At 44.8% G+C, this 71,927-nt stretch overlaps 2 protein-coding genes, 1 long non-coding RNA gene, 1 other non-coding gene and 1 pseudogene across 13 annotated transcripts; 2 read left to right on the top strand and 3 right to left on the bottom strand.

The window, feature by feature from the left end:
• Positions 1–37,270: 37,270 nt before the first annotated feature.
• Positions 37,271–49,099, bottom strand: LOC123132065 (U11/U12 small nuclear ribonucleoprotein 65 kDa protein). Of its 10 annotated transcripts, none has more exons than XM_044551821.1 (19): positions 48,667–49,098; positions 48,389–48,460; positions 47,752–47,833; positions 47,467–47,646; positions 47,228–47,386; positions 46,959–47,129; positions 46,404–46,491; positions 46,235–46,293; positions 45,941–46,006; positions 45,421–45,647; positions 44,913–45,290; positions 44,729–44,818; positions 44,541–44,645; positions 44,276–44,377; positions 42,305–43,863; positions 39,600–39,742; positions 39,427–39,486; positions 39,268–39,314; positions 37,271–37,932 (listed from the first exon to the last, which is right to left on the bottom strand). In XM_044551821.1, the coding sequence occupies exons 1-10, from the start codon at positions 48,879–48,881 to the stop codon at positions 45,564–45,566; spliced, it is 1,176 nt and encodes a 391-aa protein (XP_044407756.1). In that variant the 5' UTR covers positions 48,882–49,098; the 3' UTR covers positions 37,271–37,932; positions 39,268–39,314; positions 39,427–39,486; positions 39,600–39,742; positions 42,305–43,863; positions 44,276–44,377; positions 44,541–44,645; positions 44,729–44,818; positions 44,913–45,290; positions 45,421–45,563. The 10 variants fall into 10 exon arrangements, with proteins under 10 accessions (XP_044407756.1, XP_044407754.1, XP_044407751.1 ...); XM_044551819.1 differs by lacking the exon at positions 37,271–37,932 and adding an exon at positions 38,165–38,367 and having other exon boundaries at positions 39,427–39,742; positions 44,913–45,042; positions 45,136–45,290; positions 45,561–45,647; positions 48,667–49,099; XM_044551816.1 differs by lacking the exon at positions 37,271–37,932 and adding an exon at positions 38,165–38,367.
• Positions 49,100–53,379: 4,280 nt separating this feature from the next.
• LOC123130297 (uncharacterized) lies at positions 53,380–55,689 on the bottom strand. Its single transcript, XR_006463795.1, has 3 exons — positions 55,525–55,689; positions 55,260–55,317; positions 53,380–53,796 (listed from the first exon to the last, which is right to left on the bottom strand). It is a non-coding gene; the product is annotated as an uncharacterized lncRNA (long non-coding RNA).
• A 1,893-nt stretch (positions 55,690–57,582) lies between these two features.
• Positions 57,583–57,687, top strand: LOC123132693 (uncharacterized; annotated as a pseudogene).
• Positions 57,688–58,743: 1,056 nt separating this feature from the next.
• On the top strand, positions 58,744–58,943 carry LOC123132692 (U2 spliceosomal RNA). The gene has a single exon (XR_006464975.1). It is a non-coding gene; the product is annotated as a U2 spliceosomal RNA (small nuclear RNA).
• A 661-nt stretch (positions 58,944–59,604) lies between these two features.
• Positions 59,605–65,575, bottom strand: LOC123132064 (probable helicase MAGATAMA 3). Its single transcript, XM_044551812.1, has 20 exons — positions 65,363–65,575; positions 65,121–65,268; positions 64,884–65,023; positions 64,360–64,557; positions 64,050–64,247; positions 63,924–63,959; positions 63,663–63,748; positions 63,382–63,432; positions 62,850–62,958; positions 62,652–62,757; positions 62,392–62,489; positions 62,224–62,322; positions 62,054–62,146; positions 61,873–61,926; positions 61,402–61,460; positions 61,235–61,319; positions 60,801–61,160; positions 60,585–60,707; positions 60,182–60,268; positions 59,605–60,098 (listed from the first exon to the last, which is right to left on the bottom strand). Exons 1-20 carry the CDS (start codon positions 65,495–65,497, stop codon positions 59,877–59,879), a joined length of 2,487 nt encoding a protein of 828 aa, XP_044407747.1. The 5' UTR covers positions 65,498–65,575; the 3' UTR covers positions 59,605–59,876.
• Positions 65,576–71,927: the final 6,352 nt, after the last annotated feature.

Raw genomic sequence — 71,927 nt, 5'->3', positions numbered from 1 at the left:
ACCAGATGCCTTGTTATTTTCCATTTGGGATATCGCATCAAACACCTCCTTCTCTGTAAAAGGTGCAGTGAGCACTTCGTTCTCTTCCTCCCTCAGCTGAGGAATGTCGTCCACCATGCTCTCATCGAGGGTGACATAGTTCTCAACTGGGGCCCCAAAAAGATTTTTGTAATAATTGGTAATATACAATTTTAGATTTTCATGACCAACTATCGTACCCTCATCTTGTTCAAGTTGAATTATTCTGTTTTTCCTATGTTTCCCGTTGGCAATCATATGGAAAAATTGAGTATTGTTATCGCCTTGAACAACCTGGCACACTTTTGCTCTAAGTGCCCATTTCAATTCCTCTTCTCTAAGAAGCTTTGCCAGACTAACCTCAGCTTCTCTTTTAGTCACTCGCTCATCCATCTCCAGCGCAGTGCTTTCAGCTTTTATGTCAAGGTCATTGATAACCATTAACAATCGTTCTTTCTCTTTTCTATACACACCACTATTGTTCTTAGCCCATCCTCGCAAGAACTGTCTAAGATGTCTAATCTTATACTACCATCGATCAATATGCGACTCTCCCCTGTGTTCCTTCACCCATTCCCTTGTGATTAATGTTGGGGAACGTAGTAATTTCAAAAAAATTCCTACACACACGCAAGATCATGGTGATGCATAGCAACGAGAGGGGAGAGTGTCGTCTACGTACCTTCGTAGGCCGGCAACAGAAGTGTTGACACAACATAGAGGAAGTAGTCGTACATCTTCTCGATCCGACCGATCCAAGTACCGAACGTACGGCACCTCCGAGTTCTGCACATGTTCAACTCGGTGACGTCCCTCGAGTTCCGATCCAGCAAAACGTTGATGGAGAGTTTCGTCAGCACGACGGCGTGATGACGGTGATGATGTTCTACCGACGCAGGGCTTCGCCTAAGCACCACTACGATATCACCGAGGTGGAATATGGTGGAAGGGGGCACCGCACACGGCTAAGGAACGATCACGAGGATCAACTTGTGTGTCATGGGGTGCCCCCTTGCCTCAGTATATAAAGGAGGGAGAGGGGGAGGTGCGGCCGGCCCTATGGGTGCGCCTGGAGGAGTCCTACTCCAACCGGGAGTAGGACTCCCCCCTCTTGCCTTGTTGGAAAAGGAAGGAGGAAGGGAGAAAGAGGAAAGGGGGGCGCCGCCCCCCCTTCCTTGTCCTATTCAGACTAGGGGGAGGGGGCGCACGGCCTCCCCTGGCCGGCCCTCCTCTTCTCCCTTATGGCCCATGTAGGCCCAATAACCCCCGGGGGGTTCCGGTAACCCCCCGGTACTCCGGTAAAATCCTGATTTCACCCGGAACGTTTCCGATATCCAAATATAGGCTTCCAATATATCAATCTTTATGTCTCGACCATTTTGAGACTCCTCGTCATGTCCGTGATCGCATCCGGGACTCCAAACAACCTTCGGTACATCAAAACACAAAAACCCTAATTACGATCGTCACCGAACTTTAAGCGTGCAGACCCTACGGGTTCGAGAACTATGTAGACATGACCGAGACACGTCTCCGGTCAATAACCAATAGCGGAACCTGGATGCTCATATTGGCTCCTACATATTCTACGAAGATCTTTATCGGTCAGACCGCATAACAACATACGTTGTTCCATTTGTCATCGGTATGTTACTTGCCCGAGATTCGATCGTCGGTATCTCAATACCTAGCTCAATCTCGTTACCGGCAAGTCTCTTTACTCGTTCCGTAATACATCATCTCGCAGCTAACTCATTAGTTGCAATGCTTGCAAGGCTTAGGTGATGTGCATTACCGAGAGGGCTCAGAGATACCTCTCCGACAATCGGAGTAACAAATCCTAATCTCGAAATACGCCAACCCAACAAGTACCTTCGGGGACACCTGTAGAGCACCTTTATAATCACCCAGTTACGTTGTGACGTTTGGTAGCACACAAAGTGTTCCTCCGGTAAACAGGAGTTGCATAATCTCATAGTCATAGGAACATGTATAAGTCATGAAGAAAGCAATAGCAACAAACTAAACGATCAAGTGCTAAGCTAACGGAATGGGTCAAGTCAATCACATCATTCTCCTAATGATGTGATCCCGTTAATCAAATGAAAACTCATGTCTATGGTTAGGAAACATACCATCTTTGATCAACGAGCTAGTCAAGTAGAGGCATACTAGTGACACTTTGTTTGTCTATGTATTCACACATGTATTATGTTTCCGGTTAATACAATTCTAGCATGAATAATAAACATTTATCATGATATAAGGAAATAAATAATACCTTTATTATTGCCTCTAGGGCATATTTCCTTCAGTCTCCCACTTGCACTAGAGTCAATAATCTAGTTCACATCGCCATGTGATTTAACATCAATAGTTCACATCACCATGTGATTAACACCCATAGTTCACATCGACATGTGACCAACACCCAAAGAGTTTACTAGAGTCAATAATCTAGTTCACATCGATATGTGATTAACACCCAAAGAGTACTGATGTGTGATCATGTTTTGCTTGTGAGAGAAGTTTAGTCAACGAGTCTGCCACATTCAGATCCGTAAGTATTTTGCAAATTTCTATGTCAACAATGCTCTGCATGGAGCTACTCTAGCTAATTGCTCCCACTTTCAATATGTATCCAGATTGAGACTTTGAGTCATCTGGATCAGTGTCAAAACTTGCATCGACGTAACCCTTTACGACGAACCTTTTGTCACCTCCATAATCGAGAAACATATCCTTATTCCACTAAGGATAATTTTGACCAATGTCCAGTGATCTACTCCTAGATCACTATTGTACTCCCTTACCAAACATAGGGCAGGGTATACAATAGGTCTGGTACACAGCATGGCATACTTTATAGAACCTATGGCTGAGGCATAGGGAATGACTTTCATTCTCTCTCTCTATCTTCTGTCGTGGTCGGGTTTTGAGTCTTACTCAGTTTCACATCTTGTAACACAAGCAAGAACTCTTTCTTTGACTGTTCCATTTTGAACTACTTCAAAATCTTGTCAAGGTATGTACTTATTGAGAAAACTTATCAAGTGTCTTGATTTATCTCTATATATCTTGATGCTCAATATGTAAGCAGCTTCACCAAGGTCTTTCTTTGAAAAACTCCTTTCAAACATTCCTTTATGCTTTGCAGAATAATTCTACATCATCTCCGATCAACAATATGTCATACATATACTTATCAGAAATGCTGTAGTGCTCCCACTCACTTTCTTGTAAATACAGGCTTCACCGCAAGTCTGTATAAAACTATATGCTTTGATCAACTTATCAAAGCGTATATTCCAACTCCGAGATGCTTGCACCAGTCCATAGATGGATCGCTGGAGCTTGCATATTTTGTTAGTACCTTTAGGATTGACAAAACCTTCTGGTTGCATCATATACAACTCTTCTTTAATAAATCCATTAAAGAATGCAGTTTTGTTTATCCATTTGCCAGATTTCATAAAATGCGGCAATTGCTAACATGATTTGGATAGACTTAAGCATAGATACGAGTGAGAAACTCTCATCGTAGTCAACACCTTGAATTTGTCGAAAACCTTTTTGCGGCAATTCTAGCTTTGTAGATAGTAACACTACTATCAGCGTCCGTCTTCCTCTTGAAAATCCATTTAATCTCAATGGCTCGCTGATCAATGGGCAAGTCAATCAAAGTCCATACTTTGTTCTCATACATGGATCTCATCTCAGATTTCATGGCCTCAAGCCATTTCGCGGTATCTGGGCTCATCATCGCTTCCTCATAGTTCGTAGGCTCGTCATGGTCAAGTAACATGACCTCCATAACAGGATTACCGTACCACTCTAGTGCGGATCTCACTCTGGTTTACCTACGAGGTTCGGTAGTAACTTGATCTGAAGTTACATGATCATCATCATTAGCTTCCTCACTAATTGGTGTAGTAATCACAGGAACAGATTTCTGTGATGAAATACTTTCCAATAAGGGAGCAGGTACAGTTACCTCATCAAGTTCTACTTTCCTCCCACTCACTTCTTTCGAGAGAAACTCCTTTTCTAGAAAGGATCCATTCAAAGCAACGAATATATTGCCTTCGGATCTGTGATAGAAGGTGTACCCAACATTCTCCTTTGGGTATGCTATGAAGACACATTTCTCCGATTTGGGTTCGAGCTTATCAGGTTGAAGCTTTTTCACATAAGCATCGTAGCCCCAACTTTCAGAAATGACAACTTTGGTTTCTTGCCAAACCACAGTTCATAAGGTGTAATCTCAATGGATTTCGATGGTGTCCTATTTAACGTGAATCTCAGCCGTCTCTAAAGCATAACCCCAAAACGATAACGGTAAATCAGTAAGAGACATCATAGATCGCACCATATCTAATAAAGTACGATTACGGCGTTCGGACACACCATTACGCTGTGGTGTTCCGGGTGGTGTGAGTTGCGAAACTATTCCGCATTGTTTCAAATGTAGACCAAACTCGTAACTCAAATATTCTCCTCCACGATCAGATCGTAGAAACTTTATTTTCTTGTTACGATGATTTTCAACTTCACTCTGAAATTCTTTGAACTTTTCAAATGTTTCAGACTTGTGTTTCATCAAGTAGATATACTCATATCTGCTCAAATCATCTGTGAAGATCAGAAAATAATGATACCTGCCACGAGCCTCAATATTCATCAGACCACATACATCAGTATGTATGATTTCCAACAAATCTGTTGCTCGCTCCATTGTTCCGGAGAACGGAGTCTTAGTCATCTTGCCCATGAGGCATGGTTCGCAAGCATCAACTGGTTCATAATCAAGTGATTCCAAAAGCCCATCAACATGGATTTTCTTCATGCGCTTTACACCAATATGACCTAAACGGCAGTGCCACAAATAAATTGCACCATCATTATTAACTTTACATCTTTTGGTTTCAATATTATGAATATGTGTATCACTACGATCGAGATCCAATGAACCATTTTCATTGGGTGTGTAACCATATAAGGTTTTATTCATGTAAACAGAACAACAATTTATTCTCTTACTTAAATAAATAACCGTATTGTAATAAACATGATCAAATCATATTCATGCTCAACGCAAACACCAAATAACACTTATTTAGGTTCAACACTAATCCCAAAAGTATAGGGAGTGTGCGATGATGATCATATCAATCTTGGAACCACTTCCAACACACATCGTCACTTCACCCTTAACTAGTCTATGTTCATTCTGCAACTCCCGTTTCAAGTTACTACTCTTAGCAACTGAACCAGTATCAAATACCGAGGGGTTGCTACGAACACTAGTAAAATACACATCAATAATCTGTATATCAAATATACCTTTGTTCACTTTGTCATCCTTCTTATCCACCAAATACTTGGGGTAGTTCTGCTTCCAGTGACCAGTCTGCTTGCAGTAGAAGCACTCAGTCTCAGGCTTAGGTCCAGACTTGGGTTTCTTCTCCTGAGCAGCAACTTGTTTACTGTTCTTCTTGAAGTTCCGTTTCTTCTTCCCTTTGCCCTTTTTCTTGAAACTGGTGGTCTTATTGACCATCAACACTTGATGCTCCTTCTTGATTTCTACCTTCGCGGCTTTTAGCATCGCGAAGAGCTCAGGAATAGTTTTATTCATCCCTTGCATATTATAGTTCATCATGAAGCTTTTGTAGCTTGGTGGCAGTGATTGAAGAACTCTGTCAATGACACTATCAACAGGAAGATTAACCCCCAGTTGAGTCAAGTGATTATGATACCCAGACATTTTGAGTATATGTTCACCGACAGAACTATTCTCCTCCATCTTGCAGCTATAGAACTTATTAGAGACTTCATATCTCTCAATCCGGGCATTTGCTTGAAATATTAACTTCAACTCCTGGAACATCTCATATGCTCCATGACGTTCAAAACATCGTTGAAGACCCGGTTCTAAGCCGTAAAGCATGGCACACTGAACTATCGAGTAGTCATCAGCTTTGCTCTGCCAGACGTTCATAACATCTGGTGTCGCTCCTGCAGCAGGCTTGGCACTTAGTGGTGCTTCCAGGACGTAATTCTTTTGTGCCGCAATGAGGATAATCCTCAAGTTACGGACCCAGTCCATGTAATTGCTACCATCATCTTTCAACTTTGCTTTCTCAAGGAACACATTAAAATTCAATGAAACAATAGCACGAGCCATCTATCTACAATCAAACATAGACAAGCAAGATACTATCAGGTACTAAGTTCATGATAAATTTAAGTTCAATTAATCATATTACTTAAGAACTCCCACTTAGAAAGATATCCCTCTAATCCTCTAAGTGATCACGTGATCCAAATCAACTAAACCATGTCCGATCATCACGTGAGATGGAGTAGTATCAATGGTGAACATCAATATGTTGATCATATCTACTATATGATTCATGCTCGACCTTTCGGTCTCCGTGTTCCGAGGCCATATCTATTATATGCTAGGCTCAGCAAGTTAAACCTAAGTATTCCGCGTGTGCAACTGTTTTGCACCCGTTGTATTTGAACGTAGAGCCTATCACACCCGATCATCACGTGGTGTCTCAGCACGAAGAACTTTTGCAACGGTGCATACTCAGGGAGAACACTTATACTTTGATAATTCAGTGGGGGATCATCTTATAATGCTACCGTCAATCAAAGCAAGATAAGATGCCTAAAAGATAAACATCACATGCAATCAATATAAGTGATATGATATGGCCATCATCATCTTGTGCTTGTGATCTCCATCTCCGAAGCACCTTCATGATCACCATCATCACCGGCGCGACACCTTGATCACCATCGTAGCATCGTTGTCGTCTCGCCAATCTTATGCTTCCACGACTATCGCTACCGCTTAGTGATAAAGTAAAGCATTACAACGCAATTGCATTGCATAAAATAAAGCGACAACCATATGGCTCCTGCCAGTTGCCGATAACTCAGTTACAAAACATGATCATCTCATACAATAAAATTTAGCATCATGTCTTGACCATATCACATCACAACATGCCCTACAAAAACAAGTTAGACGTCCTCTACTTTGTTGTTGCAAGTTTTACGTGGCTGCTACGGGCTTAAGCAAGAACCAATCTTACCTACGCATCAAAACCACAACAATAGTTTGTCAAGTTGGTGCTGTTTTAACCTTCCAAGTACCGAACGTACGGCACCTCTAAGTTCTGCACACGTTCAACTCGGTGACATCCCTCGAGTTCCGATCCAGCAAAACGTTGAGGGAGAGTTTCGTCAGCACGACGGCGTGATGACGGTGATGATGTTCTACCGATGCAGGGCTTCGCCTAAGAACCGCTACGATATGACCGAGGTGGAATATGGTGGAAGGGGGCACCGCACACGGCTAAGGAACGATCACGAGGATCAACTTGTGTGTCATGGGGTGCCCCCTTGCCTCAGTATATAAAGGAGGGAGAGGGGGAGGTGCGGCCGGCCCTATGGGTGCGCCTGGAGGAGTCCTACTCCAACTGGGAGTAGGACTCCCCCCTCTTGCCTTGTTGGAAAAGGAAGGAGGAAGGGAGAAAGAGGAAAGGGGGGCGCCCCCCCCCCCCCTTCCTTGTCCTATTCGGACTAGGGGGGAGGGGGCGCGTGGCCTGCCCTGGCCGGCCCTCCTATTCTCCCTTATGGCCCATGTAGGCCCAATAACCCCCGGGGGGTTCCGGTAACCCCCCGGTACTCTGGTAAAATCCCGATTTCATCCGGAACGTTTCCGATATCCAAATATAGGCTTCCAATATATCAATCTTTATGTCTCGACCATTTCGAGACTCCTCGTCATGTCCGTAATCACATCCGGGACTCCAAACAACCTTCGGTACATTAAAACACAGAAACCCTAATTACGATCGTCACCGAACTTTAAGCGTGCGGACCCTACGGGTTCGAGAACTATGTAGACATGACCGAGACATGTCTCCGGTCAATAACCAATAGCAGAACCTGGATGCTCATATTGGCTCCTACATATTCTACGAAGATCTTTATCGGTCAGACCGCATAACAACATATGTTGTTCCCTTTGTCATCGGTATGTTACTTGACCGAGATTCGATCGTCAGTATCTCAATACCTAGTTCAATCTCGTTACCGGCAAGTCTCTTTACTCGTTCCGTAATACATCATCTCACAACTAACGCATTAGTTGCAATGCTTGCAAGGCTTAGGTGATGTGCATTACCGAGAGGGCCCAGAGATACCTCTCCGACAATCGGAGTGACAAATCCTAATCTTGAAATACGCCAACCCAACAAGTACCTTCGGGGACACCTGTAGAGCACCTTTATAATCACCCAGTTACGTTGTGACGTTTGGTAGCACATAAAGTGTTCCTCCGGTAAACGGGAGTTGCATAACCTCATACTCATAGGAACATGTATAAGTCATGAAGAAAGCAATAGCAACAAACTAAATGATCAAGTGCTGAGCTAACGGAATGGGTCAAGTCAATCACATCATTCTCCTAATGATGTGATCCCGTTAATCAAATGAAAACTCATGTCTATGGTTAGGAAACATAACCATCTTTGATCAACGAGCTAGTCAAGTAGAGGCATACTAGTGACACTCTATTTGTCTATGTATTCACACATGTATTATGTTTCCGGTTAATACAATTCTAGCATGAATAATAAACATTTATCATGATATAAGGAAATAAATAATAACTTTATTATTGCCTCTAGGGCATATTTTCTTCAATTAACTCAAGGAAATCCTCTCTCTCGAACCACGCCATTTCAAAAGAGAAAACATTCCTGTTCCCATGGTGAGCCGCCTCACCAGAGTCTACAAGAAGGGTGTATGATCAGATATTCCCCTCTGTAACGCCTGCACCGTCACTAGCGGGAATTTTTGTTCCCACTCTATACTTGTGAGGACTCTATCAAGTTTTTCATAAGTTGGATTTGGAAGAGTATTAGCCCAAGTAAATTGCCTCCCCGTGAGATCAATCTCTCGCAAGTCTAGGCTTTCAAAGATCGCATTAAACATGAAAGACCATCGGCCATCAAAATTGTCATTATTTTTCTCTTCTTGTCTTCCGATAATGTTAAAGTCACCACCAACGAGAATAGGTAAACTATCATCCCCACAAATCCTAACTAAATCTGCAAGGAAGTCCGGTTTTAGCTCTGGCTGTGCCGCCCCATACACAGCTACTAAAGCCCACCTGAACCCGTCAGCTTTCGACCGCACATGGAACTTAACTGCAAACTCCCCCCAGAATACACCTAATACTTCCAGGGACTCGCTGTTGACACCGAGGAGTATCCCGCCAGATCTTCCTCGAGGTGGCAGACAATGCCAATCAAAGTCAAGACCACCTGAGATCGTTCCAAGAAATTGCAAAGTGAAATTATCCCTACTAGTCTCAAGCAATGCAATAAAATCAAGTTTGTACTCCCGAGAAGCATCCGCCAAAAACCTATGCTTAGCCAAGTCCCTAAGACCTCTGCTATTCCAAAAAATGCCTCTCATGAATCGTCGTGAAATTTCTTCTTAAACTTAAGCCTAGCACTTCGACGCACCGCAGAAAGGCCATATACCTTTTTTTCCGTTTACGCTTTGGTGCCTCTGGGAGGATCATACAGTCCGCAAGACTAGTATCCTCGCCGAGATCTATAGGTGGAGATAGAGTGGCCGCATGCCCCTCCTCTTCCAAAGTTTCCTCATGTAGAAGGTTCGCAGGAACCAGATCCTCACATAAACCCTCCAACTCACACATACCCAACTCATTAATCTCTCTTTCTTGCATTGGTTTTACAGCCGCTAAACTTTTAAGCATATCCATTGCTCTATCTGTCTCTAAATCAAGAAGTTCATTGATAGAAGTAACTACTTCGCGATTGTTATTACCTAAAGAAATACCCAGATTATCCGCCTTATGCATAATATCATTTTCAGAAAAGTGTAAAACAGAACAATTGGTATTTAAAGACAGACATGTAGAAGACTCTGTGTCTCGGATCTTGGCCAACCGCATGGCACGCCCGAGCTGAAACTCATCTGCATCCGGCTGCCCCTGAATACGCCGGCTGGACCGCCACCCACCCGACGCCGGATCAGGGATACCCCCAAAGGCCACCACCTCCGGGATAGAAATGTCCATCCCCTGACCAAAACGTGCCACTGAATCAGCCACCTCCGGCCTCGGTTCCTGAGCTGCTCGCACAGAAGGCGCCTCCACAGTTGTCACCTCCTGCGACAACTGTGGATAAGCCGTGTCTCCCCGTGGATCTGGAGAGGAATAAGGCCCAAACCCCGCCACCACAACATTTGCCTCCTGCTATCATTGCGGTGAAGGAGTATCACGCCGATGCGAGATGTCCGGAGCAGCCGCCGCAACATTGGATAATTCCGTGAACTCCGCCGACGATGGAGGGACTGAGGCCGCCTGCCTGGAGTCGCTCCTCCTAGGTGACCTCGGCGCCGCCAAATCGTCACCACCCTCAGGAAAAGAGAACCGTACTGGAGATAGCGGAGGTAATTCTTGCTCAACAGGGTCATCTCTGTCCACCCGATCCCCCCACAGGCGCCCAGGTGCCGAGATCGCACCAAAGGACCCGAACCGAAGTCCTGCCGTATGCACCGACATGGGGGCGCAAGTCGTGTTCCCCGGAGTCGTAGGGGTAAGGTCCTCATCCTCCAGATCAACTCTGAGAGTCCCAGATGGTGTCACAGTCACATCAAGCGCGTCACGGCGAAGCCCCGCCATGGGCGCCATAGAGGAGGTCTTGCCCACTGGGGCCTCAGACACCTGACCCTACCCTTCGGAAGCAGCAGACTGGTTAACATGCTGATCATGGTCCATGAGATCATCTTGCTTGCCTTCCCCACCATCAGTCCCACCATCAGTACCCATGGCATTGTCAGCATCCTGTATCATCGGAACCCCCTCAATCTCAATTCTCAGGTCATAGCTCATACCCTCATAAACCCATCCTAAGAAGCACAGAACCGCATCCACATCCAGGACTCCCACCCTCATACGTGCAATGCCATGCATGCGCGTGAAAGGCATATCGACCTCCAGAATCTTTCCAATAAGAGATCCCAGGCTCCAAGTCTCCAAGAAGTCATTCAGCGGTTCCGGAGGAAGCCCATAAAATCTGACCCAAATCTGAGCAAGCGGCACTCCCACCGGATCATTGTGCTTCCACTCATCAAACTCAAGAATACAAGCACTTCCAGGAACTTTACACATGCCAAACTCATTAATCTTGTCTAGATCAAACTTTGTAGGATAATCAACCTTAAACGTGTTCTCATCGATCCGAATAAGCGCCCACTGAAACATACTAGAAACCAATCTCTTTAGTTGCAAAATCACTTGGTCCTCCGAAAGACTACCCTTAGTCACTCTAATGATTCCAGTTCTAGCATTCTCTAGCCGTGGTCTACATGATCTCATCGTAGGTGTCTCAAAGAACATAAGTTTTTCATCACACGCACCATAAAAATTCACCACCAGCTTAGGAGCTGACAAAAGTGGGCAACCATCCTCATGTTTCGGTCTCAAATAGATATCACAGAGCTCTGTCGTACACCCTACCGCATAGTGCCCTGGTTCACCGCAACGGAAACAATACGTTTTCTCCCTCCTGCGCTGACCTTTGCTCATCTTATCATTATCACCTTTGTCAGAGGCATTCTCCACCGTCGTCGGCACTGCCGGAACAACCATGTTCGCCAGATCCTGAACCACCGCAACTGCCTCCGCAGTAAGCGGCTTAGCTACCGGTGCAACAGCCACGGAAGTCGAGGCAGCCACATTGTCCTCCGCCGACTTAGTAGTCTCAGTAAGTTGCATCACGTCACGGTGAGGTGGTGGGTCACGACGCGAGACACGGGATCCGATCCGGCCAAATCTGCCCATACCACCACGCTCGCCTCTGAAGAAACCTCCCCGGCGAGGCACATATTGTTGAGTACCCGCCGGCCCTTGGACGAAACCTCCAGTTGGGGCATGGAAAGCACGTCCGCCGGCATCGCCACGACCGGCGCCGGCCGATGCTCCTCGACCCTCCCCATCGAACTGGCGCTCCGGCGCCCTAAAGCCACCTCTGCCCGTCGCTCCGCGACCATCGCAGGTCCCGGAATTTCCATAGCCGCCGCGACCATAGTGCGTTCCACCGCCACCTCCATCGGCCCGGCCGTAGCCAGCCCTGCCATCTCTCCCAGCAAAACCTCCACGAGTAGCAGCTCCGTCGCGGTCGCCACTGTTGTTCGACCCAAAGGCTCCGCCGCGCCCTCCATTGACGGCTGCAGCAGACCGGCCCAGTCCCGATCCCAAAGAACCAGCAGCCGCAGCCTGATCCGATCCCCTCCCCGCCATGAGCACCGCGGCAAAGGATGCTTTGTCGATGGGCGGCGCGTCCGCTCGAACCCGCACTGCCCTTCTGATCCCGCTAGAACGAAAGCCAGGCCTTGCCCTCGTCGGCCGAACCCTAAACTTTCCCATGCTGGGTTGGGTCGAGCTCAGCAATTCGCACGGCCCATCCACCACCACCTGAGCCGCATGCTCAGAAGAAAAAGGCTAGGCCGCATGCCCTGAGCCCACCTGGATCTCACCCGAATTCGGCCCACTACAGCCCAGAAGCAAATTCAAACGTTCCTGCCTCGCCTCCCGGATCTAGATCTGGCTCGCCTCCGTCTCCGGTGACACCACCGGCCACCGCCCCTTTTTCCGCCGTTGATGAACCTGCAACCAAGCCCCTGGGGTTATAAAATCACCAAACGTCAACTCTGGCAATCTTACCTTGGGCATCGGACCCTTCCAAGGCCGCGATGAAATCCGGCGAAGCACCATTCGCCGGATCACCTCCTTGTGATCAGCTGCTGCCAGGTCATCCCTCGCTGGATCGGAAGCCGGCACCAAGGTCTCAACCACCCGTTGTAAATCATCTTCGTCGTAACCCTGATTCAACAAGTCGCAAATCAACGATGATGGTGTTCCATCCAACTCCAGTGAACTCGGCGGAACCGCCGTGAACGAAGTCGACAGCGATACATCCTCTTCCTCACTGCCTTCCCCCTCGTCTCCCTCGTCAGCCAACGCCCAGAACCGGCCTCCCACCAGCCGATCAAGGGGCCGGCGGGCCGCCGGCGGCATCCCAGTGATCGCCAAGGGAGTCGCCCCACCTCCGTTGCTGACAACAGTCTCCCCTGTTTTTTCTTTGGTAAGTATACATTTTTTGTTGTCAACTTTTCAAGGATAAACTTAAGCATTTTGACTTGTGCAAAAAAATAAGTCGAACGCCAAATGCTACACTTAATTTTATTTTATTCACCGACAAAGCATTGCTATCCCGTATCGCATGAAAATTGCCAATCACACTTGCTACACTAACGTGAACATCTACAAAAGAATATCAGAATTTTGAATTTTTATTTACTATTTATTTTGACTTTGATTTTACTGTTTATTAGGGACCATATGCTCCCCGTAGCCAAAATTCCGCGTCCAGAAAGTGCCAAAAATGTCAGTACCATATTAACGCATTGGTATTCTTAATCCAAAAAAACGGACACATACTTGTACGGGCAGTCACCTAAGATATGATTATAGGTGGTACTAAAATCTGTCTTCTTGCAAAAATAGTAAACAAACGTTACAAAGAGGTCATTATACATGAAAAATGTTCTGTACATTACAATAAATCATCGTATATGAAAAATGTTTAGTGGAAGTAATTGGGAATCACATTATGAGATACTAAATTTTGAATGACTAACCATGATATGTCGTGAGAATTTGGACCATCACATCGCTCTGTACTCTGCAAGCTTGAACTGAAACATAACATGCTACACACAGACTGAAAGAATCGGACCACTTGCATCAAAATTGGGACATGAAATAACATGACCAAAGCTCAAACAAAACTGGTTGTCTCTAGTAAGTTTTACTACAAAGTACGATGTAAATTCCTCTACAATTGAGACGTCAAAAGAAAATTGCTCCCAAGATCTAATCAGATCCAGCAGAACCAAGAACCGTCTGCATCTCAGTTCAGGGGTCAGGGTATTAACCTCACCTAATAAAAAGATGAGCGTAATGCCCAAGTAAAATTCCTCCAATTAATTTCCCTGGAAAAAAAATTTCATTTGAACAATGGGCCTGATATCATACAAACTGATTAGTTATCACGAAATTAATACAGAAATATTACTTACCAACAAAACTTAAAGAGTACTTCTCAAAAACCAAAACCATGATCTGAAACAATCAGAAAGTTTCCTACTCATAGCTGTATAAAATTATATCTCCTCCTCGACAAGTTCAGAATAGAACGTGCTCAAGTATAGTGGTTGTTTACTAAGCAGAACACGAACTCACTACCTCAAACCATGCCTCAAATAGGGACATACCGATCGTTGTAAACTTGTCATACTAATTCCATGGAAATTCAACAATTAACTCAGCATATCATGGAAACATTTGACGATTTGGAAGTAGTATTTCAGAATTTTTGCCTAAACTACCCAGGAGAACTTGGAAAACTGGTATTCATGAGATGATGAGTGTCGGTGTCAAAACCGGCGGATCTCGGGTAGGGGATCCCGAACTGTGCGTCTAAGGCGGATGGTAACAAGAGGCAGGGGACACGATGTTTTAACCAGGTTCGGGCCCTCTTGATGGAGGTAAAACCCTACGTCCTGCTTGATTTATTCTTGATAATATGAGTAGTACAAGAGTAGATCTACCACGAGATCGGAGAGACTAAATCCTAGAAGTTAGCCTATGGTATGATTGTATGTTGTCCTACGGACTAAAACCCTCCGGTTTATATAGACACCGGGGGGGGGGGGGGGGCTAGGGTTACACAAGGTCGGTTACAAAGGAGGAGATATGCATATCCGTATTGCCTAGCTTGCCTTCCACGCCAAGTAGAGTCCCATCCGAACACGGGACGAAGTCTTCAATCTTGTATCTTCATAGTCCAACAGTCCAGCCAAAGGATATAGTTCAGCTGTCCGGAGACCCCCTAATCCAGGACTCCCTCGGTAGCCCCTGAACCAGGCTTCAATGACGATGAGTCCGGCGCGCAGTGTTATCTTCGGCATTGCAAGGCGGGTTCCTCCTCCGAATACACCACATAAGAGTTTGAATATAAGGATAGTGTCCGACCCTGCAAAATAAGTTTCACATACCACCGTAGAGAGAATAATATTTCCACAAATCTAATATGCTGACACATTTTGGCAGCATGACATCGCCACGGCCAGGTAATTATTTGAACTGTTTTTCTTTAACCAGCCCCGCACATAACGCGAGGCGGTTTCTTGACATGTCTTGTCAAAGCAGAGATCGTGTTCCCCTTATCACAGGATTCTCATCAATACGGACGTGGGTAACCCAACCGTGCCATCAATTACGGCGCTTGGGGGATAAGCGAGTTTTACCAGGCTAGTGGGGGCGCATAGTTTAGTCCGCCCTTATAAAGGGATAAGATCTCACCTTTTTCTACCCATGCCTTCTTCCTCCTTGCTCAACCATTCTCGCGCACTCGAGCTCCAACGCCCAAGTCCGCATCCTTCTCCTCAACTCTCTCCAAACATGTCCGGAGCGGGAGGCAAGTGGATCGCCTCCTCCGTCACGGAGGGACACATTAAAAAGCTACATGGAGCCAGATACTTAGTCGCGGATATCATGCACCGGCTGCCAGCCGCGGGGCAGATCGTCCCTACCCCGGAACCTCACAAAAGGGTGGTTTTCCTCCCCTATTTCGTCCGCGGATTGGGGTTTCCCCTCCATCCATTTGTCTGCGGCCTCATGTTCTATTACGGGCTGGACTTTTATGATCTGGCCCCGAATTTCATCCTCAACATCTCGGTGTTCATTGTCGTGTGCGAGGGTTTTCTCCGCATCCGGCCCCACTTTGGCCTATGGCTGAAGACCTTCAATATCAAGCCGAAGGTAGTAGGCGGCCAACAAGCAGAATGTGGCGGAGCCATGGTGGGAAAAATGCCCAACGTTATATGGCTCGAGGGATCCTTCGTGGAGACCATAAAGGGGTGGCAATCGGGGTGGTTCTACATCACCAAGCCGCGCGACATCAACTGGGTGGCGGCCCCCGAGTTTGGATCCGGAATCCTCACGCGACTCACTTCTTGGAAGGAGAAGGGTCTGTCCCAGGGTTCATCGGTGGAGCTGGATGGACTCCAGAAGTGTATCCGGAACATGACAAGCAAGAAACTTAAGCTTGTCAGCATAGTCCAGGTCATGCTCTTCCGCCGGATCCTCCCGTGTCAACAACGGGATTTCAACTTATGAGAGTTCGACCCGGCCCAGCACCAGACTCTACACGAGCTCTTCGACACGACGCATAAGGACGTCTGGAGGGTGCTGTTCAAGGGCGCCGAGGTCCCTTGTTCTCTTACCGAGGACCACGGGCTAAGCGCAAAGCGCCCTGCGAATCTGGTAAGTTTTGTACATCTTGTAGGATATTTATTTCCCATAGCTTAACCAGGTGCGCGGTCTGAGCTCCCATCCTTTGACGAGACTGGGTGGAGACATCAGAGCAGATTAACTGTCTGGCCGCTCTGCCCGAAGACCCTGCAGGTGCTCTCCTGACAGAGATGCAGACTCGGGCTCCTTATGAGGTGCCGGAGAAGACCAATAAGATGGCCAAGGGAACCCGAAAGAGTTCTCGGCGCCAGGTGGTGTCGGACTCATCGTCCGATAACACCGATACGCACTCCTCCCGTGAAAACGAGGAGAAGGAAGATGAAGATTCTCCCCTCCAGCCGGGGGAGACAGGAAAAAGGAAGGCCGCCCCAATTGGGGAGGCCAAAGGGTCCAAGAAGGGAAGGACTCCCCTTCCGGACTGCACCACCGCCGCCGCCGACGGCGAAGACGAGTGGCTGCTCAGGGCCAAGCCCCTGGCGAAGTCATAAGTATTCGGATACCAGAGTAACTCATAGCATCCTTTTGTTGCACTGCCTCTACTAACGTCGAATATGATTATGCAGTCCGCCCCGAGCCCGCATTGACGTATCTTCGTCAGACGGTTCTTTGGACTCTCGGATATGGATAGCGATCCGCTTCCATCCGCCTCCTCTCCTCGCCCTACGGACAATGCCGAGGTATTGTCTCAAGGGGCACCAAGCCGGGGGGGAGACAGTCCCGGAGGCGCCTCAAGGCGACCTTCCGGACTCCAATAGCAAAGGGAGCAAGGCTCCCAGGGGCTCCAAGTTCGGCCCTCAGCCGGACACCGCGTCGGAACCTCCAGCGGTTCCGGACTCAAGCAGGCGGCCCTCTTCCAAGAGGGACAAGTCGCCCGTGCCGGTGACCTCTGCCCATCCAGAGGCACCGGACAACCTGCTGGGAGCGTTTCGCGGCGCTTCCATCAACGAAGAGCACCGCACTATTATGAGTGCGGTGATCAAGAAGGTTCAGTTCGCCAAGAGGGGACTGACTGAAGCCTGTGCCAGCCTTCTAACAGGCTTTGAGGTAAGTATTTAAAATATAGGAAAATACTACCGCATAGATAGTAGCCCCTGATGCACTATTTGTTGTTCACAAAGAAAAGCCGAATAGAGGATCAATAATATCCGCAGGAGACTAATATAAGTATGTCTGTACGCGTATGTAGGCTTCGCTGCTGACCTCTGCCGCACTGACTGCGAAGGTCGCTGCACTGAAGCAGGATCTCGAGGGGTCCGCGAAAGAGCTCGGCCTTGCCAAGAGGCAGCTCGAGGAGAACAAAGGTAAGTAATACCTTGTCTATATATAAAAGAAAACGTGGTTGCAAAATGACAGGATCATCATGAATGTGCCAGGGGCCGCAACTGAAGTGGCGACCCTGAAACAAGCGCTATCCGAGGCCGAAAACAAAGCGGCCAAGGAGCGCACCGAGCGGGAAAAGCAAGAGGCACGGGTGGGGGAGGTGCAGCAAGAGCTCCAGGCTCTCGTGAAGAAGCACGAGGCTTTGGAGCTTGACTCGAAGACGCGAGAGTTCGAGCTTGCCGCGGCCCTCGAGAGCACAAAGAATGCCAAGGCTAAAGCCCAAAAGGCCCTCCAGGAGATTGAGGCGATGAGAAAGATAGCGGCGGGTAAGGCATTCAATATGCAAAGCAAGCATGTGAAAGTAAATTACTTGTTACTTACCCGAGTCCGGAGCTCTCCAGGAGCATTTGCAGATTTGCCCCGCAGCATGTCGGATGCCACGAAATATTACCAGGCCGAGGAGGGAAGCTCGACGGAGAAGTTGTTCTGGTCTCAGTATACTAGGACTGAACACCCGATGCCTACGAGCGACCAGCTGAAGCAACTGGTCGAGCTGCACAAGGTGGCCGAACAGGCCATGAAGGGCTTTATAGTCCGGATGTGGCCTGGCAACTCCCTTCCCAACAGCTACTTCAGCCTGGTGAGGCGGCTTGTGGATGCCTGCCCACGGCTGGAAATCATCAAGCGCTCCGTCTGTATCGAAGGTGCCCGCCGGGCTTTTGCCCGTGTAAAGGTGCATTGGGCCAAGATGGACGCCGAGAAGCTGGTGAAGGAGGGGCCGCCACAGGGCAAGGAGCATCGCCACCCCGAAATGTATTATGAGGGTGTCCTGAAGGGTGCCTGTCTTGTGGCGGACAAGTGTGCGAAGGATGTAATTTTTGAATAAACTTGCTCGTGTGATCCTGTATTATGAAAACTTGTTCATATGCACTATGCAACGCTTGTTTGAATTTAAAATATTACCTTCTGTGCGGCTGTTTATCAAATCTGAGAGATGGCCAGTCGTCGGCTTCTGCCCCCATGCCACGAGTGCTGGGGTGTTCGGGATAAACCTGAGCACTCTTTTTCCCGTTATTGGGTCCTTCGAGGGAGGTGCTCAGCACGACGAACAAGGCAACCGGACTGTAATGCTTTATCACTCTCACTTAGCCAAAGAAGTCTACAATTTTAAATTTTGGCGAAGCCCCTAGTATTCGGAAGGCCGAATTCGGGGCGCTATACACGCCTTAAGCCGGACAAAGCCGACTCCTCGCTCTAAGCGGCATAAGTCTTTAGGGACTCGAGACCTCTCAAACAGCGACCAACTCTCGCCTTATCATGACAGCCAGTTTTAGCTTTCTCTACTGAGGTGCTTAGCCCAGCTGAATCGGGGCACAATCACAGTAGTTCTCCCAGTGCTACCTTAGCCGATATAGCGGAACGTAAGGTACCAAAACATGGGAGCCGGGCAAACCCAACTATTGACCCAAGACACGATTCGGAGCTGATGCATATAATGCTATAAGTTCGGGGTGCCGCATTGTCAAAAGTGTTCGGACTTCTCACGCCGTATTATGGGGTATGCTTAAGCCCCTGGCGTATTGGCCGTACCAGAGTGTACGTGTGCTGAATGTCATGAATGAACATATATATATATAAAGAAGAATAGAGAATGTGATAATAGTCTAGTGCTATGCATTGTTTATTCAAAAAGGTGCGTCAAAGCAGAATGATACAAGTAGTGCGATAAGCAAAAAAGTAGGACTATTTGACATGTCCCCTCCAAGGGCAAGCTGAGGAATGGTATTTAAAGCAAGTATTTCACTCGTTATCGAAGACCACCTGGGAGTTCCGTGGTGCGACGTGGCTTTTTGCCTCCTTGGTTGTTGCATCATGTGTCTGGCAATCGTACTGCCGAACGGGGTTTCCAGAGATTAAAGTCCTGAAAGAGAGAAAAATAACAAAGCGGGAAGCCCCTAGTGCGGTTGAGCCGCATCTTGGGGCGTGCCATAGTCGTGCCCCCCTCCCCACCTATGCCCATGGTAGTTTCAATGCGTAATTATGTACGCGTGGAACGGATTTCGCCGTTTGGCTGGTACTGGGTTGGGGGCCACATTGCTATGCGAGCTCGGAACGTGCCAGGCGGTCTTGTTGTTGATTACTCCGGGCGCGCTTGAAGGTGCCCGGGTCTTTAATCACCGAACTGGTGGATTGCCTTAAGAGGCTGCTTTGCGCTTCTGCTACGAGGGCCGCAGTGTGCTCCTCCGTGCGGAGAGAGCGCTCTGTGTTTTCATAGATTGTGATGACCCCCCGAGGTCCTGGCATCTTGAGCTTGAGATATGCATAGTGTGGTACTGCGTTGAATCTCGCGAATGCGGTTCGCCCGAGCAGTGCATGATAGCCACTGCGGAACGGGACTATATCGAAGATTAACTCCTTGCTTCGGAAGTTATCCGGGGATCCGAAGACCACTTCTAGTGTGACTGAGCCTGTGCAATGGGCCTCTACACCTGGTATGACGCCTTTAAAGGTCGTTCTTGTGGGTTTGATCCGTGAGGGGTCTATACCCATTTTGCGCACTGTGTCCTGATAAAGCAGGTTCAGGCTGCTTCCACCGTCCATAAGGACTCGAGTGAGGTGAAATCCTTCGATGATTGGGTCTAGGACCAGTGCGGCGAATCTGCCATTATGGATACTAGTAGGGTGGTCCCTGCGATCGAAGGTGATCGGACAGGAGGACCATGGGTTGAACTTTGGGGCGACTGGCTCCAACGCATATACGTCCCTTAACGCACGCTTCCGCTCCCTCTTGGGGATGTGGGTTGCGTATATCATGTTCACCGTCCGCACTTGTGGGGGGAACCTCTTCTGTCCTCCGGTGTTCTGCTGCCGGGGCTCTTCCTCGTCATCGCTATGTAGCCATTTGTCTTTGTTTTCGGCGTTTAACTTGCTGCCCTGCTTGAACACCCAACATTCCCTGTTAGTGTGGTTGGCTGGCTTGTCAGGGGTGCCATGTATTTGGCACGAGCGATCGAGTATTCGGCCCAAATTGGATGGGCCCGGAGTGCTTCTTTTGAATGGCTTTTTCCGTTGACCGGGTTTAGAGCCTCCGAATCCGGCATTGACTAACGTATCTTCGGTATTGTCGCGGCGCTTATGTTTGTTGCGACGTGACCTGCCATTGCTATCCTTGGTATCTGAAGTACCGCGGTTCTTTGATATGTTATTGCTGCGAGCCAGCCAGCTGTCTTCTCCCGTGCAAAAGCGGGTCATGAGTGTTGTGAGGGCTGCCATGGATTTCGGCTTTTCCTGGCCAAGGTGCCAGACGAGCCACTCGTCGCGGATGTTGTGCTTGAAAGCTGCTAGGGCCTCTGCATCCGGACAGTCAACGATTTGATTTTTCTTTGTCAGGAACCGTGTCCAGAATTGCATGACCGATTCCTCTGGCTGCTGAATTATGTGGCTCAAGTCATCGGCATCTGGTGGTCGCACATAAGTGTCCTGGAAGTTGTCGAGGAATGCGGCTTCCAGATCTTCCCAACAGCCAATGGATTCTGTTGGCAGGCTGTTGAGCCAATGCCGAGCTGGTCCTTTGAGTTTAAGTGGGAGGTATTTGATGGCGTGTAGATCGTCACCGCGGGCCATGTGGATGTGCAGGAGGAAGTCATCGATCCATACCGCAGGATCTGTTGTGCCGTCGTATGATTCTATATTATTGGGTTTGAAACCCTCTGGGATTTGATGATCCATTACTTCGTCTGTGAAGTATAGGGGGTGTGCGGCGCCTCTGTACTGGGCTATGTCGCGACGCAGCTCAAATGAGTCTTGTTCGCTGTGTTCGGCCCAGCCGGATTTACTTTTACTGTATCCGGCGTGACGGTTATCATCCCGTGTGGTGGCGCGCCCTCGCGATCCGTAGATTGATCTTGTGTGTTTTGCTTTGTCCTCCAATACGTCTCGCAGGTCTAGCGTGTTTCCCCATGCCTTGACATTTTTATTTGAGTGGCATCGGGGTGCGGGCTGAGCTTTTGGCTGAAATGTCTCTCTGTCGCGGCCACGAGGTGGCCGATCAGCCGCGTCATACGCTGGAGATGTAGGTTTTAATACTTCCTCCTCCAGTCGGGGTAGCAACCTGCGTTTTGGGTAACTCTTGGAGGGGCATTCGAGTTCATATTCCTCGGCCGCAAGGACATCAGTCCATCTGTCAGCTAGCAAATCTTGATCAGCTTGAAGCTGCTGCTACTTTTTCTTAAGGCTATTTGCCGTGGCTATAAGCCGGCGCTTGAAGCGCTCTTGCTCGACGGGATCCCCAGGCACGACAAATTCGTCATCGTCGAGGCTTGCCTCGTCTTCGGAGGGAGGCATGTAATTATCATCCTCTGCCTCTCCATCTGCCGCTCTCTCGGGAGGGCTGGCTTTTCCATCCTCCTGCTCTAAATCTTGCTGGAGGAGATTGTTGTCGTCTTCGGCACTGTCCGGAGTGCTATTATCTCCTGTGCCGGTGTCACCGCTTTTGCTTTGGCGAGACTTAGAGCGGCGCCGCTGACGTCGGCGCTTGGGTTGTTTCTTGGAGGGGTCATCCTCCGCTGTCTCGTCGCCATTGCCTTCTTTGGGTGTGTCCACCATGTATATATCATATGATGAGGTGGTTGTCCAGTGCCCTGTGGGCAGTGGTTCCTCTTTGTCTCCCGCATCATCGTCCATACCGTCGATGTCTTCGGAGTCGAAGTCGAGCATGTCGGTCAAATTGTCGACAGTGGCTACTAAGTGGGTGGTGGGTGGACGGCGAATTTCTTCGTCATCCACATCCCAATCCTGCCGAACATAGTTCGGCCAGGACTCTCCTGACAGGGAGAGAGACCTTAATGAGTTCAGTATGTCGCCGAAGGGCGAGTGCTAAAAGATATCCGCGGAGGTGAACTCCATGATCGGCGCCCAGTCAGATTCGATAGGCACGGGCACAGGCGGTTCGGAGTCCGTGGCCAGGGAAGAATCCGGCAATTCGGCGTCACGGCTCTCGTGAAGGGTAAGGTCAATACTTGGCTCGATCGCCGCTGAGGATACGGCCACCGTGGCGGGGTCTATCCACCCGTCCATGGATGGCGCAACTGGCTCGGAATTGAGGGTCGGAGCGGTTGCCGGCGCGATCTCCTGAACACTGTCCGATGGCAGAGCTAAATCATGCTCATCGTGATCGTGTGGCGCACTAGGCAGGGGCTCGAATCTGTCGAAGATCAAGTCTCCGCGGATATCGGCCGTGTAGTTTAAGCTTCCAAACCTGACCTGGTGGCCAGGGGCGTAACTCTCGATCTGCTGCAGATGGCCAAGCGAGTTGGCCTGCAGTGCGAAGCCGCCGAATACAAAGGTCTGTCCGGGGAGAAAAGTCTCACCCTGGACTGCATCGCTATCGATGATTGAAGGAGCCATCAAGCCTAATGATGACGACACAGAGGAACTCTCAATGAAAGCACCAATGTCAGTGTCAAAACCGGCGGATCTCGGGTAGGGGGTCCCGAACTGTGCGTCTAAGGCGGATGGTAACAGAAGGCAAGGGGCACGATGTTTTACCCAGGTTCGGGCCCTCTAGATGGAGGTAAAACCCTACGTCCTGCTTGATTTATTCTTGATAATATGAGTAGTACAAGAGTAGATCTACCATGAGATCGGAGAGGCTAAACCCTAGAAGCTACTCTATGGTATGATTGTATGTTGTCCTACGGACTAAAACCCTCCGGTTTATATAGACACCGGAGGGGGCTAGGGTTACACAAGGTCGGTTACAAAGGAGGAGATATGCATATCCGTATTGCCTAGCTTGCCTTCCACGCCACGTAGAGTTCCATCCGGACATGGGACGAAGTCTTCAATCTTGTATCTTCATAGTCCAACAGTCCGGCCAAAGGATATAGTCCGGCTGTCCAGAGACCCCCTAATCCAGGACTCCCTCAATGAGGTTCTTTACGGATGCATCCTACCAGCCCGGTCATTGGATTTTGCTCACCTCTTGACCATGGTGGGTAGAGAGAAGCTCTACCGGGATTGGCAGGCAGTCGCCCGCGTTGGATCAGCCAAGCAGAGGTGCACGGGGATGCTGATCGGAAAGGCTAGGGCAGGCCGTCTCCACGGCGTGTGAGGCTTTGAGTGTTGGGGAACATAGTAATTTCAAAAAAAATCCTACACACAAGCAAGATCATGGTAATGCATAGCAACGAGAGGGAAGAGTATAGTCTATGTACCCTCGTAGACCGTAAGTGGAAGCATTATGAGAACGCGGTTGATGTAGTTGAACGTCTTCACGATCCGACCGATCCAAGTACCGAACCCACGGCACCTACGGGTTCAGCACACGTTCAGCTCGATGACGTCCCACGAACTCCGATCCAGCAGAGCTTCACGGGAGAGTTCCGTCGGCACGACGGTGTGATGACGGTGATGATGTTGCTACCGACGCAGGGCTTCGCCTAAGCACCGCTACGATATGATCGAGGTGGATTATGGTGAAGGGAGGCACCGCACACAGCTTGCAACAATCAACTTGTGTGTCTTGGGGTACCCCCTGCCCCCGTATATAAAGGAGCAAGGGGGGAGGCCGGCTGGCCCTCCTAGGGCGCGCCAGAAGGAGGAGTCCTCCTCCTAGTAGGAGTAGGACTCCCCTTTCCTAATCCTACTAGGAGGAGAAAAGGAAGGAGGAGAGGGAGAAGGAAGGAGAAGGAGGAAAGGAGGAAAGGGGGGGCCTAGTCCAATTTGGTTTGGGCTAGGGGGGCCGCGCGCCCTGCCTCCTCTCTTCCACCACTTGGCCCATGAGGCCCAATACTTCTTCCTCGTATTCCCGTAACTCTCTGGTACCCCAAAAAATACCCGAATCACTCGGAACCTTTCCGATGCCGAATATAGTCGTCCAGTATATCGATTTTTACGTCTCGACCATTCCGAGACTACTCGTCATGTCCCCGATCTCATCCAGGACTCTGAACTACCTTCGGTACATCAAACACATAAACTCGCGATCGTCACCGAACGTTAAGCGTGCGGACCCTACGGGTTCGAGAACTATGTAGACATGACCGAGACTCGTCTTTGATCAATAACCAATACCGGAACCTGGATGCTCATATTGGTTCCTACATATTCTACGAAGATCTTTATCGGTCAAACCGCATAACAACATACATTGTTCCTTTTGTCATCGGTATGTTACTTGCCCGAGATTCGATCGTCTGTATCCTCATACCTAGTTCAATATCGTTACCGGCAAGTCTCTTTACTCGTTCCGTAATACATCATCCTGCAACTAACTCATTAGTCACAATGCTTGCAAGGCTTATAGTGATGTGCATTACCGAGAGGACCCAGAGATACCTCTTCAACAATCGGAGTGACAAATCATAATCTCGATCTATGCCAACTCAACAAGCACCATCGGAGACACCTGTAGAGCACATTTATAATCACCCAGTTACGTTGTGACGTTTGGTAGCACAAAAAGTGTTCCTCCGGTACTCAGGAGTTGCATAATCTCATAGTCATAGAAACATGTATAAGTCATGAAGAAAGAAATAGCAACAAACTAAACGATCATCGTGCTAAGCTAACGGATGGGTCAAGTCAATCACATCATTATCTAATGATGTGATCCCATTAATCAAATGACAACTCATGTCTATGGCTAGGAAACTTAACCATCTTTGATTCAACGAGCTAGTCAAGTAGAGACATACTAGTGACACTCTGTTTGTCTATGTATTCACACATGTACTAAGTTTCCGGTTAATACAATTCTAGCATGAATAATAAACATTTATCATGATATAAGGAAATAAATAATAAATTTATTATTGCCTCTAGGGCATATTTCCTTCAGTGAGCACAGCAGGAATAGCTGCAGCGGTGCTCGTCGTGGATGGTTAATTATGCAGTCCTCCTCATCGCTGCCGCCACACCTCCACGCAGCGTACAACCTGTACGTGCGACAACCAGAGGCAGAAGTGCAGCACAAAACAAATAAGGACAATTGTGAGTTGCTAGAGCGATGTCCATGAAGTTGAGCACGATAAGCGCTAGGCCGACACGATAAGCAGAACACGAACTCACTACCTCAAACCATGCCTCAAACAGGGACATACCAATCGTTGTAAACTTGTCATACTAATTCTCTAGGCCGGCACGATAAGCAGAACACGAACTCACTACCTCAAACCATGCCTCAAATAGGGACATACCAATTGTTGTAAACTTGTCATACTAATTCCATGGAAATTCAACAATTAACTCAGCATATCATGGAAAGGTTTGACGATTTGGAAGTAGTATTTCAGAATTTTTGCCTGAACTTCCCAGGAGAACTTGGAAATATGGTATTCATGAGATGATGAGGTTCTTTATGGATGCATCCTACTGGTCCGGTCATTGGATTTTGCTCACCTCTTGGCCATGGTGGGTAGAGAGAAGCTCTACCAGGATTGGCAGGCAGTCGCCCGCATTGGATCAGCCAAGCGGAGGTGCATGGGGATGCTGATCGGAAAGGCGGGCAGGCCGACTCCACGGCGTGTGAGGCTGTGAGCACAGCATGAATAGCTACAGCGGTGCTCATCGTGGATGGTTAATTATGCAGTCCTCGTCATCGCTGCCGCCACACCTCCATGCAGCCTGCAACCTGTACGTGCGACAACAAGAGGCAGAGTGCAGCACAAAACAAATAAGGACAATTGTGAGTTGCTAGAGTGGCGTCCATGAAGTTGAGCACGATAAGCGCTAGGCATGCACGATAAGCGTCCATGAAGTTGAGCATGATGAAGGAAATATGCCCTAGAGGCAATAATAAAGTTGTTATTTATTTCCTTATATCATGATAAATGTTTATTATTCATGCTAGAATTGTATTAACCGGAAACATAATACATGTGTGAATACATAGACAAATAGAGTGTCACTAGTATGCCTCTACTTGACTAGCTCGTTAATCAAAGATAGTTATGTTTCCTAACCATGAACAAAGAGTTGTTATTTGATTAACGGGATCACATCATTAGGTGAATGATCTGATTGACATGACCCATTCCATTAGCTTAGCACCCGATCATTTAGTATGTTGCTATTGCTTTCTTCATGACTTATACATGTTCCTATGACTATGAGATTATGCAAATCCCGTTTGCCGGAGGAACACTTTGTGTGCTACCAAACGTCACAACGTAAATGGGTGATTATAAAGGTGCTCTACAGGTGTCTCCAAAGGTGCATGTTGGGTTGGCGTATTTCAAGATTAGGATTTGTCACTCTGATTGTCGGAGAGGTATCTCTGGGCCCTCTCGGTAATGCACATCACATAAGCCTTGCAAGCATTGCAACTAATGAGTTAGTTGCGAGATGATATATTACAGAACGAGTAAAGAGACTTGCCGGTAACGAGATTGAACTAGGTATTGAGATACTGACGATCGAATCTCGGGCAAGTAACATACCGATGACAAAGGAAACAACGTATGTTGTTATGCGGTCTGACCGATAAAGATCTTCGTAGAATATGTAGGAGCAAATATGAGCATCCAGGTTCCGCTATTGGTTATTGACCGGAGACGTGTCTCGGTCATGTCTACATTGTTCTCGAACTCGTAGGGTCCGCACGCTTAAGGTTTCGATGACAGTTATATTATGAGTTTATGAGTTTTAATGTACCGAAGTTAGTTCGGAGTCCCGGATGTGATCACGGACATGACGAGGAGTCTTGAAATGGTCGAGACATAAAGATTGATATATTGGACGGCTATATTCGGACACCGGAAGTGTTCCGGGTGATTTCGGAGAAAACCGGAGAGCCGGAGGGTTACCGGAACCCCCCCCCCCCCGGGAGAAGTAATGGGCCATATGGGCCTTAGTGGAAAGAGAGAGGGGCAGCCAAAGGTGGGTCGCGAGCCTCCTCCCCCTGGTCCGAATTGGACTAGGAGAGGGGGGCGGCGCCCCCCTTTCCCTCTCCCTCCCCACTTCCTTCCCCCTCCTAGTAGGAGTCCTACTCCTACTAGGAGTAGGACTCCTCCTTGGGGCGCTTATAGGGCCGGCCGGCCTCCTCCCCTTGCTCCCTTATATACGGGGGCAGGGGGCACCCCTAGACACACAAGTTGATCCACGTGATCATATTCTTAGCCGTGTGCGGTGCCCCCTTCCACCATAGTCCTCGATAATATTGTAGCGGTGCTTAGGCGAAGCCCTGCGACGGTCGTGCATCAAGATCGTCACCACGCCGTCGTGCTGACGGAACTCTTCCCCGACACTTTGCTGGATCAGAGTCCGGGGACCGTCATCGAGCTGAACATGTGCTAGAACTCGGAGGTGCCGTAGTTTCGGTGCTTGATCGGTCGAGCCGTGGAGACGTACGACTACATCAACCAAACGCTTCCGTTGTCGATCTACAAGGGTACGTAGATCACACTCTCCCCTCTCGTTGCTATGCATCACCATGATCTTGCGTGTGCGTAGGAAAGTTTTTGAAATTACTACGAAACCCAATAGTGGTATCAGAGCCTAGGTTTTATATGTTGATGTTATATGCACGAGTAGAACACAAGTGAGTTGTGGGTGATATAAGTCATACTGCTTACCAGCATGTCATACTTTGGTTCGGCGGTATTGCTGGAAGAAGCGGCCCGGACCGATATTACGCGTACGCTTATGCGAGACCGGTTCTCCCGACGTGCTTTGCACATAGGTGGCTTGCGGGTGACAGTTTCTCCAACTTTAGTTGAACCGAGTGTGGCTACGTCCGGTCCTTGCGAAGGTTAAAACAGCACCAACTTGACAAACTATTGTTGTGGTTTTGATGCGTAGGTAAGATTGGTTCTTGCTTAAGCCCGTAGCAGCCACGTAAAACTTGCAACAACAAAGTAGAGGACGTCTAACTTGTTTTTGCAGGGCATGTTCTGATGTGATATGGTCAAGACATGATGCTAAAATTTTATTGTATGAGATGATCATGTTTTGTAACCGAGTTATCGGCAACTGGCAGGAACCATATGGTTGTCGCTTTATTGTATGCAATGCAATCGCGCTGTAATGCTTTACTTTATCACTAAGCGGTAGCGATAGTTGTGGAAGCATAAGATTGGCGAGACGACAACGATGCTACGATGGAGATCAAGGTGTCGCGCCGGTGACGATGGTGATCACGATGGTGCTTCGAAGATGGAGATCACAAGCACATGATGATGATGGCCATATCATATCACTTATATTGATTGCATGTGATGTTTATCTTTTATGCATCTTATCTTGCTTTGATTGACGGTAGCATTATAAGATGATCTCTCACTAATTATCAAGAAGTGTTCTCTCTGAGTATGCACCATTGCGAAAGTTCTTCGTGCTGAGACACCACGTGATGATCAGGTGTGATAGGCTCTACGTTCAAATACAACGGGTGCAAAACAGTTGCACACGCGGAATACTCAGGTTATACTTGACGAGCCAAGCATATACAGATATGGCCTCGGAACACAGAGACCGAAAGGTCGAGCGTGAATCATATAGTAGATATGATCAACATAGTGATGTTCACCAATGAAACTACTCCATCTCACGTGATGATCAGACATGGTTTAGTTGATTTGGATCACGTAATCACTTAGAGGATTAGAGGGATGTCTATCTAAGTGGGAGTTCTTTAAGTAAATTAATTGAACCTAAATTTATCATGAAACTTAGTACCTGATAGTATCTTGCTTGTTTATGCTTGATTGTAGATAGATGGCTTGTGATGTTGTTCTGTTGAATTTTAATGCGTTCCTTGAGAAAGCAAAGTTGAAAGATGATGGTAGCAATTACACGGACTGGGTCCGTAACTTGAGGATTATCCTCATTGCTGCACAGAAGAATTACGTCCTGGCAGCACCGCTGGGTGCCAGGCCTGCTGCTGGAGCAACACCAGATGTTATGAACATCTGGCAAAGCAAAGCTGATGACTACTCGATAGTTCAGTGTGCCATGCTTTACGGCTTAGAATCGGGACTTCAACGACGTTTTGAACGTCATGGAGCATATGAGATGTTCCAGGAGTTGAAGTTAATATTTCAAGCAAATGCCCGGATTGAGAGATATGAAGTCTCCAATAAGTTCTATAGCTGCAAGATGGAGGAGCACAGTTCTGTCAGTGAGCATATACTCAAAATGTCTGGGTATAATAATCACTTGATTCAATTGGGAGTTAATCTTCCAGATGATTGCGTCATTGACAGAATTCTCCAATCACTGCCACCAAGCTACAAGAGCTTCGTGATGAACTATAATATGCAAGGGATGAATAAGACTATTCCCGAGCTCTTCGCAATGCTGAAAGCTGCGGAGGTAGAAATCAAAAGGAGCATCAAGTGTTGATGGTCAACAAGACCACTAGTTTCAAGAAAAAGGGCAAAGGGAAGAAGAAGGGGAACTTCAAAAAGAACGGCAAGCAAGTTGCTACTCAAGAGAAGAAACCCAAACCTGGACCTAAGCCTGAAACTGAGTGCTTCTACTGCAAGTAGACTGGTCACTGGAAGCGGAACTGCCCCAAGTATTTGGCGGATAAGAAGGATGGCAAGGTGAACAAAGGTATATGTGATATACATGTTATTGATGTGTACCTTACTAATGCTCGCAGTAGCACCTGGGTATTTGATACTGGTTCTGTTGCTAATATTTGCAACTCGAAACAGGGACTACGAATTAAGCGAAGATTGGCTAAGGACGAGGTGATGATGCGCGTGGGAAACGGTTCCAAAGTCGATGTGATCGCAGTCGGCATGCTACCTCTACATCTACCTCCGGAATTAATATTAGACCTAAATAATTGTTATTTGGTGTCAGCGTTAAGTATGAACATTATATCTGGATCTTGTTTGATGCGAGACGGTTATTCATTTAAATATGAGAATAATGGTTGTTCTATTTATATGAGTAATATCTTTTATGGTCATGCACCCTTAAAAAGTGGTCTATTTTTGTTGAATCTCGATAGTAGTGACACACATATTCATAGTGTTGAAGCCAAAAGATGCATAGTTGATAATGATAGTGCAACTTATTTGTGGCACTGCCGTTTAGGTCATATCGGTGTAAAGCGCATGAAGAAACTCCATACTGATGGACTTTTGGAACCACTTGATTATGAATCACTTGGTACTTGCGAACCGTGCCTCATGGGCAAGATAACTAAAACACCGTTCTCCGATACTATGGAGAGAGCAACAGATTTGTTGGAAATCATACATACAGATGTATGTGGTCCGATGAATATTGAGGCTCGTGGCGGATATCGTTATTTTCTCACCTTCACAGATGACTTAAGCAGATATGGGTATATCTACTTAATGAAACATAAGTCTGAAACATTTGAAAAGTTCAAAGAATTTCAGAGTGAAGTTGAAAATCATCGTAACAAGAAAATAAAATTCCTACGATCTGATCGTGGAGGAGAATATTTGAGTTACGAGTTTGGTGTACATTTGAAACAATGCGGAATAGTTTCACAACTCACGCCACCCGGAACACCACAGCGTAATGGTGTGTCCGAACGTCGTAATCGTACTTTACTAGATATGGTGTGATCTATGATGTCTCTTACTGATTTACCGCTATCGTTTTGGGGATACGCTCTAGAGACGGCCGCATTCACGTTAAATAGGGCACCATCAAAATCCGTTGAGACGACGCCTTATGAACTGTGGTTTGGTAAGAAACCAAAGTTGTTGTTTCTGAAAGTTTGGGGCTGCGATGCTTATGTGAAAAAGCTTCAACCTGATAAGCTCGAACCCAAATCGGAGAAATGTGTCTTCATAGGATATCCAAAGGAAACTATTGGATACACCTTCTATCACAGATCCGAAGGCAAGACTTTTGTTGCTAAATTCGGAAACTTTCTGGAGAAGGAGTTTCTCTCGAAAGAAGTGAGTGGGAGGAAAGTAGAACTTGACGAGGTAACTGTACCTGCTCCCTTATTGGAAAGTAGTGCATCACAGAAAACTGTTTCAGTGACACCTACACCAGTTAGTGAGGAAGCTAATGATGATAATCATGAAACTTCAGAACAAGATACTACTGAACCTCGTAGATCAACCAGAGTGAGATCCGCACCAGAGTGGTACGGTAATCCTGTTCTGGAAGTCATGCTACTAGATCATGATGAACCTACAAACTATGAAGAAGCGATGGTGAGCCCAGATTCCGCAAAATGGCTTGAAGCCATGAAATCTGAGATGGGATCCATGTATGAGAACAAAGTATGGACTTTGGTTGACTTGCCCGATGATCGGCAAGCAATTGAGAATAAATGGATCTTCAAGAAGAAGACTGACGCTGACGGTAATATTACTGTCTACAAAGCTCGACTTGTCGCAAAAGGTTTTCGGCAAGTTCAAGGGATTGACTACGATGAGACCTTCTCACCCGTAGCGATGCTTAAGTCTGTCCGAATCATGTTAGCAATTGCCGCATTTTATGATTATGAAATTTGGCAGATGGATGTCAAAACTGCATCCCTGAATGGATTTCTGGAAGAAGAGTTGTATATGATGCAACCAGAAGGTTTTGTCGATCCAAAGGAATCTAACAAAGTGTGCAAGCTCCAGCGATCCATTTATGGACTGGTGCAAGCCTCTCAGAGTTGGAATAAATGCTTTGATAGTGTGATCAAAGCATTTGGTTTTATACAGACTTTTGGAGAAGCCTGTATTTACAAGAAAGTGAGTGGGAGCTCTGTAGCATTTCTGATATTATATGTGGATGACATATTACTAATTGGAAATGATATAGAATTTCTGGATAGCATAAAGGGATACTTGAATAAGAGTTTTTCAATGAAAGACCTCGGTGAAGCTGCTTACATATTAGGCATTAAGATCTATAGAGATAGATCAAAACGCTTAATTGGACTTTCACAAAGCACATACCTTGACAAAGTTTTGAAGAAGTTCAAAATGGATCAAGCAAAGAAAGGGTTCTTGCCTGTGTTACAAGGTGTGAAGTTGAGTAAGACTCAATGCCCGACCACTGCAGAAGATAGAGAGAAAATGAAAGATGTTCCCTATGCTTCAGCCATAGGCTCTATCATGTATGCAATGTTGTGTACCAGACCTGATGTGTGCCTTGCTATAAGTCTAGCAGGGAGGTACCAAAGTGATCCAGGAGTGGATCACTGGACAGCGGTCAAGAACATCCTGAAATACCTGAAAAGGACTAAGGATATGTTTCTCATATATGGAGGTGACAAAGAGCTCATCGTAAAAGGTTACATTGATGCAAGATTTGACACTGATCCGGACGATTCTAAATCGCAAACCGGATACGTGTTTACATTAAACGGTGGAGCTGTCAGTTGGTGCAGTTCTAAACAAAGCGTTGTGGCGGGATCTACATGTGAAGCGGAGTACATAGCTGCTTCGGAAGCAGCAAATGAAGGAGTCTGGATGAAGGCGTTCATATCCGATCTAGGTGTCATACCTAGTGCATCAGGTCCAATGAAAATCTTTTGTGACAATACTGGTGCAATTGCCTTGGCAAAGGAATCCAGATTTCACAAGAGAACCAAGCACATCAAGAGACGCTTCAATTCCATCCGGGATCTAGTCCAGGTGGGAGACATAGAGATTTGCAAGATACATAAGGATCTGAATGTTGCAGACCCGTTGACTAAGCCTCTTCCATGAGCAAAACATGATCAACACCAAAGCTCCATGGGTGTTAGAATCATTACTGTGTAATCTAGATTATTGACTCTAGTGCAAGTGGGAGATTTGAAGGAAATATGCCCTAGAGGCAATAATAAAATTGTTATTTATTTCCTTATATCATGATAAATGTTTATTATTCATGCTAGAATTGTATTAACCGGAAACATAATACATGTGTGAATACATAGACAAACAGAGTGTCACTAGTATGCCTCTACTTGACTAGCTCGTTAATCAAAGATAGTTATGTTTCCTAACCATGAACAAAGAATTGTTATTTGATTAACGGGATCACATCATTAGGTGAATGATCTGATTGACATGACCCATTCCATTAGCTTAGCACCCGATCATTTAGTATGTTGCTATTGCTTTCTTCATGACTTATACATGTTCCTATGACTATGAAATTATGCAACTCCCGTTTGCCGGAGGAACACTTTGTGTGCTACCAAACGTCGCAACGTAAATGGGTGATTATAAAGGTGCTCTACAGGTATCTCCAAAGGTGCATGTTGGGTTGGCGTATTTCGAGATTAGGATTTGTCACTCCGATTGTCGGAGAGGTATCTCTGGGCCCTCTCGGTAATGCACATCACATAAGCCTTGCAAGCATTGCAACTAATGAGTTAGTTGCGAGATGATGTATTACAAAACGAGTAAAGAGACTTGCCGGTAACGAGATTGAACTAGGTATTGAGATACCGACGATCGAATCTTGGGCAAGTAACATACCGATGACAAAGGGAACAACGTATGTTGTTATGCGGTCTGACCGGTAAAGATCTTCGTAGAATATGTAGGAGCCAATATGAGCATCCAGGTTCCGCTATTGGTTATTGACCGGAGACGTGTCTCGGTCATGTCTACATTGTTCTCGAACCCGTAGGGTCCGCACGCTTAAGGTTTCGATGACAGTTATATTATGAGTTTATGAGTTTTGATGTACCGAAGTTAGTTCGGAGTCCCGGATGTGATCACGGACATGACGAGGAGTCTCGAAATGGTCGAGACATAAAGATTGGTATATTGGACGGCTATATTCGGACACCCGAAGTGTTCCAGGTGATTTCGGAGAAAACCGGAGAGCCGGAGGGTTACCGGAACCCCCCCCCCCCAGAAGAAGTAATGGGCCATATGGGCCTTAGTGGAAAGAGAGAGGGGCAGCCAAAGGTGGGCCGCGCGCCTCCTCCCCCTGGTCCGAATTGGACTAGGAGAGGGGGGCGGCGCCCCCCTTTCCCTCTCCCTCCCCACTTCCTTCCCCCTCCTAGTAGGAGTCCTACCCCTACTAGGAGGAGGACTCCTCCTTGGCGCGCATATAGGGCCGGCCGGCCTCCTCCCCATGCTCCCTTATATACGGGGGCAGGGGGCACCCCTAGACACACAAGTTGATCCACGTGATCATATTCTTAGCCGTGTGCGGTGCCCCCTTCCACCATAGTCCTCGATAATATTGTAGCGGTGCTTAGGCGAAGCCCTGCGACGGTAGTGCATCAAGATCGTCACCACGCCGTCGTGCTGACGGAACTCTTCCCCGACACTTTGCTGGATCGGAGTCCGGGGATCGTCATCGAGCTGAACGTGTGCTAGAACTCGGAGGTGCCATAGTTTCGGCGCTTGATCGGTCGGGCCGTGGAGACGTACGACTACATCAACCAAACGCTTCCGTTGTCGATCTACAGGGGTACGTAGATCACACTCTCCCCTCTCGTTGCTATGCATCACCATGATCTTGCGTGTGCGTAGGAATTTTTTTGAAATTACTATGAAACCCAACACATGATAAGCGCTAGGCCGGCACGATAAGCAGAACACGAACTCACTACCTCAAACCATGCCTCAAACAGGGACATACCAATCGTTGTAAACTTGTCATACTAATTCCATGGAAATTCAACAATTAACTCAGCATATCATGGAAACATTTGACGATTTGGAAGTAGTATTTCAGATTTTTTTGCCTGAACTACCCAGGAGAACTTGGAAATCTGGTATTCATGAGATGATGAGGTTCTTTACAGATGCATCCTACCGGCCCGGTCATTGGATTTTGCCCACCTCTTGGCCATGGTGGGTAGAGAGAAGCTCTACCGGGATTGGCAGGCAGTCGCCCGCATTGGATCAGCCAAGTGGAGGTGCACGGGGATGCTGATCGGAAAGGCTAGGGCAGACCGGCTCCACAGCGTGTGAGGCTATGAGCACAACAGGAATAGCTGCAGCGGTGCTCGTCGTGGATGGTTAATCCTCGTCATCGCTGCCGCCACACCTCCACGCAGCCCGCAACCTGTACGTGCGACAACCAGAGGCAGAAGTGCAGCGCGAAACAAATAAGGACAATTGTGAGTTGCTAGAGCGGCGTCCATGAAGTTGAGCATGATAAGCGCTAGGCCGGCACTCCAGGTCATGTTCAGGCAGAGCAGCAGGGCTGCAAGCATGCTGAAAGTCCTTACTCAAGAATCATGAGTTGTACAAAAGTACAAATAGCGACAAACCGCCGCTTCCCCTCGACCAAACCCATCCTACTCTTCATGGTTTTTTCCAGCTCCGTGATGTTGAGTTTTCTCGACGAACATACATTTGCCCGCAACAATCCATCTAAGGTTTTGGAATTGATCACCTGGCTCGTCCTCAAAGAGCATCCCTTGGTCTTCCTTCTCCATCAAGATGAGCCCTCCCAGTCCCAGCCTTACTGCGTGGCCTGCATCCTCCTCCTCCGAGCCTTGCCGAGTGGTCTGCATCCTCCTCCTCCGTGTCATATCTCATGAGGATCGGGACACCCTCCATAGGGGATGCATTATCTTGTGCGTCGCCGTCGCCCCCGTGCGACAACCAAGCAAGAGCGAGACGACCAACACACGATCTGGCCAGCCAATGGATCACGCCGGTCGTAATCCTTACGGCCGCCAGCAAGAAACCATCCCCATGAGCGAAACCTAGCAGCCGTGATCGCCTCCCGATCGCACGTGTAACGCCTTGACCTGGTGCACGTTGGCTTGGTCTAGCGACAGTTGGGGATCGTGACTTCGTGAGGCGTGTGTGTGGGTAGGGCTGTTTAGTTTTGTTGTTTTTTCCTGTAAACCGGAGGTGGAAGTGGGACACACCGTGAAAGAAAATCGGTGGCGTGGGGCGATCGATAGAAGGAGGTGGTCGTAGGAAGGGAGGTGGGGATTGAACGAGGTCGAACCATCACGATGTTCGATCCCCTTTAATAGTAGAGATATAAGACATGCATTGGCTATGAAAAAATAAAATAAAAACAAAAAAGATCACTATCCCTACCGTTCATTGATCAAATGTTAGAAAATCATCTAACCATACACATCTTTTGTTATCTTAATGACGATTCTGATTTTTTTGAAATACCCGTGTATCCTAGAGATTAAGAGAAAAGAACTTTTACATGTATCCTTGGACCTTATGCTTATAGACATAAACCTTTTGGTTTATACAATTATGACCAGACTTTTTGTGAAAATATTATTTAAGTTTTTATGAATGCTATTTTTGTGTACAAGTGGTGGTTGTCTATTATGGACGAGACTTGCCTGCTCCCCCGGCGTGTGCCCATCCGTGCTTCCGCGTACGTGGCTTGATTTGATTGGAACAAAATAAAACCTGGCCCCATCCCCTTAAAATCAGGGGAGGGGGGGATGATTAGATTAGACAGAAAAGAGGAAAAAAGACAACCGTAGGATGAGGTGGGAGCACGGATGGAAGCATGGGAAGGAAGCAGGCAAGCCGGATCCGTCTATTACCCTAGTCACAAATATGTTGGTTTTGAGAAATCAACTTGGTAGGTGAAGCAAAAGAACGAGAAGAGACGCCATCCACCAGAGAAGTTCTTTTAGGAATGCCATTTAATCTTCAGCCACTTAATTAATTCAAATATTACATTGCCCACAATATCAGCTAGGATAATACTACGAGGATCATCGTCCCAATACATAGGAGAATCTGAACCATAAGTTACGCCACTTTTTGTGCCTCCCAATTGCAATGAGACCAGGTCAATTCTGAAAGCTTTCTGGGATACATTTCACCGATGAAAGGCAGGGGCAGGGACAGAACGCTACGACAGGTGACGGCCTTTGACTCCTTTTCACTGGTTTTCTCTGAAGATTTCATAACCTTTATTCTAACAAAAGAAGTTCAGGCTGTATCTACAAACAAGGCCCATCTTTAGTTGTTCATCAGGCTTCGTCTGCTTCGAGCTTGCTAAAGCACGAGTCAACAAAGGCTTTCGCGACCTTGGCGTACTTGGCGGTCTGGTCCTGGGTGTCGGGAGGAAGATCATGGCACGCCAAGAAGTCGGTGCCCACCTCCGGATGGGCGCGGTTTAGGAGCGCCAGGGCTGCGGCGAGCACCTTGCTGCTTATCTTCTTCGCTTTATTCACGGCATACTTCCCATTTGCAAACTTGAGGCGATCCGGAATCGGGAACTTGAGGCGTTCCTTGGCTTGCGCCTCCACTATCCCTACTTCCCAGCCACTGAATGAAACAAATAGCCAGGATTAGGTTTTGGGATGCTCAGTAATAGATTAGCCAACCGCAGCTAGTAAGCGCTATAGGGAGACAATTTAATCAAAACATGGATACAACACAGGTGGAAAAGACAAATCGAAAGAAGCGTGCAAATGTACATTTACTTGCCTCTCGCTATAATCATCTTCTGGTAGGATTTTCCATGACTTTAAGCTGTAAAATAAAAAGGGACTGTCTATTCAACAATTGACTGATTTGTAATTGGTTATCATTCAAATTTTCCAACCAATAATCTGTTGACAGCTATATGTCTGTTTTTACAGAAGAAAACGGATCGGGCTGTATTTGTGACCCGTCAAGCAACTAACAGCGACAAAAAGGTTGAACCAGTCGCCCTATTGTCCTTTCCTTGACCCGTCAAAAGCACCTGACAGGATTACACTGTACAAATGCATAAGGTTACACCGAGCAAAATGCATAAGGGGGTAAAATTACACGAGTAAAATCACATTGGGACTAGCATATCAAATTACCCAGTAATTAAGTGTAAAATTACAGTTTAAATAGCAACAGATTACAGTATACATTATGGAGAAAATTACACTGCAGAAAATGGAAAAATAGGATTACAGTGAAACTACCATACAAATTACACATAAAATTATCAGTCAAATTACACAATACAAACATGGGTAAAATTACATCGGGGGAATTACATTGTAACTATTGTGTACTAACATTGTAACTACCATACCAAATACATAGTAATTATCAGTCAACTTACTGTGTAAAAAATGGCATTTGAATTATAGTGTAGATATGAGTAAAATTACATTGTAAAAAAGGTGTAAGGTTATAGTGTAACTACCATACAAATTACATAGTAATTATCAGTCAAATTACTGAGTAAAAAAAGGCATCAGATTAAAATGCAGGTATGGGTAAATTTACACTGTAAAAAGGTGCAGGATTACAGTGTAACTACCATACAAAATTACACGGTAATTATCAGTCAAATTACTGTGTAACTATGGGTAAATTTACACTGTAAAAAAGGGCATTCGAATTACAGTATAGATATGGGTAAATTTCCACTTCCCGTTTGAATTACAGTGTAGATATGGGTAAATTTACACTGTAAGAAAGGAATAGGATTACAGTGGAACTATCATACAAAATTACACAATGATTATAGGATTACAGTGTAACTACCATACAAATTTCACACTAAGTATCACTCAGTAATAAGGGCATTTAGGTTACAGTTCATATAGGGTAAATTTACAGTGTAGGTACCATACAAATGACCCAATGATTAACGAAAGAGAAAAAAAGACTTACAACATTCCTTCTGCCAGCAGATGATAATTTTCTCTTCAGGTACTTTACTTTTTGATCAAGAAACAAAAAACATAAAATCATCAAACCAACATATGAAAAAATATGGAATAAAAACATCAAACTCTTCATCATCACCAGAAACATGAAAAAATGGCTTACATTATTCAGATAGAAATTGTAAAGTGTTTTATCAAACTCTTCATCATCACCAGAACAACCCTGCAAAAGGAAAAAAAATATCAAAAAACAATAAAAAAAATTAATAAAAAATATAAAAATATAAAAGAAAATGAAAATGAAAATGGAAAGAAGATAAGAAGACAAATAATAACTCCCAAAGACATAGCATTAGAACCATCATCAGCAAAATCATTAGGCACATAAGGGTCTCTCAAAGAATCAGCGCTCTCGACTGAAGAAACTAGGGGAACATCCTTGCGAGAGACTTTCCGCAGTCTACCCATTGAGATACTACCTGAAAAACAATAGAGAGAAAAAATGGGCCTCAAAATATACATAAGAGAAATTACAGGCTGACTAGCATACAAATTACACAATAAATACGTGAGAAATTACAGTGTAAAAACGCATCAGATTACAATGTAACTAGCATACAAATTACACAGTTACAATGCAAAAGCGCAACATATTACAATGCAAAGGCAGCAGGCTTGTGAATTGGATGCACGCGACAAAACAACCTTCAACAGAAAACGTGATGTATAGATATTTTACAAGCCTCACGCCACTAGATACAACAGTGATGGTGATATTGAACAAACTAGGAAGACAAAATCTCAGAGTTATTAACAGAACCAAAATTGACAGACAAATTCCCAAAGAACTTCTGAAGTAGTAATTCACACAAGCAAGAGCATCTGCTGCCAAAAACATATGACTAGTTTACTCGCAGATCAAGCATCAGCCACCACACATGAGTGGTCAAAAAGCACCACAAAGGTTTCACAAAAATCAAGACTGCACAAACTTATCCATCGACTGCTTACTAAGGTTCAGAAAATAGATGAACAGAAGTCATGGGATCATTCAGATTTCAACAAAAACATCAAAGACTGTAGGGCTGCACAACAAAAAGGGGTGAACGGCGAGGCCACTCATGCATAAATCATAGGGTGACTAGCATGCAAATTACACAAATAAAATACGGGAGAAATTACGGTGCAAAAATGCATCAGATTACAGTGTAACTAGAATACAAATTACACAGTTATTATGGGGTAAAAAATACTGTGCAAAATCGCGACAGATTATAGTGTAAATGGAATATGATTACAGTGTAACTACCACACAAATTACACAGTAAAATCAGTCAAATTACTGTGTAAAAAGGGGGCATCGGACTACAGAGTAAACATCAGTCGAACTAGACAGTAAATCATGGGATAGGATTACACTATAATTTCACAGAAATTATCGGTCAAATTACTATGTAATTTATGGTATAACTACCACCCAAAACTACATAGTAATTACCGGTGAAAAATACTGTGTGATGCACAACAGGGTAGCTACATGAAGAGACTGTAGGGGAAAATGATAAAAAGACAAGCTATCCCCACGGTAATTAGAGGGAAAAAGCTTACACAGTGATAAGGTTCAGGCTATAAAACGAGAAACACTGAAACACTTAAAACTGCAGAAAGGCTCTATATAGGAACTGTAGACCAACTCTGAAAAAAATCTCAGTTACACTAATTTACAGTATAACAAAACCCTACCACACCTACCTCCACATCAACAATGACAAGGTTATGCTGAGCGCGAAATCACTGAACTCGATCCTTCAGAGTTCAACATCTACTGGATCCACCCCTCAAAACTAAACCCTACCACACCTACCTCCACATCAACAGCAAGGGAAATCTAGCGTTCTACGCCTACCTCCACATCAAACAGCCACAACACTGCCTCCAAAAAATGTCCTATGGGATCCTAACCAGGAGGAATTTGGCCTCCGTCCACAGCAGGAAAAGGAAGACACGGCGGACTGCGCATGGCACGCTGCAACCTCCGACGCCACAACCACGGCAGACTACAAACACCATGGCAAACAAACTCTGCGGATCCACAAAATCCCCTAGATCTGAGACTACACGGCCACGAAACCACGGGCAAGAGACGAGAAAACGTTACAAAGATGACCAAAATTCAGGGCCTACAGTGGCTACAAACCAGAACTCGGAATTCAGAGACAGGAGCTATAGGATCCACCACTAAAACTTAAATGCCTACTACGCCTACTTCCACATCAACTCTAGGACACATAAAAATACACATCAACAATAACAACCTAACTGGGGAGGGCACAGGATTTGGACTGCATCCACAAGAAAAACACAAGACCACGGCATGACACATAAGGTAGCAGTGACCCTCTACAGGACAAAATACAGTGAGCATATATGTGAACTAAAAAAGGGTGAGAAAAATGCACAGCAGAACTTCATGCACATAAATCTGCAGACCCTTGATATTATGTACACTCATATCATGGTGGAAATACATAAAAACAAGCATGTAATTCAGGAAAAGTGCAGAACAAAAATGAACAAAAAATACATAGAGTTGATCAGTAAGCCACCGAGATGAACAACAGCGGACAAAAACGACACAAACATCACAAAATTCAGGCGCTCTAGCCACAACTCGAACTACAGACACAAGCTACGGGATCCGCAGCTGAAAACTAACACCAACTACGTATACCTCCACAACATCTGCAGGAAAAACTATCCTCTACGCATACCTACACATCAACAACTAGAACCCTAAGGCGGGCGCTCCTCCACATCTGCAGGAACACACACACCTCGGGCATGAAGACTACGTGTGGCACACTGAAGGCTCCTATCAGAAATTCACGCGCGCACAAAACACACACACATCACGGGCATGGAGAACACCGCGCCAGAAACATACACATCCCGCGGATCCGCGAACCCAAAAATCACCTAGATCTGGAACTACATGGCCACGAAAAGCAAGCACAAAAGCGCGAGAAGACAGGGCAACAAACCAGCGCAGCCGCGGGCGACGAGAACGAAGAGGATGCCGTCAAAATCCTAGGGCGGATGAACTCCAAATCGCCATGAACACGGGGAATCGCCTCGCCCTCCGCCGCCGCTCGAGCTCTCACTCCCTCTGCCTTATCCAAATGAGAAAGGGGAACGACACCCCGCTCCAAATTCAAAAGGGACAAAAACCTACAGTGCCCACCGGTTCGGCCGGGTCAAGGAAAAACGGGCGGATGGAGAAAACCGCGCCTGATAAACAAAAGCGACCCGAAAACCAGCACAAAAGAGCAGGACCGAGCGCGAATCTCGACGCGAGATCAAACAGACAGAAATTCAAACGTCAGCGAATTACAAAACAGCCGACTGTAAATTAGCAAAACCGAATAAAAATAAAGGAAAAATCAGCAATATAATGATATTTAATATGTGAGCTTATATTATAAACAAAAGCTGTTGTGTAATACCAATCCTCCAACCAACGGTGATTAACAATCTTGATGCCCAACCTTTCGGCACACTTGTACTTCTCACCTAGTTCATTTGAAGAACTGTGATGTTGCATTTAAGGAGCATATACAAAAACTTTCGAGCATCATGACATATACACGCACATAGAAATTTCCGAAACATACATTCGATAGGCATCTTGTGAATTATTTTAAGTTACCGAGAAGCCTATTTTTCACCAGAGGCTTTCTAGACTATGCAAAGAGCATCATGACATATACACGCACATATTAGAACTTCTCATATGTTCATCACTGTACACCAACACTCTCTTTCTATAAAGAGAATTTCCTCTCCGATTTGTATTATCAGAAACCAGCAGTTCAAACTAGAAAGGCCCAAAAAACAAAACTGGAAAAAGGGAAAAAGATCAGGAGCAAAAACACATCCCATTTGGTACATCACTCATGCCAAAGGCTGTATGATCATGAGATAACTTTTTATATGGGTCACATAAAGACAAGAAAAGCAAAGACTCACACTGCGATGCCATCTATGTGTTCAACCACCAAATGACATCAAAGATTCTTACTTCAACATTGCCACTTTAAGTCTTGGTTCCCTCTAGCCTAAAACGTGAAGCCAAGTTGCTGGGATTATTTTTAATTATTGCTCATTTAAGTTTTAAACTCAAGATATCATACGACTTCTATACACGAACTAGTTCACCAAAATCCTAATGTGATGACAAACATGAGGGAAAAATGTCACTGACGCCAAAATGTCAATTTGGGTATAAGATTCCCACTCGTCCATAGAGTTAAATTCTTGGCAACAAAACTAACATCACATCTAAAACAAAAATCTACCAATAACAGTAGGAAATAAAAAAATATGTCAGCGCTTGCAAATGCATGTTCACTACTACAAAGAAACAGCAACGAAGAACCGCGGAAGGAAAAACAACAAAACGAAAATGAACTATCCATGCATAATTATGGCACTGACTGTCTGCTAAAAGCAACAAAACTTCAAATTTATAGCAAACAAGATGAGTGACTGAGGGTACTAACAAAGGTTTGGAGAATTGTGCACCCATCAAAGATACCATTTTCTGCATTAAGAACGAAAAGGAACACAGTACATTATAAGTCAAGATATATATAACCAGTAAACCACAAAATCCAATAACTCAACTACTCCCTCCGTTTCTTTATATAAGGTGTATTTGTTTTTTTGATAAAATTCCACAATATAAGGTGCATTTGTTCTAATTCCTCGTAATTCCGATCTTGGCCCTCCAGAAAAAGGAAAGTATCTCTCCCCTGATTGCATGTATCTCTCCTTGTAGAGAAAGAAAAGGAAAGTATCTCTCCCCTGATTGCATGAAAGTCAAAGAAAATCACTGCACAATGTGACCAAAACTTTACATTTGTATATATGTTATGTTTGAAGAATTAACTAAAGGTTGCCATGTTTCAGAGTTTTGACTAGGAGATATGAGGATACAAATGGCAAGCAGTTACCATTATATCTTTGCGGTCCTTCATTTGGTACCCCGTCAAGCAAATCTGCAGTGAGCCACTACCAGGTATTCCCTTCAAATCTCTGGCTGGCCAATAAATAACCTGGCAAAGGAAACAAATATTACTGCTTCAGGAAACTCGAGCAGTGGCAGAACTGTGACCACAAAAGTAACTACATTACTGCGACAAGAGTAGCAACAACTGAGAAAGTTTGTGGCATGGTACGCAAATATAGGAGAAGTAGACAATTAGCACAGAAACGGACCTTATCAGCATCGGCAAGAACACCCTGATCCAACCTATCATCCACCCACATCTCGCTGACAACCTTATTCCCTTGCGCCCGCGCCACCGCGCAGACCGGGTCATCCTGCACAGAGCCAATATCAGTACCATATCCGCAAGAAAGCACCAAAAGTATCGATGAGCGCAGATCCGTAAAGCCAGACTCACGTAGACAAGGCCGCGCACGACGATGTGGGTCCACCCGCCGCCAAATTGCATGGCGTCGGTGCCGCCGCTCTGCACCAACTTCGACCGGTACTACAGGAACGCACCACCGGAAGTTAGTATCCAAGATGGAAGAGTTAGGTTCGCGTGGCGAAGTGGGAGGGCGGGGAGGCGAAGCCGCACGCACCTGGGACACGGAGACGCAGTCGAAACCGATGAGGAGGATGTGGACACCGGCGAAGAGGTGGCTGTCATCACCGGCAGGCGATGCCATGGTGGATGGACCGAGGGACCAGGAGGTGTTTGGATCGGAGGAGCTAGGGTTTGAGGATTGCGCGTGTGTTGGACAGTTGGAGGAGTCTTGCCAAGGAAGATTTGGAGGAGAGGGGGAAATGAGGATAAGTACAGACCTGAATATTTGGGCTCTACTCCAACCCTTGATATTTGTCAAAAAGGTCACTCTAACAGAGTTGTCATCCGACCCTCTATGGCCATAAAGGGCGCTCCAAATTGTTCTCATCCTCATTTCCCCCTCTCCTCCAAATCGTCCCACAGTGTTATTGATCTGAGATTTCATGAAATATAAAAATAATTTGAAGAAAAAAACCCGTAGAATGGTACAGAATTTGTTCTCATGGAGAGATGCGGTACATCAGATATGGTAACCGACCGAAGTAACCAATGCTGTTGCTTACCTAAAATTCTAGCAACAAGATAAGTGCCGTTATATACCACATGGAATTTAACAATTCATGGGCACCAGCACAAAATACCCACAATCTTGGTTGCTAACTCTAACAGCTTTACAGAAAATCAGAATCGGAAAGAATGCAACCTCCTAGGACGCTTTGCTAGCACCAGGGTTCCTACCAAACTGAATGATCATCGGCTTGCCTTTGAATGCATAACCATGCGCTAAATTCTGCAAAATCAGAAATGGCGTTATTCTTTAGCACCCCTGCTTCTCAAGGACTGAATAAGGAATTAAAGAAGAAACTCCAATTGTAAAGAACTTATTTCTTGACAACAAACTGCGTAAGATGTTTTCCCTTTTGGTCTTAATAACTTTGTTACTGCAGACAAAGTCTGCTAGTGCTGGGTCCAGTGAGCAGCTTTTGATCTGAGGGTATGCTGATGGGGTTTCTACCGTATTTCAATACATTAGCTTTCTTGTGCAATACTACAAACTGATGGGTAAAATCGGCAGTCACTAACCAGTGCGCGTTGAGCATGTTCAAGAGATGGAAACGTCACAAAAGCTTGGCCCCGCATTCGACCTTCCTGGAGCGAGATAAGAAAATTTCAGAAACAGCACGATGCACTAGCAAAATGAAACAAAATGGTGGCAGACTTTTTAATGTGGTCCAAAAACAAATGTCAGCTTTCTCGATAATGTTTGCCATGATCCACAGATGCAGGAGCAAGGAACATACTTTGGATATTAATTTATGAATAGGTTCCCTTTTTATCATAATCATGGCACAAGCAAAACATGTGTACACATCTAACCTGCATTAACTTTATACTTAAGCCAGATCTTGCAGCGTCCAAGCTTTCAAACACAGATCCTGTTAAGAGCAGTTTGAAACAATGTGAGGAAATGAGAAGGCACTAAAATGTGCAGAATTCTTATATAAACATTTCAAGAAACGCGGTACTCAGCCTCCCTGGGTCATACCAAAGACATAGTAGAAGTCATCATGAACAACATCCTTTGCCAAGTTCTTAATATATAATACACTGGCAGGATTCCCTGGAGTGTAATTCTGCAAAACAGACACAAGCATGTGCCAGTGAGGCATCAAAACATAATAAGATTGTACTATGTTATTCAATAAACAGAAGGGAAATTTTGTAATATTTACTTGCGAAAAATCAGCATTTGCCCATTGTTTTCGTAAAAAAAAGAAGGGCGGATGATGATCTCTATTCTGATCATTGTCATAGTGACATAATAGACCCCACTACATAGCACCTAGCAGCACCAGCTTATGAAACTACATCTAAAATCTGCTAATAGGAATCGGTCTGCCAATTATTAGCATCTCATCATCAAGATACAAAGGACAAAATAAAGTGAACAACAGATGATAATACACATACTGTGCATTGGTTATAATCATCTTGAAGTTAAAAGGCAATATCATTATCACTAAAACCTCGAGATGTTCAGGCTGACCAACAAGTAATCACAATGTCTCTGCAAATGACACAAAATACTGAATTCATCTACCTTGAACATGGGAAGGGACAAAATCTCCTCCGTCGGTAATTTCTCTTTCTCTATTTCCTGAGGTGTGGCAAAATGTTTTTCTTCAAGTTGTTCATCTCTAGAGGCCAATTCCTTGTCGATAATACTCCGATCAGCAAGTTCCTTATAAGCAGCCTTAGGGACAATTTTTATCTGCATAGAACCATAGCATTAGAGAATGAAAAGGTAATTCAACTTTTGAGTTCTGGGAAAGAATGCTTCACTTTTGAGTTTTGAGAAAAATGCTTCACCTGCAGTACTGGGTTTTTCTTTTTTATTACTTGAAGCTCATTGGGAACTAATGCAACTGGTTTCACCCCGACCGATTCATGAGCGACACTTCTATCAACTGCAGGACCAACAATAGCTTCATGCTTTGCGCGCTTGACTTCCCTTGTATCAACATCTTCCTGTAATATATATACTGTGCATAAACTTTTGGCAGAGATACTACAAACTGAAAGATACAAACACAAGAAGTGGCACGAACATCAGAAGACTCCATCTCAGACTCATCACTAGACAAATCAGCCAAGTGAAGTTTCTCTGTCATAGAAGGCTGCGGTGGTGGAGGGGGAGGAGGAAGAGGCCCTTGTGATGGTAGAGGTGGAGTAGGCAATGCCATCCGAAATGGAGCTGGAAGGTTCATCTTGTTCATCAAATGCAACACCTGTTACAGAAATACATCAATCAAATACATTTGCTCATGCTGAATGCCCAAAGTAATGCCCTGCAAATTGTATCAGTAGTTCACGAGGCTGAAATTCTAATAAACCTGATTGTAAAATCGGGGAACGGCAATGAGAGAGTTGACAATATTGTTCAATATGTTTCCATCTGGTGGTGGATATGCATACCTAAAAACAAATAAAGAGCATGATCCACATTGTCAAGTAAGATGGAGGATTAGGACTGCCAGCATGAATCAGACTTGGTTGATCTCGTTGGAAAACTATGAAACATTGCAGAACTACGGAGTATGGAGTCTCAGAAGTCAGAATTGCATCTCGGTCAGGATATAAAACTTCATAGTTTGGAAGTGGTTTGCTAGATTGATTTCGTTACTTCCAATTGGATAATATAAGCAAATTGGCCATAAACACTTGCACTGTTAACGGCCTGTATATAAAGGTCATAAATCCAGTAGTGGTAAATTGAGCTACTAACTTCTCATAGAGACAAGCATTTTATTGAAACAGGAAAAAGAAGGCAGCTTTTCAATTAGAGATACAATGTACTATTGTACTCCCTGCTTCTTGATATAAGGTGCCCACAAATTCCAAATTAAAATTTGATCAACAATTAGACCAATATAAAACTACCTCGTGTGGGGATAATCCATAATTATTAGCTGGCTCGAACAAAGAAAATTTACAAGTAATCAAGCAGAACGTATGCTTGAGGAAATGAACCTGTTCAACTGAGACTGCGCCTGATTGGCCGCCATCTCGTCCCTAAAATCCACAAACGCACAGTTCCTCAACCTGTCAATGTCATGATGAAAATAGTTTCAGTAAAAAAATACCATATGCTACCTAGGCGAGCAGACAAATCTCAGTATACCCAAAGAACTTTTGAGATTATAGTATACATAAAGAACTCTGCTAGGTAAATCACAACTTATGAAAAGAGTTAACAGTAGAGCAGAACCAAAGAAAGCAGGAGTGACAGACAGGGAGGAGGTGAGTACTTTCCACCGCATGGGCGAAAGGATGTGGCGCCGTAGCGGGAGAAGAGCCCGGCGAGCATGTCCTGAGTGATCGCCTCTGGGAGGTGCCGCACCAGGAGCGTTGCCGGCGCAGGAGCAGACCCGGCCTGCTGATGCAGAAGCGGCGGCGGCGGCGGCGGAGCGGAGGAGACATTCGCGGGCAGCGGAGGAATCGGAGGCGGCGGAAATGTCTCCATCGGGGACGCCAGTGGCTTGGCGACGGATTTGGGCAGGGTGGGGTTTCACCGCTCGGCAGGGGCGCCCCTCCTGGAATAAAGGCAGCGCCGCGGCTACTGGATGAGTGGGAGGGTGCGGCCGCCGGACGAGCGCCGAGCCGGCTTGTCGGGCGGACGGGCGGCGGCCGGCTGGACGACGGCGGCAGTCGGGCAGGTGTCTCCTTCAGCTCAGTCTTTTTTTCTTTAGAGAGAGAGATCGACGTTTAGTTTGTGGGCTGACTGCCAGGGCCCAGGCAGAGGGCAAACTAGTGGGCTGCTATGTTTTTACACGTCCCGGGCCGTGGCCTGGGTTGCCTAGGGCCCAGCTATACGGGCGGCGTTTCTGGGAGGAAGCACGGCGAGGCGACGTCGGGAGAACGAGCGGCACACCGGGGAGGAAGCACGACGAGTGGGCGAGGTGGAAGCGTTGTTCTGGTTTGATGGCTGCTTCTGGTCGTTGACTTTCGATAGAACCAGATGATCACTCCTATATGACGTCCACGTGCATCATATAGTTGAGGCTTCGCTGAAAACTCCTTCAGATGGGCCGACCCAGGTAACAGCTATTCTGATTTGGGGTCTTTTATTTGCTTTTTTTTCTCTTTCCAGATTTTAGTTTTTCTTTCGATTTCTTGCAAATTTTACTTTTTTCATTGTTTTAGTAATATACTGTGAATGTTTTTTCAATATACAGCCAACATTTTTAAAATACACACTGAGCTTTTATAGTATACAGTGGACATTTTTTAAATAGATACTAAGAATTTTTAATATATAATGTTATCATTAACATTATATATATATTGAATACTTTAATATATGATTTTTTCCAATATATGACAAACATATTTTTTAAATACACACTGAGCTATTTTAGTATATAGTGAACACTTTTAAATACAACTAAATGTTTTTCAATATACAATGAACATTTTTATATACATTTAACACTTTTGATATAAAATATTTTTTTAGTTATATGATGAACATTTTTAATACACACTGAACATTTTTTAATATACATTAACTATTTTTATAATAAACATACTGATGAATTTTCTAAAATACTACTATTAATAGGTTTAAAAAATATCTAGCTCCTAAAACAACAAACGGTTTCTTCAGGTGAAAAATGACTAGAAAACCGAAGAGACAAAAAAATCGCTCGCGGGCTAAATTGCGCTGGCCCATTTGCTGCGGCTTTAGCGAAGCCACACAGGCAGGTCTCGAACCAGATGAAGCAACTTACTGGCATAATCGTCTTAAAAATCTGATGTGTGGGTCATTTTATCCAGCTAGCAATCTCTACTACTTATTTCTGTCAGGCAGAACTCTTAGTCAAACGGTCCTCCCCTCGCACGATGTAACTTCACCGACTTGTATTCCATGTTTTTCTTTTCACCATGCCATTTTTTTTTTTGAAACGCGGTCCCTTAGAGCCCGATTCATTAAAAAAGATCGAAGAGAAGTGCCCAGTTAATTAACAGAAAACCGGGCGAATACCGTCAACATGCCCGCAAAAACAAGGCACACAGGGCGACCTGACAACCCACACAAGAACGCACACACGCCGTCAAAGAGAAAACCACGAACAAGTCGAGGCTTGCGTCGGTCGATGCCAAACAGTCCACCGCACACGCCGACGACCAGGCAGCTCCGACTCTGTCTACGAGCATTGTAGGGGGAAAGCGTTGGGCCTGCGTCGAGCCGGCACCGGAGCCGACCACCCGTCTCGTGTCATCGTCGCCGCGGAAGCACCTCCTCTGCAGCTCCGACTTCAGAAAGACAAATGAGGCCCGACAACCCCTCGAACACGCCGGATGAGACCGACTACCAAAGCTCAGCAGCCGCCCAACTTCGCTCGAAGCCGCCATCGTTGCCACACTAGAAGTCGCGCAACATCCACATTGCCGGACAGACAGCCGCCGACCACAATGTCGCGAGCGTCCAGCCCAAGGAAAGTGCAAACGGGATCCAATGCTCTTCAAGGCGACGCCCCAAAGGAGGAAGCGACGATGCCGACGCCGTCGCCCGACCGACTGGGCCTTAGGCTTTCACCCGAAGAGCTGGAACCGAGGATGTGCAGGGGGTGGACTCCACGGCGGCGCCTCCAAGGAGGTGACACGACATCCGCGGACGCCGACACCGTCGGCCGTTAGAAACCTGGCAAGCCTTCGCCCGGAGCACCGCCCAACACCACATCCTCACGCACTGCACCTCCGCTGACCCGCACACCTCCCACGAAGCCATCGCGCCATGACCAAGCAGAAGCCACCACCACACCACTGGTCTCACCGACCGAAGACACGAGCAGGGCAGACAGCACACCTCGACGACGTCTTTAAGAAGAGCGCGGCACCCGAGTGCGTCGCCGTCGCCGGCCCCGGCCAGAAGCCCGAGGCAGAGCTTTCACCCGGCGCTGCCACACCGCGTGCCGAGCCCAAGCCCGACCGGACCACCAAACAGCATCTCGCCGCAACGAAGCAGCCAGATCCGGAGAACCCAGGGCCGGCCAGAGCCAGCCACGCACGCCCGGAGCTGCCGCCCCCCGCCATCCGCCGGATCCACAGCACCAGGAGCTGCCGGAGCACCACCAAGACGCTGCCGGGCCGAGCACCACCATCACGCGGGGACCGTGGCACCGCACATCGCCACACCAGGTCCGCGCTTGGCCGCGCCCACCCACCGCCGGAGCCGCGCCAGCCCACGCCGAAGCGAGCCCGTCGAGTAGCACCCGACTGAGCACCAAGTCCGGCCGAGCCGAGCAGCATCACCACCTGGAGCAGCGGAGCAGCGCCGCCCCCGCTGTCGAGAACGGCGACCGAGGGGTCCCGCCGCCGCCGCGCCGCCAGGGCTTTGCCCGGGGACGCCTTCGGCTGCGCCGAGAGGAGAGGGAGGCGCAGGGGGACCTGCTCGAGCCCACAGGGGCGCCCTGGTGCAGCCCGGCGCGGCCGCACGGGAGCGGGACAGGAAGAGGGGGAGGGCCGGACTCGAACTCCTCCGCGGGGAGAGGGCCGGCGAAGACGGCACCGGACTTCGGGATGGATGGAGAGAGGACGCCGAGAGGGTCCCGGATCTGTGCTTGGCTGGGCCTGAGGTGGCCGGAGGGAGGAGATCAGGCGGCGGCGGCGGCGCCTGCACCTGCGCGAGATGGGCAATTTTGTCATTTTTCTATTTTGAATAGCTAAACAAAAATCCATGATTCTAGTTCAATTTGGAGAATTTTCTAAAAAAAATGGAGTAACACCTTGAGAGGGGCATGGTGTTCTTGCATTTCATAAAAAAGAAGATAGTTGCTCGGTCTAGGAGAAACTATGCAAAAATCGGATACAAAAGGGCACAAAGTCCGTCACCAGTTGCCAAGGCAACGAAAATTGAGATAGACATTCGACCATACGTGCCTGCAAACCAACGGACCTGAAGGCACCGCACCACCAGACCGCCAACCATGCAGGGGAGAGAACCACACTGTTATGAGAGGATCAGGAATGGACCACCCAAATATCGTAGGTGGTGAAGCGCACCTCCAGAGGTCAGCACCATCTATAGCAACCGACCCTTCGAGGACTGCAGTTACCTAGGGACGTCGCCCCCGGCATCCAACACTCTGACGTGCCCTGTGCTCCACCAACAACGCCCTTAGAGGTCGCCGCCCTAACATCCCCAGCCCGACAAAAGGCCAGTGCCCCCCCCCCCCCCCCCCCCCCCCCGCGCTATACATGATAAACACGACATCCGCTCGCAAACCATGACCATCACGCCAACATTCGGGGTCTTCATCCCCGGCTTTCAATTCATGTTGTGCCAGAAGGACATGACGACCAGGTTGACAATCTCGCCACCCATGGGGCTCGAACACGGACTGGCGAGCGTAGCGGCCGCCGAGGAACCATGGGGCTCAAGGAGCGCCTGTGGCTTAGCTGCTCGGGCTCGAATGCGGAGGGGCGGGCGTGGCGACTGAGGAATCATAGGGATCGTGCCGGATGTGGAGGATCTTGCTACTTGTGTGTCGCTTTCTCCCCCACTCAGTCGCCAGTGGGAGATTGCCGCTTCCTCTGCCTAACACCTGTGGTCCACACCTTAAAATCCCACCTTACCAGCGAGCCCCACAACAAAACCGATTGGCTTTAAACGATTCTCATCTCTCCAGTCCTAGGGAGCATAGTGAAGTTAATGGTTCTTTGGATGTTTTGGGTTTTATCGAAGCTCCTAAAGAAGTTATTTTTTTGTTTCAACTCATAGAATGCTACCTCTTGTAGGAATTACGTGTTCATGGCACCTAACTTTCGCCAAGATAAATACTAGTACTAATTCAGCCTCATCCTTCCTTCTATCCTCTTGCGGATTGACGAAAAAACCTTATTTCTCTCACTTTATCATTAGTCACTATTGAAACTACCGAGGTGGTTAACAATACATTCTAGCTCGAAATGAAAAATAATAATATTAAAAGCAGAGAAAAGTTGCGTACTCATATAAATTGAAATATAACATACATGCATGCAAACATTTTGACTGCCATTTTCAAGATTACAGTTGCATTGCAGCCTTGCAGATGCCTTTAGCTCATAGATAGCACGGAGCTAGGGAAAATAAAGTTAAATTGTACTCCCTTTGTCTCATAATATAAGAGCTTGTTTGACACTAGTGTAGTGTCAAAAACGCTCTTATATTATGGGACATAAGGAGTACATAAAAAAGATATGCTAGCTTGCAGTAATAATATGATCGGTTGTGCAGACTACAGAGGCTTCTTGCATGGTTGTTTTTCTCTTTGGTTTCGTATTCGAATGACTTCTTCATCTTAAATCTCACTGGTTTGACATTGGGATGCAGCAAGCTTGAGGCAGCAACTGCATAACTTGCGGTAAAATCATCGGCATGATCATCATCCAACCTACCAACAAATAGGTTACATGTTAATTGGAAGAACGACCAACATACATACTTTTGAATATTACCTTTGAACTGCATCACATTAATGATATAATTAGTTTTCAAGCATAAATTAGACCATACATTGTGTCTAGTGTGGCATACTGAAGCCACAAAGTGTATGTTATTACCTCCTTGAAAGAGGAGTAGACTAAAATATTTTTTGACCCAACTTTTTTTACACGAACTAAACTAAATTATCATGATTTATCTCAGGTAGGTGGGCCAATTGCTACCTTAGACTGATGATGTGAACAAAGCCACAATTTCCTGTATGCATAACTTATGAAGTGAATAAAAGGTAACACCATCCAACATTTCAAAAGGATGTCTAGGGTAGTAATTAGCTGAAATTGCAATGCTAGGAGGGAGAATATTGATGCTCCCGATTTCGAAATCAGAAGTGACAAATGACAGTGATAATGACTAAAAACTAAATTATCATGAGTTATCTCAGGTAGGTGGGCCAATTGCTACCTTAGACCGATGATGTGAACAAAGCCACAATTTCCTGTATGCATAACTTATGAAGTGAATAAAAGGTAACACCATCCGACATTTCAAAGGGATATCTAGGGTAGTAATTAACTGAAATTGCAATGCTAGGAGGGAGAATATTGATGCTCCCGATTTCGAAATCAGAAGTGACAAATGACAGTGATAATGACTAAAAACTAAATTATCATTATTTATCTCTGGTAGGTGGGCCAATTGCTACCTTAGACTGATGATGTGAACAAAGCCACAATTTCCTGTATGCATAACTTACGAAGTGAATAAAAGGTAACACCATCCGACATTTCAAAGGGATATCTAGGGTAGTAATTAGCTGAAATTGCAATGCTAGGAGGGAGAATATTGATGCTCCCTATTTCGAAATCAGAAGTGACAAATGACAGTGATAATGACTAAAAACTAAATTATCATTATTTATCTCCGGTAGGTGGGCCAATTGCTACCTTAGACTGATGATGTGAACAAAGCCACAATTTCCTGTATGCATAACTTATGAAGTGAATAAAGGTAACACCATCCGACATTTCAAAGGGATATCTAGGGTAGTAATTAGCTGAAATTGCAATGCTAGGAGGGAGAATATTGATGCTCCCAATTTCGAAATCAGAAGTGACAAATGACAGTGATAATGACTAAAAACTAAATATCGACGTGAAAGTATAGTCCCAAGAATATTTTGGTTTTATCTGGACCCGTCCTGTTAATAGTTTTTCTATCTCTCTCTCCGGGATCTTCTCCTAGTCGCTAGCCCAAGACAAAGAACATATGAAAACCTATGGAACTACTCCCTCCAATCCATAAAAAATGTCGCAGTTTTGAACTAAGGTTGAAGATTAATTAATCTCCAGAAAGTCCCGGTGAAGATAACTGAACAAGTTCTAGTTTTACTGGACAGTTAAGAAATCTTACGAGCATCTCGCAAGTTATGCAGTTGCTGCCTCCAGTTTACTGCCTCCAAATGCAAAACCTATACATGCAGCGAGAAACAAGGAAAGGTTTAGCGGATGAATAATCAAAAGTGAAACACAAGATCCAGGAAATCAAGACTAGTTTTTGAAAAGCAAAGCTCCGGTTGATTCGCAAGCAAGGCAGCCAGATTCATGTAGCACAGCAAATCAAATCACGGGTGGTTCAAGAGCAAGAAGCTTGTCACCCAATTAGTTCAAGTAATTACCTGCACATATAGAGATCAGATCTTGGTACTGCCATCAGACAGCACCTCTTGACCTCTCACCACATCTGATCTAACCCTAGAAAAGGGGACAGAAACACAGAGCTGTGCTGTGTTTGTGTGAAGAAGGGGTGAACGAGGGGAGCCTGCTTTTATAGGCAAACAAATGGGCAGAGAGATAAAATAACGCTGTGGGGCCTGCAATGCAATTAAGGGAGGGACAACTGAATCATTGTTAATTAAGCAATGTGACATGACACTTGCAGACAGGAGAAAAGCTCTTAACTCCCACTTGCCTGGAGTCGCTTCGCGCTTATTGGACGCCCGTCCCACCAGTCTATACTAATCACAGTATGTACACATATGTTTAGTAGGCCTCGTTTGGTTACATGTCTCTGGGTTTGATGTGGCTTCGTGGAAGCCGCGGCGCGAGGTACAGCGAGGCGAGGCCGGGCATCTTTCTGCCTCTCGGATTCTGCCTGTCGAGAGGCCATTAAGCAGAGCACAGCATCCAAGCTTAGTCGGCTTCAGTTAGAAAAGAGAAGCCTGAATTTTTGACAGTCCAAGTCCCACGTGTAGGTGCAGCTGAAGCCATCAATTATTGAGTGGCCCTATCGCTCAAATGTTTTTACCTAGCAAGATCGAATCCTAACAAAGCTGCAGCTTCAAAAAGCATGAAAGGCAGGGTTGGCGCTTGGCAGTCTCCGGCGGCAGGTCTTGCTCTGTCGCTCTGCAGCTGCCAACGTTTCTCTGAACTCCATTGTTCTACGCCCCATCACGGTCTCAGCTCGCTAACTGGAGTTAATGTTGTTTTAATAGCTTCGACCCGTCCATATCAAAATCTCGAAGTTCTCTTATAACTTGTCAAAATCTTGAAGTTAAATCCCTGTACACGGAAACAAATCCTTGCTTTTATTTTGTTTTTCCAGGTTGGGATTTTTTTTTTTGAGAAACTTCCGGGTTGAGATATGAATAGGAGGAATAGAGAGAAGCAACTCTACTGGGCCATGAGTACGAATTAAGCCGAGCTATTGGGTCTTCAAGGCGTCTGGGCTGCTATGGTAAAATCAACGTGGAAGCTACATCGGCGGCATGCAGGTTATGCGGCGCAAGAGATTCTTGGCGACATGCGCTTATAAACTGCTCGATGGCTCGGAGTGTGTGGGCGTTAGCTGATGAAGAAATTGTGGAGGTGATGTGTCAGAATGAAAGCCACAACGCGAAGGACTGGATCTTCCAAATAAACAGCAAATTATCGCATGACCAGCTAGTTCGCATGGTGATCACGTTATGGGCTATATGGGGAGCGAGAAGGAAAGTAGTTTATGAAGACATCTTTCAAAGCCCAATGTCAACACACTTATATATTCGGTCCTATTGGAGTGATCTTCAAGTTTTAAAGAAGCCACACATCCAGCATTCACAGACCAGGCCGGCGAGGCCGTCCAACTGGATCCAACCGCCGGAAAATTTGATGAAGGTGAATGTAGATGCTACGGTGAGGGGATGTCGAGGAGTCGGTTCAGTGGCAGCGATATGCAGGAATAGGCAAGGACTCTATCTAGGTGCTTCATCCGTGGTATTCAGAGGTATAGTTGATCCCACGACTCTGGAAGCTCTAGCGGTGAGGGAGGCCATGGCATTGGCGGAGGATCTAAACCTACAAGCTATTCAGGTGGCTTCAGATTGCTCGGTGGTGATAGATGACATCAAGAGGAGAAGTGGGGTTGGCTATGGGGCTATTGTACATTAAATACTAGAGTACTCTACTAGTTTTACTTTGTGTAATTTTGTTCATGAATTTAGGAGTTCGAATGTCGAAGCTCATAATCTAGCAAAGCATGCACTAAAACTGGGGCTTGGTCGTCATGTTTGGTTGGGCCACCCTGAGGATCTTCATTTCGTTCATGTAAATTATGTGACGAATCAATAAAGCTTTGCTGATTGTCTCAAAAAAAAAAAACTAATGCGCTGCTGTTTGATTAGTGCCACCTCGCCGGTGCGAGCAGCACGGTCAGCTGAGAGAGCAATAAGAAGAGGCGGAGGGCAACCTTTCAAATCATACATTTCTCTGCCTTTTGGCTAGATCAAATGTAGTATTTGTTCTTATCAGCTTTTTTTGAGATAAATGAAAACTTTATTCATTAGAAATAAAAAGTACATAATTTGTGAGGATCATTACAATTTCATTTAAAGGTTTCTCAAATCAATTAGAAATCAATGAAAATCTAGCTAAACTCGCAAGCTCGTGAGCTACTTTATTTACTTCTCTATTACAATGTTCGAATCTAGTAGCAACGAAGTCACAAGCATAATGAAAACAGTCGTCGAAAATTGCCGCCGCCGCACATGCCGACTGTCCTCTGTTATTCATGGTATCAATCTTCTCCAGATTGTTTGCCTTAATAATAAGGTGATTACATCCCGCCCTTTGCGCCAATGTTATACTAAATTTAAGAGCTGAGGCTTCCGCCATCAACACATCTGCACAGTAGTCAATCTTTCCGTTCCCTCCCGCGATAAACTACCTTTTTCATCTCTCAAAATCGCCCCCATCGTGCCCCTAAGCAGGTCGTGATCAAAAGAAGCGTCAACGTTAAGTTTCACAAAACCCCTAGGAGGACATGACCAACCCCCCTTTTTCATAGAAGCCTTGAGGGATGATGCATTTACGAAGTTTGACGTAAGGGCTAGAATCCCTACTGAAATCTGAAGTGCATTCTGAGTTGTCTCTTTGTGCACTAACTTCCGTCTTTCCCACCATAAATATCATGCTGAGACAGCAATCATTTTACGCACATTGTGATAACCCATTATCCTTAATTCTTGGTCTGGCAGACGTAGTAGGTACTCCAACACCGCCTCTCCAGTAAGGTCAACCTCGCAAGCTTTATCAATGATATCATTCATCCCCAGCCTTGTTCAAACCTCCTTTGCTCTACTGCAAAGGAAAAGCATATGCTTTGTATTTTCAGAACCCTCAAAGCAAGTAGGACAAATGAGCATGACCTTCATATGTCTATTTGCCAGCGTAACCCGGCATGGAAGTGTTCCATGTAATGTACGCCATATAAAAATTTTAACTTTTGCCGGACATGATAATTTCCATATCTTACTCTAAATAGGATTAACTGTGGTTCGCCCCATCCCATTAGAATGTTTTAGTCTACTTCCATACTGATGGTCCCACTCCACAAAATAAGCAGACCGGACCGACAACATATCATTTTTCGTATAACTCCAAGCAATAAAATCTGGCATATCATGTTGCGAGATTGGAATTTATTTGATATGTGAACCATGTGTCCACAACGATATGAAATTTATTTTTTATGATGGAGGGTCCATCACAATGGCTTGCCATTGGGACCCTTATGTGTCGCATGGGCGTTGCACTACTGCCCAGGCTAGACGCACCCCAACCAATACAAAGTAAACAAATTATAGTCTTCTAAACAAATATTAAATTTTAGTTTAAATTGGTTATATCAATCGATTAGATTCCTAAGTTTCTTGTTGCCAGGTGCATCATAAGGCTGAAGACAAGGATGGTTCAACTACCTTTTCAATTGGGAGCATTGTCTGAATAAATTTCCCTGTGAACGTGTGAGATTGTTTTCCCATATTCATTGATCGAATGCTACCCTTTCAATGGATACCTTGCACATGATTTGGTTATTACAAGACTATTTTATTTCAGCCATTTTGAACAGAATCAAGCACACCGCTGCTCATTCTTAGTTTCATGGTGCCCGCCAGAGCAATAGATACACTTTCATGGTTGTACAATATAATGCCAGGTGACTCATACAATAGCAAAGGTTATGTGTATTTCAAATTTGGATCTGAAATTTTCAAGGATTGTAGACAGATATCTTGTGAACAACCACATATCTTTTCTGGAATTTGTCAAACCTTTTAAATTTGAGTTTTGTGAGATGGGAACATGACAGCACCTAAGCCATAAGAGCTACAGCAAGGTCCACGACATGTGCCAGCCTCTGGCGAAGAAAGAAATGTAACCAGGGAGGGCACCGGCTGGTGTTCTTCGCCAAATTCCAGCACATGTACTACACAATCAAGTGAACAACATACACACATACGATATATAAGCATATAGACACAGCAGAAGCCAGAGCTGCTGCAGTTCTGCGGTTAACTTTTTTTGTTCCATAATGTATGCATGGAGCTCGCGTAGATGATTCGTTGGGCAAGGCGGGCATGCACCAGCCTCTTCCCCCCTAAAATTTGCTAAGAATAGCAGAATTTCTAACTTGCAAAGCTTTTTGCTCTTCTATGTTATGTACCTGGCCTCTGATAAAGCTCCCCCTCCAGCAATACATTGCAGGCAACAATTAATCATCACCACCTCCTCCATCATCAGCCTCCATGGCGTCATAATCATCTCCATCCGCTTGATGGTCCCCAGCATCGTCTGCGTCCATCACTTCTTGCCTTGCAACCACTTCATTGATGGCTTCTACTGCCTGTGATATCCTCGCGTCTGGAACAGGTCTCTCCACCTTCATGGATTTGAAACTATCCTCGGTGAAGAACGCAGTGAATGGCTTTGGCACCTGCAAGATGATCATGGTTAGTTACATTCACCAAATGTTGTTTTTCTACACAAGCTTCAAAAGAAAGACAGTAGCCATCTCACCTTGAAATAACGGTTTCGCTCTTTGGCACTCTCAACAAGGTTGGTCCAGTGTTTATCTTTCTTCAATGTTGAAGCGGAACCTATTACCTGCATCACACGCTAATTTGTTATTTGGGTATTTACCAACAACGAATGATAGTTTACACAAATAAGCCAACTCCTGATTCCTAGTGAGATGTAGAATGGGTAGAATACATCAAATCGAGTTATACATCGCATAGCTTGTTCTTCTAAAAAAGGAACTCAGGCACTATAACCTCCATACTGTCACACCGCGTAATCCATGAACAAACATGTAGGGTTGTAAATCCAATACAATTAAAACTCGTTTCTTTCTACCAGTGTGTATGCAATGTGCATCATAAAAAAAGACAACATTGATGTTTGGATAAAGATCACTTACAAGTACAGCAGATCTAGCTCTGGTGATGGCAACATTCATTCGCCGAAAATCAGAAACAAACCCAATATTTTGCTCCTTATTGCATCGAACACATGAGAAAATGACAAGTTCCTTTTCACGGCCCTACATGTGAGCAACAAGATGCCATATTACAATCACTGCAACCCACTACGTTACATAGAGCAAATCTGCAATGCATGTTAATAAACTAGTTACCTGGAATCCATCAACAGTGTTTACATCTATAACTTCCTTTGATTGGTCGCCAAAGGTCGACCGGAAATGGTCCTTCAGGAGTTTCACCTGACCCCTGTATGGTGATATAACAGCTACTTGAGAACTAGATTTGAGTTCTGGATAGCGCATGGCCAATTGGTGATATAGGAGGGTTATGAATTCCACTTCATCCTCGTTCACCGTCGAACCACTTCCAGACAGCTGAGATTCAACCCCATCAACATCAAAGAAGCAAAATGGTCCGAAGCAGCTGTAGGAATGCCATGGACGTTTTTTGTTGAGCCCTTCCCCGTCTTCTAGGATGCCTTCATAGAATTCTTTTGAAGGGAATACACTAATCTGTTTATTGAATGTATTAGTAAAATCAGAAAGCCATCCAGTTTCCAGCTTACATGAATTGAGTGGGGTACTACCTCTGGATGCATACGATACTGAATTTTGAGCATTTGCACGGGAAAACCAGCAGCTTGAAATCTCTGGAACAAACTTGTTCGATAACTGATGGATAGCTAGCATTGTATTAGCATTGCAACACGTTAACAGTGTGAATCAATTAAAGAAAAATAAGGGGACGTCTTACCCTAAGTTCTGAGCAGTCTTTGAAATTACAGTTGCAGGTAACTGAACTGGGTCACCAACCTGGTATGAATATCAGAAGTGATAGTGAGAAACTGAGGATACAAATGTAACCACTGTGAGCAAATACTCAAGGTACCTTAGGTATCAACATATCAACAGAGTACAGAAGATATGAAGCGAAATGGTCAGGAACAGATGGCTAGGTACGGCGTGCGCGTAAACACGTACAGGAAGAAATGAAAACAAATTTCTACAGAATCTAAGCTAGTGAAATGATTCTAGATTTAATATCCACAAGGACATCGATAATACCATCCTGCTGTTGAGTGAATGAAGTACTTAACTAGTAGTATAGTGATTAGCTATAACACACTAGTAGTATAGTGATTAGCTATAACACATTGACAAGGAAAAGGTAAACTGCTGAATAAAAGAGATATGTACAATCATCTGAGAAAAATAGACTGCATACAAGAAAAACTTGTCTGCATCCATGAACCAGGGGCACAAGAGTCGCTGGTTCTACCTGAAAACAAAGTGCACGTGTCAGATTCAGAAATAATTTGCAAATAGAAGCATAAACGATACCATTATCAAAGCCTGATAATGTTAATGCTCCACTAGAAAGATAACATGCACAAAAAAATACTCACAGCTTGCGCGGCTTCATCAATTATAACAACATCAAAAGCACGAGTCATCCTGGTGAAAATGGCCGATCCACTGAAACTGAGGGTAGAAAACACCTACGAATTTTCCTTGACAATGAGAATAACATTTTCAAATATTATCAACAAATATTGATAACAACAGATGTTCGTACAATAGCTGCTTCGTCAAGAAGTGAAGCTCTAATTCGATCCTGTTCACCAGCTCCTCGTCTCCCGCCATCTGATGCCACCCCAGATTGTTTTTGTTGTATCTGTAAATATTTGAACTCGCTATAATTGACACAAGTTAGACAGAATGCTTAGCAACTCAAATCACATACAAGGTAATCCATGGAAACTGCTTTGACAGAATGATGTGCCTTTAATCCAATACGCACAATCTTGGGATTGTAAGTGTTGTTATTTTCATCACGTATTCCTGAAAACATGCAATAACTTTGTTAGTTAATTTGCTCATGACCAAAGCAATAAGCACGAGCTCACAAACAATAGTGTTTGATCACAGACATATGGATGCAAGAATACTTTCATTTTGATTAACATTTTCAGCATCAAATGACATAGAGCCAAAAAAACTAACCTGTTTGAAGAACACGCAATACAATCTCATCAAGTGCTGAGTTGGATGGAGCACAGACCAACACATGGGCACGATACTTGCGATTGGAACTTACGACTTCAGGTTTCTGCCCAGAATTGTTTTAACCATGTAAGGGATGAACCATCCACATCCAGAAATAATGGCAAATATAGTCAACTACCGAGTATAGAAGAGTACCAGATCATTCCCAGTAGGATAAAAACCATCATCACCATCGACAGGCATAATCAAATCTCGAGGATTTGCACCAATTAGCCATGGAGATGCTTTCATCCAGTTTGCGTGCCTATCATGTAAACTCCACAGTAAGATAGTGCTAAGTGCTCACAAATACTTGTAGTAGAATCTTGCAGAATTTCGCAACAGAAAACGCAACCAAAAAACACATACAAAAATTCCCACACAGCACATGAAGGCTGAAACTAGATGCTGAAGGATCACTATACATGATAGTGCAAATGTAAACCACAACAATCTTATCCTTCTGATAAAGCCTGGTTACACCCATGTTTTTGAGGCATCAAAGAAAAACGCGAGTGCCAAAGAGTGAGTACATGAAAAGCCAGCAACAGATGCAGCAATTATGAACATTTCTGGCAATATCCTTAATCTTGTAACTGCTACATGCTCTTCACTCAGCATTTTATGCTTTCCTTCAGCGCTCCAAAACCAAAGAATGTCAGAAACTAACTAGGAAATAAGCACTTACTTGCTCTCTATGTCCAGCTCTGGCCCATGCTTTTGAACATCAAACCCTCCTCTGCAAAAGGATCATGAAGCATGTGAGATACATGCACTCATTTTTATCTGGAAGAAACATTACGACAAAAGAGGAATAAATTTCTGCAGATTACAGTGTATATGTTTCTGTTGTAACTTTTATTATGTCATTTCTAATTAAAAAGGAGAAGGATTTTTTTGTCATCTCCAAAATAATATTACCAATATGCATTTCACTTGATATTACAGAAAAAAACAGAAGATTATTACCTAGTCTGCATTCTTGCAGGAGCGGAATGAAGAACAGCACTGAGCAGTCCAAGGATCGTTTGTGTTTTTCCAGTTCCTGGTGGGCCCTACAAATAAGAGTAGAACTCCACGGTCAATGGTTCATGCTTCTAAGGAATGCGATGTCCACAGATCTGCTTATACATTCTCCAGAAAATGCATACATCCAAAATTGTTCTCACTTGACAAGGTAAACGACAATACACTGCAAGTTAGAACAGCAGGAAAAAGTAGCAAACTAACCTGAATAAGGACAAAGGATCTGCGCGAAAGACCTGCCTGCAGGAGACAATACTGGTCTGTTAGGCACATACATTTCCCTCAGAACTAGATATGACGACAACATCAAATAGTACGAAGTACGCTCACATTAACTGCATCTAGCTGTGAACCATTAAGATTTGTTTTCAGGTAATCCATAAGTGGCTGAGGTACATTCCAAGCACGATTTTGATCATTTCCATCTCTGTTGTTCTCAGAAGCTGAAAGAATCAAATCCTTAAAAGGATGTGAAGCTACAGAGTGCATTCCAGAGTACTCTCGCAGTATGGTAGATAAACTGCACATCTGAGGATATTGACCAAAAATGAAATATCAAGGTCATATCTAGAAGTACATGCCCTTAATAACTGAGGCAAGCATGAAAACTCAGGCAGTCTTTAGTAACAACCGAACTCACCTTTAAAATCCACAGAAAGCTATTTGGTGTTGACAAAATGGAAGCAAAGCGCTGCAGCCTTGAAGACTTCACAGGCCGTGCAACATTTAGATTTTTTATTTCCCCCGCCACAAATGTTCTAAGAGAGAGGTTATCTTTACCACCTCGCTGTTCCACCACGGCAAAGGCATACGCGGTAGGATTCACTCCCTCCTCAAACTGCAAAATGCAGGCATATCCTAACTCATCATTCATCATCAATATGGCTAACCATGTCTGGTGCACAGTAAATGTGGGGGAAATGCAATCATGACTTATGCTACGTAGATCTGATGGACCGATCAATTTTCCCTAGGAAATTATCTGAAAACATTCATCGCAATACAATGACCTTTAATCTGGTATATACATTGGTCTCAGATATTCATTGTTTTCCAACTTGAGATTTAACAACAAAACAGATAAGAGTGTTGGGCAGTCTGCACACTATAAGATCCACTAAATTGGCTGGGGTGTTGTCTGCTTCCTGCTAGCATGGAACTTACTTTCTCTTTGGAGAGCAGGAGGAGGTCATTCTCACACACAATGTCACGGAGGCCATCGGACACCACCATGGACAACTTGTGGAAACCCTCGGACTCTGCACATGATGCCACCGCCCCTCTCTGCCAGTCCAGCCCAACCTCTACTCAAATAGACCACAAACCAAGAACTGCTTAATAATGAACCAAGAGGCAGAAATTGAGAAAATCACACAAGCAGCAAGTTGGAGCAAAGCCCACCGTCCTCCTCCTCCTCCTCGTTGCGGCGGCCCTGGAGGATCTGCCCCTTGACCTCCTCGAAGAGCAGCGGCTCGAAGACGCCCAAGTACTCCTCCACGGAGGCGTAGCTGTTCTTCACGTGCTGCAGCCCCTTGGCCTTGTCCGCGCCCTGCCCGCCCCCAATCAGGAGATTGTGAAGGTTCAGGGATTCCGTCGGGCGTAATTGCGATGCCGTTAGTTGGCGCGGAGGGATTCGAGTGTACCTTGGAGTCGGCGACGATGCGGAGGTAGTCCCAGCTGAGCACGATCTTGAGGAAGCGGTCCGTGGTGGAGGCGGGCGAGGGCGTGGAGGACGAGGCCCCGCCGCCGCCGCCGCCGCCGGGCTTGTCCACCGCCATGGATTTCTCTCCGCGGCGGGAGAGGGTTTGGGGGGGTTTAGGGTAATGTTGAGCTGACGGTCGACACGGCCCACCGGAGCCGGGAGAGGAGAGAGAGAGAGAGAGATAAATAATACTGGCGCGGGCTCTCGATGTTGGGCTCTTATTGCGACCGTTCCCGGCCCGATGTAAGGCCTCCTCTTTAATGCAAGGTGATCATCATAGTACTTCCTCCTTTCCTCGTCTAAAAAAAGTACTTACTCCATTCCTAAATATAAGTCTTTTTAGATATTTCAATTAGGACTGCATATGGAGCAAAATGAGTGAATGTAGACTCTAAAATATGTATATATACATCTGTGTGTAGCTTTAATTAAAATATCTAAAAAGACGTATATTTAGGAACGGAGGAAGTATCTTTTACAAGAGTATCAATAATCTTTACGGATGGATCTTTCATTCACCCCGCACACACCTTACTTCTAACTAGTTTGGCTAAATCATGAACAACACAATTAGTCTCTCTAGGAGCATGCTCAAAAATAATATGCGGGGAATCACATGCAAGGTGATACATATCATCAAAAACTGTCGTCAATAGACCGAAAGAGCAACCCACATTCTTCATTTTCTCTATCACCCCGATGTTATGGGAGTTCATCTCTATGCGATTACACCCAACTGTAGTTGCCAATTGAGACCAAACCGTAAGGCTAGTGCCTCGGCCATAAGCGCATCTTTGCATCAATTGATTTTCCTGTCCCCCGACGTGACAAATCTACCATTTTAGTCTATGATGACAGCACCATACGAGCCTTTAGTAAGTCTGGGTCAAAAGCCCCATCCACGTTTAGCTTCACATAGTTGCTCCTTGGTCTCCTTTGGTTTGGTTCATAGGGTAGGATTCCCTTAAAAAAGGTTCATATATGGTAGGAAAACGCGAACACTATATGAGTATATCTTTCGTCTCGCTAAAGAATTTTCTCCCCCTCCCCCCATTGTAAACTGAGCAGACCTATTCTTTTTCGATCGCTCGCGGTAGTTGTAGATTCATTCGACTTGTTTTTTTGTTTTTCTTATGGTTTTCTTTCTTTCTTCCCGGTTTTCTTGAGGTTTTCTATTTCCTTTTTCTTTTCATTGGTTTTTCTATTTTTCACGGCTTTCATTGGTTTTCCTTTTTTTTCATTATTTTCTTTAGTTTTTTATTTCTTTCTCAGTTGTCTCTAGTTTTTCCTATTTTTTTCCTTTTATTTAATTGGATCAGTTTTCTTCGGTTTCCTTGTTTTCTTCTTTTTTTATTTGGTTTTTTTTTGTTTTTTCATTGATTTTTCTTTCTCTGTTATGTTTCGGTTTTCTGGGTCCTTAATTTTTTTGTTTGTTTCATGATTTTCATCATTTTTTCTTCAACACACGTCTAATTTTTATTTTGGTTTTCAGTCTACATTTTTTGCATATGTCAACAAAAATTTTTATAATACATGTTTAACATTTTTCAAATACAAGTTTAACATTTTTTTAATACATGTTCAACATTTTTTCTATACACATTTTTAACAATTTTCAAATGCTTGATTAACATTATTCAAATACAAGATCAATATTTTTTGAATACATGGTCAGCCCTTTTCTATACAAATTTAACAATATTTTTTCAAATATTGGATTAAACATTTTTCAAGTACAAGATTAATACATGGTCAACATTTTTTATATACACATTTAACATTATTCAAATGCTTGATGAATATTTTTTCTATACACATTTAACATTTTTCAAATGCTTGATCAACATTTTTTCATATGCAAGATTAACATTTTTTTAATACATGGTCAACATTTTTCAAATACTCTTTTATTTATTTTTTAATATTTTATTAACATGTTTTAAAATACATGATCAATTTTTTCACACTCATTGTATATTTTTTGTATAAATTTTTCGGATACATGGTCAACATTTTTTTACATATTTAACATTTTTCAAATGCTTGATCATCATTTTTTCAAATGCAAGATAAACATTTTTTAATACGTGGTAAACATTTTTTCTATACACATTTAACATTTTTCAAATACTTGTTTAATATTTTTGTGAAATTCTTTATTAACATTTTGATATACATGATCAACATTTTTCACACGCATTGTATATTTTTTGTATACATGGTTAACATTTTTTCTATACACATTTAACATTTTTCATATGCTAATGTAAAAACATTTTGTAAAGTATATATTTGTAATATATATGTTTAGAATATTTGGAAGTGTAAAAAATTATAACAAGAAATTTAAAAACAAAAAAACGTGAAAATAGAAACAAAAAAGGAGGGTTGTGGCCTCCGGTGCATGCCAGCCCATCTCACGCTGCCTTGACGCGAGGGTTCCCTTCTTCCCGCTATAGGCGAGACGTAGGGGCATCCAAAGGAATAGGAAAGCCATACGAAATGGCATGTCATGTATCTCAAATTCTATGAATAGAAATAGAAAAGAAAAAGATGTCATTTGATTCACATCCTATGATTTTTTTCACTATGTAGGCTAATGTTTATTTTCCAGGAAGTATATGAAGAATTCCTCCATAGGAATATGATTATGTTCCCACAAACCAAAGGACCCTAAAGGGAAAAAATTCCTACAGAGTCAATTCCCATAAAATTTCTCCAAACCAAAGGAGGCCTAAAGAAGAGGGCGGTGGAACCAATTGTTGTCCCTCGCATTATCTTTTGGCTGAGCAAAGTTGATCATCAACTCTGACAACACTGATGCAATCTCAACAATGCAAGATGTTTGTAATACTTTAGGATTGTCAGCTGCTATTCTGGATGAGTGCTTTTATGTGGTGCGGGACTTCACCCATGTCCGGCATCTCCAGTATGAACATTGCCATAGAGAAGCAAATATTGTTGTTGATGAGTTAGCTAGACTATGCAAATGTATTGCCATGAAATCTTGGTTTCATGAGGCACCGAATGCCATCATTCCCTTGCTTCTAAATGATGTTGTGTTGATTGCTAGCTAATAAAGGGGTGTTGAGAGGTTCAAAATAAGAGAGGATGGTGTGTTTGCTATGGGAGGTAGAACGCATGGAGGCATGCTATCAGAGGGGAGAGAGGAAGATAGAAGGGTGGTGGCGGGACTGGCAGCGCTGTGTGGCAGAGAAAGAGCATGTCGGCGGTGTTGAGAGATCCTCTACCGCGCTTAACGTAATCCCTGTATGATGCTTATTGCGCCAAATTGTTGTTGATTCGCACAAGAGAGACACATCTAGTGAGTATGTGGGTTGACTCATTTAGCGCCAGGAAGAGCGTTTCTCGTTTCGGTTTCGAGAACGTTCTGGAAGATTCCAACATGGTTTAGCAAACCTTCTAGAAGGTTCCTAAATGGTTCCTTTTTAAAAGTTTTTTTCTAAACTATTTTCTTTTTTCTTTTTTTGTTATTTGAAAAAATCATAAATTTTAAAAAAATCAAGATATGCAAAAATTCTTTGCTTTTTTTCAAATTGTTTTGGGATTTCATATCCATATTTTCAAAAATATCAGTGTTTTCCAAAAAGGGGAATTCCATTCGGATTTTTTTAAAGTTCAAAAATTTTAACAATTGTTCACATTTTTAAAAATTGTCCATGTTTTCCAAAAACCATTTGGAATTTAAAAAAGGTTCAGAATTGCTCATGTTTATGGAAATTGTTCTTGCTTTTAAAAAGTTGTTCATGATTTCAAAAAGATGTTAAGAATTTCAAAAATTGTTTAAAATTTCAAAAAATATACACATGTTTAAACATCATTTGAATTTCATAAATTGTTTGTGTTTTAAAAAATGTTCGGAATTTCTTTTTTTTTTTCAGTTTTCCACAACTGTTCACAATTTTTAAGAAATGTTTAAATGATTTTTTTTTTAGAAAAATAGGGCAAATTAGTAATGCCTCCTTGCTCCTACTTCTCCTGGACCTTCTTCTATGGTTGGAATGGATCTTGAAGATGTGTATAGATGCAACTATTGTGGTTGGGGCGAATTAGACTGCCCCTTTTATTTGTTAGAGTCGGCTCCTCTCCTCCATAGAGATTCACTCCTCTTGATCCAATGCCACATAGGCGAGTAAAAACCCACTCAAATTGCGCCTTAACTTCTTAGGAAAAGAAGGAAACCAGTTTGGGTCGAATTAGTGTTGAAGTGGGCAAGTTAGACAATTTCCATGACTGATCGCATCATATGGAAGCCCGTGGTCGCACCACTAACCAACTCATGTTCGGGCATATGCAATGGTTTGGTCGAATGATCACCATTTCTTCATTCAAACTTTGATTGACGTGATCTTCGGATTGTTGGATTCGTAAGGACGACCCCCACATCCATGGTGTGTTCGATATTCTTTTTGAGCATGTTGTTGGAGCTCCAGTTATAAAATACTTCATTGTCCTTCCATCTGGTGCTCATAACTTCTGTAAAATATCCTCTATTTGACTTCATTCACAGTGAAAAGTCCTTGGAAGTGAAGAATGTACCTAGTAACCATACAAAAGAAAATAAAGTGAAAGCAACACTAAATTTTAACAATTAGTTGGATATTCGAAGTCATACTCAAGAATATCAAGATTAAACTCCCATAAATTTTGAGTGCAAAATGCACTCATCATATATCATAGGACGTAATCAGAGTGGTCAAGAAGAATGGGATGCCTAGGTAATTAGGTAATTTACGTTCGTGTAACGTGCTTTTTCATCTTACAAGGCAGATTAGAAAAAAGAGTGGATGGAGAGGATATCATGATATCCGTGAAAAGGTCACTAATTGGGAAATGCCTATACACAGGAGCTTAGTAGTAGCGCTTTTTATAAGAAAACACTGCTACTACTTATCAGTAGCGCTTGTACACGGTAAACGCTGCTACTATGCACTTACCAGTAGCGTTGTGTTCATAAAACACGCTACTACTACAACTGCCAGACCGTTGCCGGCAGGCCAGGCATAGTAATAGCGCTTTTATGCAGAAAGCGCTACTACTACGGGCTCCTTATCCAGACCCACGGCCAGCGCTCGACCTCACTCCCCCTCACACACTCTCACTCGCGCGTCTCCGCCATCCGCCGTCCCCCGCGCCGGTCTTCTCCTACCGACCGCCCTCGCTCGCGCCGGCTCTCCTCCCCCGCCGGCCACCCTCCCCCGCGCCAGCCTCCTCCCGCGCCGGCCAACCTCCCGCGCCGGCCCTCCTCCCCCGTCGGCCGCCCCCCGCGCCGGTCGTCCTCCACCGAGAGGTACTCCTCCTCCCTCCTCCCTCCTCCCTCCTCCTCCCACTAGGTTAATTAGGTTAACTAAGTGAACTAAGTGAACTAGCTAGGTTAATTTGGTTACTAACTAGGTTAACTAGATGATACCCCGCGCATTGCTGCGGAAATTTTGTATCACCACAGACGTACTAAATCTTAACTAAGAAAAAATTTGTGGATCAAAGTGATTACCCTATAAACAGGAACAATATGTCAAGGATTTGGTATGGCACAATTGCAAAGTAGAAGCTGACCGAAGAGTACTAATGACATTTTTCTTGATTACAAATGAAGGTGATCGCTCTAGTGATAAACTAATTCTGAATTTAGGCAACATAATTACTAATTTTAGGTAGAATCTGTAGTGTAGTTTGTAAGAAGTTGCATGCATTGTTGATGATGTAGCATGTTAGGTCATCTCATAAGGAAATTCTCGAAGAAATAACAAAGAACACGGCATCTTGTATATGTGAGTTGAATATGAAACATTGGGTTGAATTCATAAGAGCAAGCCTCTATAAAAAGAGGGAGGAATGCAAAAAAAAAAAGGATGGATGAATGTGAACAAAAAAAGGATTTTTTTCCATTTTTCTGCTGTCAAAAGATAGGATGGATGAAATTAGATGTGCGAACTAATTTGATAGTCTCAAGGTAGATAAATATAATAATCCTTTCCAACTGATCCATGCATCTTAAAAATCAAGAACCATTTTGGAGCTGTAGGAATAAGGAACAAATACATTCTATTGGCACACCAAAAGCAGTAAATATATATGACATATTCTTTGCCATGCATCTATCTCACTTGATGATGTCATCATGGAGATTACACCACTACAGTACTACATGCTTCATAGAATTAAGCATGGATTTTAGGGTCGGAAGTCGATGGCCTCAAGCATGGACATGGTTTTTTCATGCATAAAGTTTCTTTTGCCTCCACGTTGCACCCTGATACAAAACGCTTCTGCACATATGGGTGTATCATCTATCTTTTGGAAATAGGATCAGAATAAATCTGAGGAAATATCATCAATCGGATAGTAAAGAACTCCATTGGTGCATCTGAGATAACACCGAAAGTTGTAAGAAGAATTTTTCTGTATCAGCCAATACAACCAGGACCGAAATAACCCTGATACAGTCAATTAAAAACAACTGCTATATATGAATATACTATAGC

The sequence above is a fragment of the Triticum aestivum genome, chromosome 6A (assembly GCF_018294505.1).
Source record: "Triticum aestivum cultivar Chinese Spring chromosome 6A, IWGSC CS RefSeq v2.1, whole genome shotgun sequence".
NCBI classification, from domain to species: domain Eukaryota; kingdom Viridiplantae; phylum Streptophyta; class Magnoliopsida; order Poales; family Poaceae; genus Triticum; species Triticum aestivum.
The sequence above is the reverse complement of the archived record's forward strand: the minus strand, read 5'-3'. Positions and strand labels throughout refer to the sequence as shown.

What these genes read in the sequence shown, in the direction of transcription:
- LOC123132065 (XM_044551815.1), bottom strand. Translation starts at nt 48,881, where the DNA reads ATGGAGACATTTCCGCCGCCTCCGATTCCTCCGCTGCCCGCGAATGTC. An exon ending in AGAAAAACCCAGTACTGCAG is followed by an intron (nt 47,130 to 47,227) that starts GTGAAGCATTTT and finishes GGTTCTATGCAG; the next exon opens with ATAAAAATTGTCCCTAAGGC. An exon ending in TGTCCCTTCCCATGTTCAAG is followed by an intron (nt 46,492 to 46,958) that starts GTAGATGAATTC and finishes TCTGTTTTGCAG; the next exon opens with AATTACACTCCAGGGAATCC.
- LOC123132064 (XM_044551812.1), bottom strand. Translation starts at nt 65,497, where the DNA reads ATGGCGGTGGACAAGCCCGGCGGCGGCGGCGGCGGCGGGGCCTCGTCC. An exon ending in TCCTGCTCTCCAAAGAGAAA is followed by an intron (nt 64,558 to 64,883) that starts GTAAGTTCCATG and finishes TGCATTTTGCAG; the next exon opens with TTTGAGGAGGGAGTGAATCC. An exon ending in GATGCAGACAAGTTTTTCTT is followed by an intron (nt 61,461 to 61,872) that starts GTATGCAGTCTA and finishes TATTCATACCAG; the next exon opens with GTTGGTGACCCAGTTCAGTT.